The sequence below is a fragment of the Arachis hypogaea genome, chromosome 5, assembly GCF_003086295.3.
Source record: "Arachis hypogaea cultivar Tifrunner chromosome 5, arahy.Tifrunner.gnm2.J5K5, whole genome shotgun sequence".
In the NCBI taxonomy this organism is placed as follows: domain Eukaryota; kingdom Viridiplantae; phylum Streptophyta; class Magnoliopsida; order Fabales; family Fabaceae; genus Arachis; species Arachis hypogaea.
This window is the reverse complement of record NC_092040.1, coordinates 2,784,919-2,857,007: the sequence shown is the minus strand read 5'-3', so window position 1 is coordinate 2,857,007 and position 72,089 is coordinate 2,784,919. Positions and strand designations below refer to the sequence as shown.

The following is a 72,089-nucleotide window of genomic DNA, read 5'->3' as shown; positions in this document are numbered from 1 at the left end:
TAAATGATTAAATTGATCTTTAAAAGAATATTCGTTCTTCAAATTCGTTCTTTAAAGGTTTTTTAATCAAGTTCGTCTTTCAAATACTTTAACTTAGTCATGTTAGTTCTTTCACCACTTCCTTTGCTAATGTGATACTACAACACACACTTAATAATCTTAATTAGCAGCTAGCATAATAAGTTTGTGAAATTAAATTAAATCAATCATAAATTAAAATATTCCAATACTTTAAGATCTTTCTTCAATTAGATTTTGATTTGATTTAGTTTCATAAACTTATTATATTAACAGCTTATTAAAATTTTTAAAATATGTATTATGATATTATTTAACGTGTCACGTTAGTAAATTTTAGCTCTATCAATAAAAAAAAATGATAAAAAGATCAACATAATTAATTTAAAATCTTTAAAAGATGAATTAGATTAAAAAAATTGAGAACTAATTTAAAAAATAAATAATATTTCAAAAACGAATTTAACCTTTTATTCCATATATATATAGTCAATGAGTTATTTTGATTAACAAAAGCGATAAGATTGTCCTTTTATTTAAAGGATAAAATCAATTCGTATTAATTGTCTTTTGACAAAATTTATTGCATTCTTTTTAATACTGAATTGAAATACATTATATATATTTTGATAATGGATTCATATTAAAATAATAATATACTATTTTTATGTCTCTTAAATTTTATTTTTTAATATTTAATTTGAATTAATTTTAAAAAAAAGTATTTTTTATTAATAAACAAAGGCTACTTTATATATATAGATTTTTTAAGAATATTTTTTAAATATTAAAAATTCTTTTGTTTTTATTTTTTAAAAATAAGATATTATTAGTTTTTTAAAAAATAAATAATTTACTTTTTTAATAAAAATATTTTTTAAATTTATTCAAACGTATTTTAAACTTAATAAAAATATTTTTTATAAAAAAATATTTTTTTCACTCAAATATATCAATTTAATCTAATAATAATTTATTTATCAGTTTAAATAAATATATAAATAAGTACTTATATATCTTTTAATTTATATTTTTTTGACGATACAGCACACATCAGAATTTTTTTTAATTTTTTTAAAAAATAATCATGTAAATATTGAAAAATATTTTTTACTGACTTGGATTTAGATTATATTAATTATTTACGAACCTACTACTTTTTTGGGATCTTTATTCTTTATGGATCAAATTTCAAGTAATAAGGCTTGTTGAATAATTGATAAGCTTCAAAATATTAAGCAAAAAGGATTTATGTGTTGCCGTGTGTATGTTAATTATCTGTGTATTCTTAATCTGGATTAGTTTAATAATTATTTAGTTTATTAATTTATTTAAATAAATATTAAAATTTATATATTATTTTATATATATAATAATTCAATAACAAAAAATATATTTTTAAATAAAACTTAAATGCGCGACGGATTAATTTTTGTCGGCCGAAAGAAAAAAAAATACCGTGAGAAAAAAATTGCGTGTTGCTTTAAAAGCTACGGCTCTTGTAATTAATTAAAGAAAGTCAAATTCAACACTAAAAAAAAAAGGAAAATCATAATTACAATATTATTTGCATATTGACAATTGAGTCCTACCAACTCCCTCAAAGCAATCATAATAATCAGTCTTGAGTTTTGTTCTTCTAAGATGGACACCATTGAGGCCTCCCTTAAACACCTTCAAATTTCTTCTAGTGACACTAAAACTCCTACAACGGCCGACGTTGCTACCGCCGCCGCCGCCGCCGCCGCCGTTACACCTGCACAACATTTTCATGGTGACGTGGCCAACCATGAAAAGTTGCCCAAAATCGCGGTGGAGTGCCCAGCTGAGTTGGACATGGACGAGGATGATGAGGGTTACAAGACACCAACGTCGGAGGAGAGCAAGATTCCGGCGACTCGACGCTGCCCTCCGCCACCCGGACCTAGATCATCTTCTAGCAAAAAGATACGTGTGCAGAAGATTTTGGATTTAAAGTTTGATGATGAATAGTTTTAATTAATTTGGCTAGATGAATAGTTTTAATTAAGCTTTTATATTTACATAACAAGATTATTATTGTTAAATTGACATGCTTTTTGTTTATTGTATTGGAAATTGGTGAATCTTATTAACAAATTTCATGCATTGCAATTGCTCGAGTTCAATTATCTAATGCTAGTGCAATTTTTTTTTTGAAAAAGTTTAGGGCGAGCAACTTTTGTGTTTTGTAACCAGTATTTAACTATAAAAAAAATAAATAATCTCTTATTATTAGATATAATCTCACACCATTAAAAATATTATTGATGACCAATTTATAATTACAAAACACAAAAATTACTGATTCTTAGTACTCCTCTTTTTTCTTTTGTTAAACTAATTTTACGTGTAAATAAATTACTTTTAATGGTTATTTATTTTATTTTTAGTAACAATAAAAATAATTATTAATATATTTATTAATAATAAATAAATATTAATCGTCTTATATTTGATTGTTAAAAAATTTTAACAATAATTATACAGTTATCTGAAAAGATCCTTTTACTAAACATAAAAATATATAATTATTATAATATATAATAATAACAATAATTATATAATTATCGTAAATATATAAATTAAATAAAATATACATTGACCATATTGATTTATGTTGTAGCGTTTTTAGGGCTAAGACATCTTGATTGTGGCTTTAACTCCTTTATTAACGTTTTTGTGGAAGAAAATATATTTGTTAGATTTGTATATTGGTTTTCGTATATCTGGAGGTGGATATGTTTCATGTGGTTACATTCAGGGACGATACAAAGGGGGGCGAACAGCAGCTCAACTTCCTCAAAATTTTAAAAAATTATACTTATATATATATATATATATATATATATATATATAAATTAAAAATATTATATAACATCCATAATATTTTTTATTATGTGATAAATTTATATTTCAATTATTTAGTTCACTGAAATTTTAAAAAAATATTCTTTTAATATTAATGTATTTAAAAGAAAAATATTTTACCTTATTTTTTTTATCATAATTTATTTTAATTATTATTTTATTTTAATATTTATATATTGTATTCCATAAAGATATCGTGCATTTTAAATAATTAATAATTTAGAAGATAGTTTTAAAATTTTTAAAATGTTTGAAAAATCTAATTTTAACTAATAAATTATGAGATAAGTTCTTAACTAAAGACGTTATATGCTATTGGTATTTTATAATTTTGTAACGTATTATTGATATTATTGATATTGTTGTGTTTTTTTATGTAATTGTCATGTTAAAAGTAAAATTACAAAAAAAAAAATAAGATTATTTTCTTTATATATTGATAAAACCTTTAAAAAATTAACTTTATAATTACATATTAAGCCAAATTATTTTTATGTAATTAAAAAATATAATAAAATAAGAATAACTAAAAAATTCCTCTAAAACTTAGTCTCTCCATATTAAAATTTATAAATTCGTCTCTACTTATTTTATCGTTTTATATTAGAAAACAAGATAAACTATAAAAAAAGTATTTAAAAGATTATACTACAGACAAAAATAATTCTTAAAGATACAAGCGATAAATAAGTTTATAATTGATTTGAAAACGTGACAAAAATAATCAATAATTTTAATATTTTATTTTTTAAAAATAATAAAAAAGTTTGTGTTTAGCAAATGACTTATGTTTTTTATCTTAATTTTTGTAGTGAGATTGGAATAACTATTTAAAAGCTACACACAAAAAGATATTAGAACAAAATTTAACCTCTAAATTTTTTTATTTTTCATAAATATTTCGTCAATTAAAATATTTTTTTTTAAATGAATCACTTGACATAAAGTTATTAAATTTTAAGAACGAAAAATTCTTTTTTTTTTTAAAATAATACTTGTAAAAGTTCACATCAAAATTTACACTACTAGAAAACTAGTTATTACAGACGGATATTTCCGACGAATTTTATCCCACGAAAATACAGACAAAATTTCAGAAGAATTTTTTGTCGGAAAACAAACAAAATGAATTATCATAAATTACAGACGGAAAACAGAATCCGTCGATAATTCTGTCGGTAAAATTAATTTTTTTTCGTGGAAAATAGTTACAGACGAAAAATCCGTTCGTAATTAAATAGACAAAACGCTGTGTTTCATTAAATTATTACAGATGAAAAATCTGTCTGTAATTTAAAATTCTCCGTCGAAAATATTGAGTTAACCCTAATTTCATCACCACCCTATCGAGCTTCATTCACACTCCTGACCTATGAACTCATTTTCACCCTCATCCCTCTTCAAAGTTGTCGTCGAACTCTTCTCCTCCGGTAGAAGGTGTTGTCGCCGCCGGCGGGGATAGACCGTGGATGCCTTTGTCATTTGGGCAAGCTCTACTCGGCCCTCTTCGTATCGTTCCTTCTCCCCTCGCCATCGCACGAAGTGCTGAATTGAGCTCGTGGCGTCGCAGTCGCGAAGGGTTCCTCCCCTCCTCGCCGTGCGTCGTTTCTGATTCATTGCTCCTCGCTGTTTTTGGCTGTTGCCCCTTCTCTTCTCTAATTTTAGGTAATTCTGTCTCAAACTCTCATCGCGAGCTTACTCTGTCTCACACTCTCCGAGCTCACTTTATCAATCTTACTCTCACAACTTTTGCAAACTCTAGGAACAACATTATCAATCTTACTCTCACAACATTTGCAACCATCTATTCAGTTTAGTTGAGGTGAGATTCATTCATCGTGGCATCCATTTTTATCTTGAGATCGCTAATTTTCTCTGAGTTTCTGCTTCTTGTCATTGGTTATTTGATGCTAAATATTGGCTTCCTCTTCAACTTCTCACTTGCAGAATTATAGAAGAGTCAATCAGTTACCGGTAAAGGAATAGATTCACAACTTTAATTTTTGTCAAACACTAAACAAAGCAATGTTTTTTTGGAAGAACTTAGAAAATTGTAATAGTACTGGGATAAGATTTATTTATTCATTTTTTCTAAAATAAATGGTTTTTGGATTTCTGAAAAACTTCATGTGTGGTTCATTTTGTTGTACTTGCTGAAGTCTCACAGGCTTCTTGCTCTGGCTGGCATAATTGAAGTTGGACCAAGCTGGACTACCTTTCTACATAATTGTGTATTTTCCTCTTGCATCAGGTTTACTTTTTTAAAAAGTTCCAAATTTTCAAAAGGTAAGTCAGGGTTATATCTTATAAATTTTTTAAAAAAAGATTATTGCAAAATAAATCTTACTCACACTTTGTAAACTTGTCTGTCTCTTCGAACCTTAGCTTTTCTTTCAAAATGACTTATGTATTTATTTATTTATTCACTCCCTGTTTCAATTTAATTTTGAATGATTTTTGTCTTCAGGAAATGCATCAATTAAAATCTTCTCTGGTTAGATTTTCAAGCAGTGAAACTATTACTGCAGGTTAGATTCTTCTTTTCAGGACTATGCATTGTAATTATTTGTAATTATATCTTGCTTATAGAGAATTTAATATTGCAATGCTCATGGCTTGTTTTTTTATTTTTCTCTAATAATAATTCACGCAATTTGAAATTTATTAGGTAACGTTAGTTAATTATCAAATTGTGTTCAATTTTAAATTGGGAGCCTATGTAATTTAATCTGTTGGAATGTCCATGTTGGATTTTTGTATGAGAATTAGTCATTATTATAAGGGTGGAACTGCCGAAGATATGTTTGGATCAATCTGATGACCCTTCAGTTAAAGTGTGCTTTAGGTGGTCTATTCCATTAGCAATTACTTTAATCTTGTGCTGCAGAAACTCCGTCAAATTTCGCCCAATGCTACCTAAAATAAATAAAATTGTCCAAAACTCAAAATAGCATCCATAATGGCTAAAATATAATTAATTCTTAATTAAACTCAACAATTTAAGTGCAAATTCATTAAGAAAAGATAAACAAGATGCTCACGCATCAAGCTGTTCCCCATGCTTTTCTGCAAATGCACCTTCTAATGGAGTGTACTGATAAATGGTATATTCATTCTCAAGTTGAAGATGTAAGAATACTGCTTTTCAGTTCACTTTTAGCATCAGTGGTTTTGATTGATCAACAGTTGTTTAAGTGCAAAGGATGTTTCATGATCATCATCATGTCTGTATACCACTGAGTCCCATCTTCTGAAAAGAGGATGGCATAACAAGTTTTTGTAATATGTGCTGATGGTGTTATGGAGGTAGATACTTCAATTCTTGTGGCCGTGTTATTTTGGGCAAGTATAGCTGTTAATCCTGAAACTTTGGGGCCAATATTCCACTAGAAAAATGCTTTTGACTTGGAGGGTTGGGGTTGATATTCTTGGAGCTGTTTGGTTTGTTTGTTTTTTTTAACTCCTCATCTCCTTAGCTTTAGCTTTCCCTTCTTCTGTATATACTAATTACTCTGTAATAATATTATGTATTGTGATGCTGCATTTGATTTTTGAATTCCTCTGTTTTGTGAATTAAAGTGTAGGTTGAATGGGTTATTGGTTACCTTCTTTAAAAAGTGTATTGGTGGAGGTTGTGACCTCACTGGCCCGGGCCCGTGGACCTGTAACAATGCATAAACCTAAATTCCTCTGCTTATTGCTCAACATTGTTCTCTGTAAGATTAGAAAACGTACAAATACTGGAGCCAAGACTCAAAATGTTATTCTCATGATTTAATTTTTTTCACAGGATTGTCATCAATGCAGATGCACCATACATTAAGATAGTTAGTGAGCAATTTGATAGATCCCATAGAACTCTTCGTCAATATGTGGAATTTCTTTGTAGTGCAGTTACTCCAGCATCAAATTATGCTGCACTCATTCCATCGCTTAATGACCTGGTCCACCTTTACCACCTGGACCCTGAGGTCTGTGTTCCCATTCTATATACTTTTGTCTTGTAAACTTAAGGCATGATTTCATGATAACTACTGTTTGATTTTATCACAAAAACTATTTATATCCCTTCACCTGCAACATTTATTAATTTATTATGCTTGAACTTGTTTATTTTTTATTGCTTGTTTATTTCCTGTGATGAGACTTTTCAAAGTCTCAGAGGAGTCCTGATATTTGCTGGCCGTTGGATGGTAATAATGCTGCAAATGATGCATCTATAGAATCTGATCTTGTAGATCATTCTGGCAGTATGGTTCTACATCTTGGCTCTGCTCGAAATCCTATAAGGTTATAATCTTTTTCCTAGTTTCACTTTTACTTATTTGGTGCCTGTGTGTTTTAGATGCCAATCCATCTAGTAAACCCAAGTCTAGAAGTGGATAATTGGTGCGGTATTTTACAACCCACACTACTAATCGGCAAGTGCATCGAGTCGTACTAAGTAATATCTTACGTGAGTAAGGGTCGATCCCAAGAGGATTGATGGATCAAGCAACAATAGTGTTTGATAGGATTAACTCAGTTAGGCAAGCAGAAAATGATTTTGGGATATTCAAAAAGCATTAAACAGCAAATTTGGAATATTAAAGACAGGCAGATAAATAAGTTGAGAATAAAGTATTGAGAAAGCAATTAAGGTTTCAGAGTTATCTATTTTCCGGATTAACTTTTATTACTAATTAATTTAATCATGCAAGATTTAATTTCATGGCTAATTATATGTGACTAGACCCTAATTCCTTAGACCTTCCTAGTCTCCTCTAAAATTCATTAATTGCCAATTCCTTGGTCAATTAATTCCAATTAGAGGGAGATGATCAATTTCTAGTTTATATGCCAAAAGAATCCTAATTATCCACAAATAAGGAGATTATATGTCACGTATCCCGTTAAATACAAACAATTAAAAATTCAGTATAATATGTTTTCAAACTGTTGTTCAAGTAAAGAGCTTTTCCAAGTTTTACAAGAACTCAGTTAGAATATGGGTTGATTCGTCTGAACACTGAGTAGGCCGAGCTTAAGCGCTTCCGAGCAAGTCATCAATCGAGAGGAAGAGCTTTACGTCGGTCGAGGTCAAACACCGCGGCGGGAATACCTACAAAAGATACTCCGACGCTCAAGTTAGTAATAATCTCAGAAGAGAGAGAGAGAGAGTAATTAAGTGAGAGTGAATAAGTGAATATGAAAACTGGTAGTGGAACCTGATCCTTAGCCGAGCGTATTAGCTCGGACTTATAGGAGTTGTTTTACCGTTTATTGTGGATAAGTCCTGGTTTGTAGGTTGGTTATGATATTCTGTTTCGGTAATTAGGTTTTGTTGAGCACGTGTCTTATTTTTCGGATGGGTGAGGCCGAAACCGTATGCTCACGTTCCGAGCTTATCGGGCTTTTGATGTGGCGCCGACCTTAAATGCTTACTTACCGAGTATATCGGGCGACCGAGGATACGTGTGACGTATCATAGCCCCCAAGCTTGCCTTGGTTTGGACAGGACCAAGGCGAGGTTTTTGAACCAGGAATATCGTAATCCTCGGTCGCTGAGTTGCTGTCGCATGTGCTCTTACAGCCTCCCAAAGCTCGGCTTGGTTCTGTGAGGAATGCAGAACGTTTTGGTGGTAGTGGCCTCGCTCTGCGTGCCATCATGACATGATTGATGTGAAACTGTCCCGTTTTTCTAGGTATCCCTGTCCATTGGATATCGTGGGCATTTAATGCTTTTCTCTTTTTTACCATTTTGGATTAAATGGTGTGGTTTGGTAACCGTTTTTTCTTTGTGGGAGTTATCTCTAGTTGCATTTCCCTTTCTTCCTACTGCTGTGTTTTTGAAAAAATCGTTTTTCGGTCCTATCTGAAAAAATGAGCAAACAAGGTCAGTTCTGATACTTTCCTTCTTTTCTTCTTCATTTCGTTGCTTTTTTCTTTCCTTGTTCTTGATGGAGAACTGTAATGTGGGTAGTCCATATGACTGGGTTGACATTAGAGTTAGAGAGTACATGTCCCAGTTTGATGATGAAGAGTCGGTAAAGCTATTGGGGTCGGGTAATTGGGTTAGGCCTGGTAGTAGCGTTAGGATCGAGTTGTTACCTTGTGGGAAGGAGGATCGGGTTTGTGATCGATTAGATGACTGGTCTTTCTTTTATATGTATAGTTGTCTTTTCACGGAACTGGGTGTGAGGCTTCCCTTTACCGAGTTCGAGTGTGGGATTTTGTATTGGTTGAACTGTGCCCCAAGTCAACTTCATCCCAACTCATGGGGTTTCGTTCGGGCGTTTGAGGTTTTGATGGAACTTTTAGAATATCCGCCTTCTCTTAGGTTGTTTTTCTCCTTATTTCAGGCGAAAGGGGTGAATAGGGGTTTGTGGGTAAATCTTAGTAGCTATCATCGTCGGGCGAAATTTGGTCTGTACAAGTCTTCTTTTAAGGTCTTTAAATCGATGTTTGTTAAGGTTAGGAGTGTACCCGAGGATTTTTCTTTTTACTTGAACGAGCACTTAGTTGAGAGGTTTCCTTTGTTTTGGTGTGCCGAGTCGTATCAAGCACTGGATGTAGATGATAGGTTACTAGATGATGATATTGTAATGGATTTCCTGTTTAAGTCTCTGGGTCCGAAGGGTTTGTTGTCGGTTGCCGAGATGTTGAAATGGGATACCGATAGGCAGGCTGTGTATGATGATATAGGTAATTGTGTTTTGTTATGCTTGTTTCATGTTTTTGTTTTATTCTGTTGTTCCTGATTTGGTTGTTTGCGATTTGCAGCCGAGAAAGCTCCTGCAATTACTACTGCGGGGTTGAAGTCTTTCTTCAGCCAACGTAAGAAAAGTGAGAAAGAAGTTTCTTCTAATGTGGGGAAGGGGCATGCTGCTATGATAGCCCAGTGTGGTCCTGGGCCGAGGTCTAAGCGAAAGAGAGGACATGCTAAGGGTAGCCTTGCCGAGGTATTGGATGGTAAGGGGGAGTCGTCGCTGATACTGCAAATGGTTGAATCTACTTACGAATCGCAAAAGAGACTTCACGGATATGACGAGAATGAGCATGGCAGATCCCTATGGGCAAAGCTTTACCCTTTTAGCACTATGGCTGACGAGCTTTGCTGTTTTCCGAACGATATAAAAATGATCGATGAGGTGGGCCGGGTTGGTGTCAGCCGATTTCTTCAGGTATAACTGACTGTTCGTGTTTGCAAGGCTTTCTTCATAGTGTTTCTTGTTTGCTGACTTACTTTTCCCTTAGGTTATTGGTGCTCGGATTGTCGCCATTGGTCGGTCCCAGGAGCTTGCCTTAGAACGGGAGGAGAAAGAGGCTACGCATGTTGAAGAGCTATCTGGAATTATCCAGAAGAAAGATGAAAAGATTGTTGAGCTGTCTTCCTCCATAGAGAAAAAGGAGCTTGAATTAGCTGAGGAGCAAAAACTGCGCAAGTCTTCTTCGGAGAAGTTGAAAAACGTGGAGTCCGAGAATGGCCAGCTTTCTACTCGGATCAAAGAGTTAGATAGTGGAATCTATGAGGCCTTTGCCCAAGGTTTTGAGCGTGCTGTTTCCCAGGTTAAGGTGCTTTTCCCGGAAGCTGATCCTTCGAAGCTTGATGTTATGAAGGTGGTCGTTAATGGTGAGCTCGTGGATGATGAGGTTGCTGCCGGTAGTGATAGCGAAGGGTCCAGCATTGGTGATAAGGCGGATTAGGTTTTTAGCTTATGCTTTATTTTTGTATATGGGCTTTAGACTTGTGAATTTTTTGGCTCTGTTGAAAAGATTTTGAGTATTATCTTTTATGGTGATGTTTTGGTTTCCGAGCATATAGCTCGGATTTGACAATTGCTGCTTTAATTTTATGATATTTTCGCACAGTTGTGAGGTTGATATATTGAGTTGCGATAAGAATTGCGTGTGTGTATTGACGATGGATGCAGTCATTTCTTGTTTGGTTGGGTTGTTAATGGGGGGAGCGGTTGTTCTTATGTAAAGGTAATCGTTAGGCGATCCCTTGGGACTCGCTTGGATAACTTGATGTTTGTTGCGTTTTTTCCGAGTATTATGCTCGGTATGCACATTTTGAAGTCCGAGTATGAAGCTCGGATTGTTTTGTACGTTTACTAACCGGTAAGATACAAATTTGATTTGTAATGTAAGGTACACCGGTGTGGTGATTTATGGCGTCCGGCCTCGTTAAAACCCTCTCCGAGTAAAACCCATGTCTTTTGGGAGAAAACCTTCGGAGGGAAAAAAGAGTACCATCATTCGCGAATTTACAGACTATATCATGATTGATATCCCCTTAGGGAGGAGAGATTCCATGTTCTTGGAAGTTGATCTCCTTTGAGGGTTTCTAGTTTATAAGCCCCCTTTCCAAGATTTTGAAGAACTCGGAAAGGTCCTTCCCAATTTGCGGCTAATTTGCCATGTCCCGGAGGTTTCCGAGCTTCTTCTGTTCGTTTGAGTAGGGGTGTCCGCGGATCGGATCGGATCGGATATGGCCAAAAATTTGATCCGATCCGCATTAAAATCATCGGATCGGATCGGATCCAATATCCGCAACTTTTAAGGTTGGATCCGATCCGATCCGATCCGCACATTTGCGGATCAGATCGGATCGGATATCGGATATATCCGCAAAACACAAAATTATTTTTAAATGCTTATTTTTATTAAAAAAATATCAATAAAATTCATTTTTTCTATTCTTTTAAATATGTTTACTCTTAAAATAATATTAAACATACTTTTTTTAAATAATAAATTAAAATAATATAACATATATGATAATTATTAATTGAAATAAAACATAAAAAGAATATTTATTTATTTATTTCTTTAATTTTGCGGATACGCGGATATGCGGATCGGATATGCGGATACCAACACAAAATCCGCAATCCGATCCGATTAGTGTGCGGATCTGATCCGATCCGATCCGAAAGCCTTGCGGATCGGATCCATATCCGCAATTTTTTGATCGGATTCGGATAAACACCGCGGATATGCGGATCAGATCCGATCCATGGACACCCCTACGTTTGAGTACGAGGTCTTCGTTGTTGAAGGACCTGTGAACTACTCTTTTGTTGTGTCTTCGCTCTATGTATTGCTTTCTGGCTCGCTGCTTTATGGCTGAAATATCTCTTTCTTCTTCTACAAGATCCAACTCGGCTGCCCGAGCTTGCAAATTATTGGATTGATCATAGAGATCGGTCCTTAATGTTGGGACACTGACCTCTACTGGAATGAGTGCTTCTGCGCCATATACCAGCTTGAAAGGAGTTTCTCCTGTAGCAGATTGAATACTGGTATTATAACTCCATAGGACTTCTGGAATGAGGTCGGCCCGTTCTCCCTTAGCCTCGCCGAGCTTTTTCTTTTATCCCTGAAAGATAATTCTGTTAGCCAATTCAACTTGTCCGTTAGTTTGCGGGTGCTCTACTGAGCTGAAATGATGTTTGATGTTAAAGTTTGTTAGAAAGGCAGCGAGCTTATGGTCTGTAAACTGTCTTCCGTTATCCGAGATTATCTCTCTTGGGATACCGAATCTGCATATGATATTTTTCCATAAAAAAGACCGCACTTTTTTTGCCGTTATGTGTGCTAGTGGTTGTGCCTCAATCCACTTAGAGAAATAATCTATTGATACCAAAAGGAATTTTACCTGGCCTGGCGCTTTCGGGAAAGGTTCGAGGATATCCAATCCCCACCTATCGAATGGCCAGCTTACCTCTATGGTGTGCAGTTCTTCGGCCGGAGTGTCGGAGAGTGTGGCGTGCTTTTGACAATTATCACAGGCCTTTACTTTTGAAATACAGTCCCTTTTTATCGTCGGTCAATAGTATCCTGTTCGTAATATCCTTGCGGCTAATGCTCGGCCACCGATATGGTTTCCACAGACTCCTTCGTATGTCTCAGCCATGACGTCTTCGGCCTCATCTTTGTTGATGCATTTTAGGAGCGGTTGGGAGTGTCCTCGTCTGTACAGAGTGTTTCCGAGCTTTGTATAGAAACTTGCTCTTCTTCGAAAAAGCGGTAAGTTCGGCTCATCATCTGGTACTATCCCTGTGGTGATGTAGGTGAGGAAAGGTGTTCTCCAGTCTGGTACCTGCATGATGCTTAAGATTGTGTCCTGCTCAAAACTTGGTTTGTTGAGTGTTAGTTGTGACAAGGCCAGCGTGTTTTCCGTTTGCCTTGTTGTGGCTAACTTGGATAACACGTCGGCTTTGGTGTTTTGTTCTCGGTTTACATGAATAATATCAAATTTACTGAATTTTGAGATGAGATCCTTTGTTATGAGCCATTATTTTTTTAACAAAGGATCCTTTACCTGGAATTCGCCCTTTACTTGGTGCACCACTAATGAAGAGTCACAGTAAACTGTTACTCGAGGTATTTTCAGTTCTTGGGCGAGCTTAAGTCCGGCGAGCAAAGCTTCGTACTCCGCCTGATTGTTGCTTGCGTTGAATCAGAATTGTAGTGCTTGTTCAGCTATAACTTTGTCTCCTTCCTTCAGCAATATCCCTGCTCCGCTGCCTTCTCTGTTTGATGCTCCATCCACATGTATACTCCAATTGATCTCTGTGTTTGGTGCGTCGTTAGTCATTTCTGATATGAAGTCGGCTAGCACTTGTGATTTTAGTGACTTTCTCGGCTCGTATTGAATGTCGAACTCGGAGAGTTTGATTGACCATTTTGTCAGTCGTCCGGCAAGTTCGGGTCTTGTTAATATCTGTCTTAACGGTTGGTCTGTTCGCACTATGATTGTGTGGCTCTGAAGGTAATGCCTCAGCCTTCTTGCTGTGGTGATTAATGCTAGTGCCAATTGCTCTATCTTCGGGTACCTTATTTCTGTTGGCTGCAGTACCCTACCGATGAAGTACACTAGGCTTTGCTTTTTCCCTGTCTCTGTTACTAATACCGAGCTTATAACATGGTTAGATACTGATAGATATAAACACAATGGTTTACTTGTCTCTGGTTTTTGGAGAATTGGTGGTGATGTCAAGAGCTGCTTTAGCTCGGTAAAGGATTTTTCACATTCGTCTGTCCATGTGAACTTTTTGCCCTTAGAGAATGTCTGGAAAAAATGATAAGATCGGTTTGCCACTGCGGGTAGGAAACGCGATAAGGCAGCTATTCTCCCTGCTAATTGCTGGACTTCTTTTACCGTCTTTGGGCTTGTCATGTTCAGTACGGCTTTGCATTTTTCTGGGTTGACTTCGATGCCTCGAGATGTTAACATGAATCCAAGGAACTTCCCTCCTTGCACTCCGAACGCACATTTGTCCGGATTGAGTCTCATGTTATATGCTCGGAGTTGTTTGAAGATTTCTACTAAGTCGTCGCAGTGTGACCCCTGCATAGGTGTTTTTGCTACCATATCGTCTACATAGACCTCCATATTGCGGCCTATCTGCTGTTGGAATACTCTGTCCATTAGCCTTTGATATGTCGCACCTGCATTCTTTAGGCCAAAGGGCATTACCTTGTAACAAAAGTTTCCATGTTCTGTTATAAAAGCTGTTTTGCTTTGGTCTTCTGGGTGCATTAGAATCTGGTTATAACCAGAATATGCATCCATAAAACTCAAAGCTTTGAAACTAGAGGCGTTATCAACTAATTTATCAATGCAAGGCAATGGATATGCATCTTTAGGGCAAGCTTTGTTTAAGTTTGTAAAGTCGACGCACATGCGCCATTTACCTGAGTTCTTCCTTACCATTACCACGTTGGATAACCATGTGGTGAAGCGAATTTCTCTGATGAAACCTGCGTTGAGGAGCTTCTGGGTTTCTTCGAGTGCTGCTCGTTTTTTCTCCTCTCCGAGGTTCCTTTTCTTCTGTGCAACTGGTCGGACTATTTTATCAATTGCTAATTTATGGCAGATGACCTCTGGATTTATTCCGGGCATGTCATCTGGTGTCCATGCAAATAGGTCGGCATTCTGGCGTAGTATGTGTATAAGTCTTGCTCGGTCTTCGCCTTCTAATGCTTCTCCAATGTATGTGCATTGTTTATCATCTGCTATTAGTGTTATTTGTTGAAGGTTGTCCATTGGCCGAGGTCTTTCGCCGAGGTCTTCCTTTAGGTCAAGGTCGGCTAGTGTCGCTGTGTCTGCAGAAGTGTGAATTGCTTGGACCTGGGGCCGAGCTTCTTGTTTTGTTTGGATTACTTTTAGACTAGCATTGTAGCACTGCCGAGCTTCTTGATGGTCGGCGTATACTGTAGCTATCTTGTTTTCCTGCACTGGGAACTTAACACATAGGTGTAATGTAGACACCACTGCTCTGAATATATTCAGGGCGGGTCTTCCAATTATAATATTGTAAGGGCTATAACAGTCTACTATTAGGTATTGAATATCAATTGATTTTGACATAGGGATATCTCCCACTGTGGTCTTTAGCCATATGTGTCCCATGATGGGGACTTTCTCCCCGGAGAACCCAATTAGCTCTCCAGAGGAGGGCTGTATCAATTTTTCTGATAATTTCATCTTTATAAAGGTAGAATAAAATAAAACATCAGCACTACTACCTGGGTCTAGCAATGTTTTTCTTACCAACAGTTCTCTGACTTGGATGGAAATTACCACGGGGTCGTCGAGGTTAGAGCTTGCCGATCTGAAGTCTGCTTGGTTGAAGGATATTGTGACGTCTGGGCCTTTGTCCTTCTTTGGCTGTATGGTTCCTTCGATTGCTAACATCGCCCTGTAGCTTCGCTTTCTGACCGAGCTTGTTTCACCTCCGCCCGCAAATCCTCCTGATATGTGGCTAATGATTCCCCTTGGTGGATCAGGAGTTGTCCGTTCTTTTTTGTTGTTGTCCGCCGTTGCCTGTTTGTTCTCTTCCCTATCCGAGTTTCCTCTTCTGCCCTTCCGACTCTCGACATATTTGTCCAAGAGTCCTTGGCGTGCCAGCCTTTCTAGGAGATCTTTTGCGACAATGCGGTCGTCCGTGGTGTGGCCGAACTTCTGGTGGAAGGCGCAATGTTTAGTTTTGTCCACGAACCTTTGGTCCTGGTAGCTCCCTGCTCGAGCTGGTGGCTTTATGATTTTGGCGTTGAAGATCTCTCTGATGATGTTTTCTCTCTTGGTATTGAATCTGGTATATGTGTTGTATTTTGGCGTGAGCTTGGAAGGCTTCTTAGTGTCTCCACGGTTTGGTGATCTGAAAGTTCTTTCTTCATCTCGACGATGTGGTTGTTTGTCCGACTTTTGGGCCTCACGGAGTTCTTCGATCTCCATTTGACCTGCTGCCCTTTCGCGGAACTCTTCTAACGTCTTAGGCTTTGTTATAGCGATGGTCTCCCAGAATTTGCCGGGCCTGAGGCCGGCTTTTAGGGCGTGTAGGTGGACGGCCGGGTCCAATTCCTGGATCTCCATAGTGGCATCCGCGAATCTGGTCATGTAGTCCTTCAAGCTCTCATGCTGACCTTGCTTGATGGTGTCGAGGTAATCTGATCCATGTACATATATCATTGATGCAGCAAAATAGTCAATGAATGACCTGGCTAGGTCTTCAAAGGAGGAGATTAAACCTGCAGAAAGTTTAGAAAACCAGAGCAACACTGCGCTGTCAAGGTATGTAGGGAATGCTCGGCAGAGGACGGGCTCATTGTTAGGACCATTGAAGAATATCATTGATTGGAACTTCTTTACGTGGGCTCGGGGGTCCCCGAAGCCCTTGTATGGTTCTAGTGCAGTGGGCAGTGTAAAGTTCTTTGGCATTTGGTAGTTTGTGATCTCCTCGGAGAAGGGGTTGTCGAGGGTGAGTTTCTCTTTTGGCGGGGTGATGTTTAAAGGATCTGTGGTACCTTGAGCCGAGTCTTTGGAGCTTTCTCCATTGTTCTGGGTTGATAGTTCGGCTATCCTTCGTACTTCTGCCTGAAGCTTTGCGATTCGAGCCAGGAGGTCATCTTGTGAGAGTCGTGGATTTTCCCTGTCAGCCATGTTCGAGGATCGGGAATCCTGCAAAATATAGTAGAAGACTAAACAGAGGAAAAAATGGGGTTAGATGTATTCGGCCCCACGGTGGGTGCCAAGTGATTCGTCTGAACACTGAGTAGGCCGAGCTTAAGCGCTTCCGAGCAAGTCGTCAATCGAGAGGAAGAGCTTTACGTCGGCCGAGGTCAAACACCGCGGCGGGAATACCTGCAAAAGATACTCCGACGCTCAAGTTAGTAATAATCTCAGAAGAGAGAGAGAGAGAGAGAGAGAGAGAGAGAGAGAGAGAGAGAGAGAGAGAGAGAGAGAGAGAGAGAGTAATTAAGTGAGAGTGAATAAGTGAATATGAAAACCGGTAGTGGAACCTGATCCTTAGCCGAGCGTATTAGCTCGGACTTATAGGAGTGGTTTTACCGTTTATTGTGGATAAGTCCTGGTTTGTAGGTTGGTTATGATATTCTGTTTCGGTAATTAAGTTTTGTTGAGCGCGTGTCTTATTTTTCGGATGGGTGAGGCCGAGGTCGTATGCTCACGTTCCGAGCTTATCGGGCTTCTGACGTGGCGCCGACCTTAAATGCTTACTTACCGAGTATATCGGGCGACCGAGGATACGTGTGACGTATCATGGGTCATACTTCCGTTCCACCCATATTCATAAAATAAAGAACGGAAATAATTATTGAAATGTAAATCAAGACATGAATTAAATTAAAAAGATCAAACGAATCAATCCATGAAAATAGATAGAGCTCCTAACCTTAACAATGGATGATTAGTTGCTCATGGTTCAGATAAGAAAAAAATAAGGGTTCTGGTAACGATGTGTTCTCTCCTGTCTAAATGTACAGAGTTCCTATTATAACTAATCCTAATAAATTTAAAATCTAATTATCTAAAAATAATATCTTTTCTAAAAATAAGATTTGAATTTAAATTCGAATTAATTAACAAGTCTTCCGCTGATGGGTGGGGACCACCTGAATTGTTCATTCTGCAGCTTCTAATCTGTATTTTTTGGGCTGAAAACTAAATCAAAATGTGGCCCAAAATCCACGCCAGTGATTTCTGTAAATTCTACAGATCGCGCACGTCACGCGGACGCGTTAGTCACGCGTACGCATCGCTGGTCTTCTTCGCAAGTCACGCGGACGCGTCGGTCACGCGAACGTGTCAGTCAGCAAATCTTCAATTCACGCGTGCGCGTCAGGCACGCGCACGCGTCGCCATGGATACCTCCAATTCACGCGTACGCGTCATTCACGCGTGCGCGTCGCTCCTCGCAACCATCTCCTTTTATTCTTGTGCTGCAGAAACTCCTTCAAATTCCGCCGAATGCTACCTAAAATAAATAAAATTGCCCAAAACTCAAAATAGCATCCATACTGGCTAAAATATAATTAATTCTTAATTAAACACAACAATTTAAGTACAAATTCATTAGAAAAAGATAGACAAGATGCTCACGCATCAATAATATATGCAAAAAAAAATTCTGCTCCCTCTCCCCTTCTTCTTCTTGACTTTGGTTGTGTAGTTTTACTATTTGATTACTGTATGCAGCTGGTAATATCTACTTGATACTGTTTAAACCATGCTGCCTTCAAAAGCATGGAATAGCCTTTCTCCTTATCTTTATGCAACATTTTGGGGCCTCACACTATATGATTTGTACGTTCCAAAATGTCGCTACGAGTCTGAAATAGCCAAGCTGCTTGCTAATCTTAAGTCTTTGGAGAAGCTGTCTGACAATTCAAGCTCAGCAATCACCAAGAGGAAGAAGGAAAAAAGAAAGAATTCAAGAATCACTTGACCATCTGATTAGTGAACTTCATAAACATGAAGAGAATGTTGCATCAGTTCATAGGCGGCTTTCTCACGAAAAGGACAAATGGTTAAGTTCTTGTCCTGACACTTTGAAGATCAATATGGAGTTTCTTCAGCGTTGTATATTTCCACGCTGCACATTCAGTATGCCAGATGCTGTTTATTGTGCTATGTTTGTGCACACGCTTCATTCACTCGGAACCCCCTTTTTCAATACCGTCAACTATATAGATGTCCTGATTTGTAAGACTCTACAACCTATGATATGTTGCTGCACAGAATATGAGGCAGGCAGGCACAGTATGGTTGAACAATATACTAGGAATTATAGTTGATGATCAATACATTTTGTTTATGTTTTGAATTATATTGACTTGGTTGTTTATATACTTTTCTTTTAGTTTGATAATACGATGAATTTGTTTATTTTTTGAAATATTATAAATATTCAATACAAATTAGATAAAATTTGTATTAAATTTATATTTATTTTGTATGAAAACAAGTTTATTTTGTAATTGAAAAAATAAAAAAATTCTATTTTACCTTACTGACGGATTTATAGACGAATTTTCTGTCTATAATCAGAGTATGAGATGATTTTTCAAAGTTCAAATTACAGATAAAAAATTTGTCAGAAAATTCGTCTGTAATTACAGACAAAAAATTCGTCAAAAAATCCGTTAGTAATTACAGACGAAAAATCCGTCAGAAAATTCTTTCGTAATTACAGACGGAAAATCCGTCTATAATTATCGACGAAAAATCTATCAGAAAGTTCGTCGTCTTAGGGAAACGGATGGAGAATTTACAAAGGAAAAATTTGTCGGTAACTGGTAAAAATCCATCTGTAATTTTCTGACGAAAAAAATCCGTCGGTAAATAATTTTCGACGAAACTTTTACAGAGGAACAAAATCTGTCGGTAATTTTGTCGGTAACTAAAAATTCGTCTGTAATAAAGACTAAATCTGTCTATAAATTTATCTGTATTAATCCATTTTCTAATTGTGTTAATATTTAATTATATTTTTATATTTTTAAATCTTTTCAAAATTTATTTATAGTTTTTATCTATTTTTAGAATTTACTTTGTCAATATTGTGTGTTTTCGATTCCCATTTTAATAATTTACCAAAAAAAATTATTAAACTCGCGGTTACAGAATTAGAAGAAAGCTAAATTATGACTCATAATATATAATAAAAATCAAGTTATAGCCTAACGAATCATATATATTGTTGGATTCTCGTATTTGTCACTTTCATTTTACAAAGTATAATTTTAAGTACATCTAATCCAACATGAAGTCATACTTCAAATAAAAAGAGAAAACTACATGTGTTTTAGTAAAATTAATTATTGAATAGAGAAAATGATATTTTTGTTTTCTAGAGATATTTAAATGAGACTCTTTTTCTCTCAATTCATAAAATATATACTGATTTTTCTCTGAAAAATAAAATAACTGAAATTTTAATAAAAATAAGGCTCATTTTAATAAAATAACTCATTTTCTTCTCTATTTATAAAATATAGACTCATTATATATACATATATATTAGTGATAATTATTTAGTTAATTCAGTAATAGTAATAATATAAAAATAGATTTATTAATATTTTAATAAAATTTATTTATTTTAAATATTTTAACTTATTAATAAAATATTTAATTTTATTTTTTATATATTTCATGATTTATGATAAAATAGTGAAATAAATAAACTACATTACAATAATAATAAATATATTTCAAATTATTATTACTATTATTTTATATTTTATTATTAAAAATGAAATATATAAAAAAGTTCAAATTAAATATTTTTGAACAAGTCAAAATACAAATATTATGTAATAATAGTCATAATAATATAAAACATGTATTTATTGTTAATGTAATTAATTTTATTTACTTTTAATATTTTATCATTAATCATGAAATATATAAAAATCTTTAAATTTTAAATTTTTTACAACAAGTTAAAATATTTTATGGTAGGTGATAAAATATTAAAAATAAATTAAATGAATTTATTAAAATATTGGTAAATATATTTTTATTTTTTATTTTTTGAATTAATCAAATAACTGTAATTAATTTATATATATAATTATAATAATTATTAAAAGATATTATTGTAAAATATTTTAAGTGTATGTATTTTATTTTAATTTTACAGAGAATTTATATTTTATAAATAGAAAAAAGAGAATGTTATTTAAATATTTTATAAGAAAATAAAGTGTCAGCTTTTTATATTAAATATTATATTTTTATAATATATAATGTTTTTTTTTCATATTAAAAGTATTTATTTTAATATACATGTTCTACAAATCAGATGGACATACCCAACGGATGTACACACCTAATTAGCACCTGCAAACTCATCTGGAATCTATTAATTAATGTACAAAAAGTAATGGAGATATCTGTGAGAAGAGGGATGCACATGAAACATGCAAAATCATCCCAGGAAGACGAATATTGATATATCTTAATTTAGTTTTTGAAGACTAAGATGACTTGCTAAGATAAAATTCTTGCTGATATAGAAAATCTTATAAATAATTAATGGTATACTTTTTTTTAATAGTAGGTAATCGATATTTTTTCTTTATATTTATTTTGTGTTTAAATTAATATTAATTAATTTTCAAACTTTTTTATCTCTTAAATTTTTTTAGATAAAGTAAAATCCTGAGTTAGATTAATTTTATATCATCAAATTCTATAATATTAAAGATGTAACTATTTATATGCTTTTGCTAATCGTTTATATTTTTAGGGTAAATATTTTCATATAACCATACTATGTGTGTATTAAAAATTAATTATCAAATAAATTTTTTATATAAAATATATATTAAAGTACAACATATGCATAAAAATAAATTAAATATTATATATATTTATACATAATATATATAATAATTAATTTAATGGCTGATTATTTACGTATATATAATATTTTCAAATTTCATAATATATAAAATAAAATAATAACAATAATAAAAAGTATTAAAATAACAATTAATAAAAGAATAAACACAAACAAAGATATCACTATTAGGTAGAGTTAATTACCAATTTAATATCTGACAGATTTAGAATATTAATAAAAAGAATTTTAAAAAATATTATCAATAAAAAAATTTAAATAATTTTAAAATTTTACAAGTGTATTCATCATTTTGTCAGAATCTATTTTAGATTAGCATAATACTAAAGTAGTTATTAAAATTTGATAATCCGACTAACACTTAAAATAAATTACTAATCTAGCATTTTGAATTAATTTAATCAATGTCTAATTTTGTAGTTGGATTAATAATTTATCTTTAGAATTAGTCAAATTATCTAATTTTAGTGGTCATTTTAGCATTATGTCACTATAAGATAAATATATATGTCAAATTTTAAAATTATTAAAAATATTTTTAACAATTTTTTTCTGTGTCTAAATTTTTCAAATATTGAATTAATAGTTAATTCCTATGGTGTATTATAACCACCTGATGATGCTATATTATGGGGACAAATTTACTAAAATCCAATGAGTAACACCGTTATCCTCAAATGAGTCACCTTTTGTTTCATGCGTACATACCATAAACACCAAAATATTAAAATATAATAATCTATATCATGTTTAATTTGAGTTGTCAATTTACTTGTCATAGATTTATCTTTGTGTCTAGCATTTTCTTTACAAGTAGGACTTTTTTTTAGATATTGATCTATTGAGATTTATAATACAGTATTTTTCTTTTAAGAGATGTGATCACTTTTTTTCAAATATTAGTTTTTCTTCTTTTTTAGTTTTATTCTAAAATTTTTTCTTTTAAAACTAATAATAAAAAACGATTCTAAATATGTAGGTCATACATTTTTTTTATATATTATAAATTATTTATTTAAAAAACTTAAACCAATAAAAAATATATATAAATAATTATATTTTAATATAAAAAATATAGTAGTATAATTAATTACAAAATCTTTTGAAAAAACCATCATCACACAATTTAACTATTATAATGTGAAAATTCAAAATCTCATAAAGTGATCAAATTCTTTTTTTCAAATGGTGAATACTATGGTGTTTATAATATTATGTCTAATTTACTGAAAAAAATAAATAATATTAAATAAATTTTAAATATTTTATTTTTTATTTATAAAAATAAATTAAATAATTTAAACAACACAATAAAATACACCATAAAATTCACCTATTCAAATATGGACTCCGATGTTTATTAGATCATAATCATTATGGCAGCAACTCCCACGTCTTAAAAAAATTAAAATATCTTCATTGACATGTTGTCATCAATGTTTCTTTTACTTCTTCTATGTAGTCAACCCTACCAGTACCAGGGCACTTATATAAATTATAAATAATATAACCTAGCTTCGACCCTAGCAACAAGCTAGCAAGTCCAATAATTTAAAATTGGATTATATATATGTTTATATAATCTTTAACAATTTTTAAAATTTTTAAAATTATCTCTCATATTTAATTTGATTTAATTTTATCTTAACATTTGAAATGAATTGAAAAGTGTTGGCTAATAATTAATTCTCAAAAATTAACAAAAAGATAAAATTAAAATCTATGTTAAACGTTAAAAATAAATTGAAGCAGATTAAATAATCTTATAATATTTTTTAAAAAAATAAAAAATTTTAAAAATAACAAATATATATATATATATATATATATATATATATATATATATATATATATATATATATATATATATATATTTCATTCATTCGCGTACTGCGCCTTTAACTTCATCATATCATAGATAGAAACGTAGCAGCGATCCAAATCATCATCATTCACTACTAATGAGAAATGGTTTATTCTCTTTTACTGGATTATCCTTAAACATCTTTAACTTTAATTATTGTGACATTACTCTTCAAAAAAGGAAATATTAAACCGGTGGCTCATAGATACTATATTTACTTATTTAGTTGCTAATATGTAAAAATAATATATATTTTTTAATTTTTTGTATTTAGTTGCATTTATATATTAAAAGAAAAATTTGAACACTAACACTAACTCTCTTATTATTCTCATTATATATAGTCAATTATATATAATAAATATAATAAATTAAAGAGGAATTATTATCTTTTAAAATATTAATTATATGTAATTTTTATTACATTAATATTAAAATTTAGAAGAATATATGTATAAAATTCGTTTGCACCATAATAAAATTGTAAAAAAAATAAAAAATAAAGAATATTATACTTTGTATTTCTTAATTAAAAAATTATAAAAGTAAAACTTATATAGAGAATATTGTCTATAAAAGATAAGAACAAATAAAGATAAGATAAAGACAAATAAAAACAATAAAAACTAAAATTGTGGTATACATTTTTATGTATTCTGTTGAGTTGAATTTATGGGCCGGTGTGAGAATTTTTTGTTATTTTCATGGGTTAATATAGAAGTGTGATAAATACTTCCACAAATTGATGGATGGAAGATGTCAATAATTCACAACTTGAATAAGTTTCGATGAAATGGTTGAGGAAAACGCGTGTAACGTGGTGACGCAGAAGAAGACGCGCGATAACGAGAGAGGCACGGCGGAGTTAAGGTTGTTGGCGGCAAAAATAGAGAAGGAGACGTTGTGCTTGAGGGAGAGAAAACAAGCAATGATTTTCAGAGAGCGCATAGAGGTGCGTGCGACACAGAGAAAGATAAAGGAAGAGAGAGACGTGGAGCTAGGGCTGCCGGCGGCAGAAACAAAGAAGGAGATACTGCGGTTGAGGAAGAGAGCAAGCAACGATTTTCAGAGAGCGCATGGAAGCGCATGCGATGCAGAGAAAGATAAGGGAAGAGAGAGGCGTGGCGGTTTGAGCTGCTGGCGGTGAGCAGAGAAAAAAGAAAAGAGAGAGTGAAAAAGAAAAAGAAAAGAAGAAGAAAAGGAATGACGGGAATGCCACAACAGCGCATGGTAATCGGATGGTAAATTGAAGGACGTAAAAAATAGGACTAAAAAAGGTAAACAAGACATTGTAGTTTTAACAATAAAGATGAAGTTGAGGGCAAACAGTGGTAACACTTTAGGTGGCGCGTGAGAGCGCGTGTGGCGATAGTTTTAGGTTCATTAAACTCAGGAAGACAAGAAGAAGATGGGTCAATCAATGACGTGAGAAAATGTCAATGTTGAGGCAAAAGAAAAGAAAAAAATGGATAAAAAAATACTTATAAAAAAAACATGACCATCTCACCAAAACAAAAATAAGCTATCCTCTTGAAAGAGAATACCCTACCATAACTTTGATACACTTTGTATTTCTTATATAAAAATAAAGTCATATATATAGAGAAAACATTATCTACAAAAGATAAGAATAAATAAGAACAATAAAAATTAAAATTATGACATAATTTATATATGTTGGACTGAATTTATAAATAAATATGAGATTTTTTATTGTTGTTATGGATTTAATACACCAAACTCTCCATGCAAGTTATACTCTATTTATTACGGTAGGTGTGTTAGTTCATATATAATTATTTTATAAATAAAATTTAACAAAAATATTATTTGTATACTAAAATCAGTCAATATTTATTAATGTATTTATATATAAATATATATATATAATTTAATTTATTTTCAATGTGTTTTATATTTTAATATATATTTTATATTAATAATTTACTTTAATAATTCATTACTCTTCTTGCGCGTGGAGTCTCTCACAAAGAAAAAGAGGTAATGATTCTTCTCAAATCTAAATTTTTTTTTATAAATTATATATAAATTTTAATTTAGTCCATCTTAAAATGTTTATTTTATTCTCATTTGTATTATAAAATTAAATTTTGACTCTTTCTTAAAATTTAGTCTAATTTCGTCCCTTATTTCATATTCAAAAAATAAATTTAAAATTAATTAAAAAAACCATGATTTTTATAGTATCACTCTATTACAATAACTAGAAATCTTATCAATATTTAGGTTAATTAGTTTAATGTAATTTAAATTTTAATTCAAGATGAATTGTCTTGAATATTTAGATTAGCATATGATGTAATTTAAATTTTAGTTTACGTTTAATTGTCGTTAATATTTAGATGTACAATGTATTTTAAATTTAAATGTAAGGGGAAGGAGATGAGAAGGTCTATCTCTCTTGTGGAAATGGTTCGGGGATCCTGACACAAGTGGGTGGGGTTCAACGAGCTTCGGAACTGGTCACATGTATAGCTGCAGATAGGGGTGTGCATGGGTCGGGCAAAATTGGGTTTTATGTGATTCAGATCCGACCTAAAATATATACATGGTCTATTTGTTAGATCCGAATCCGATCCTAGATCCGATGAAATCTATACACTTTCGGGCCACGATTATAACAGGTAAAAATCGGGTGAAAACCGGACCGTTAACATTATATTACCTTGATACCTTCTTGTAAGTTAGCATGTAAAAATATCCAAATTTCCAAGACTCGAACTATTATTTGACATGGTAAAATTCACTTAGAAAAATATAATAAAGAACCAACTTTTCTATAAAATTAAAGCATAACTATAATCAATACTAATATTGCCTAATAATACCAAATATTTAAATCAATACAAATAACACAAGATTATGCATTAGTCTAAAGTCTTATGCATTTTAAATATAAAACATTAACTTATAGTCTTATATATAATGACTAGTAATACAAAATATTAAGGTTTACAATACTTAAATTTCACATAATAATAGTCATCATCCATCACTAATAACACAAAATATTAATTGTGTATGATGACCGGGCCACCGGGCCGATTTTGGGTGACCCGAGCTATGGCCTGGACCCGACCCGAAATAATGATCGAGTCTATTTTTGAGACCCATACCCGACCTAGACCCGATGAAATCACACCAAATTAGCTCCAAAAGTGTTCGAGACCGGGCTGGGTCTTCGGGCCAGGTCGGGCCATGCACACCCCTAGCTGCAGATATACAAGATGTTGCCAATGGAGAGAGAAGGTTTGCGACTAATGCTGGATCCGATACAGAGGCAAAGCCACGAAACGGTATAGAAGAGGTCAGCATAACGGAACATGATCAGCTAAAGAAAAATGAGCACACTTGGGCTTTGGCAGTGAAGTCGAACGCTGTATTATATGACGAAAAAATAGATATTATGACAATTTTATAAGCGCAGAATAAAGAACTAACAGTAAAGAGAAAGATGGTAAAACAATAAGAAAAAGTACGAAGGAGTTAGTTTAAAAATCACAATAAGGTGAGTAAAAACGTTTTTAAATGATTTTTAGTTGTTGGAATATTTAGAGATTGAGAAAGGTTGAATTCTTTGCAGTAATTTAAAATATCTGGTAAAAACGTAATAACAGAATTTTAAAAAATAAAAAAGCAGGTGTTGAAGTTATACAAAAAAAAAAAAACATTTTTCAACTATAAAACGTAGGTTAATAATGATCCTTTTAATTGTTAATAGCAATACCGAAAATAATAGAAAATTGATAACCTTTATACTTAGAGTTGCTTAAATTTTTTTTTTTAGTTTATTTATTTGCTGTTTCAGTTTAGTATGTTAAGCTTTTTTTATTTTAAACAAATATAAATAAAATTTTTAAGAAGTAAACTATTTAATTACTGAATACATGATTTATTTATTTTCTTATTTTTGAATTAGTACTTAGCGTGCGGTAATGAAACTAGAATTTGCTATTAGGTTATGAACACTCCTATATTGATTAGACATGGGAGAGCATGTTGCAGAAATACTTCAACAAATGGTATAAAATATAGGGTTTACCTGATAGAAAAGTTTTTAAATGCGTCCGAAATACGGATAATTTAATAATTTTAACTATTAATTTTAATTAATATATATTACACATATTTTTTATAATTTAAATTAATTATTAAAATTATTAGAACATTGATATATTTAATATATTTAAAAAAATTGATCTAATACATTCTAAGAATACATAAAAAATTTATTATTAATAAAAAAATTAAATATTTTTAATATTTTTTATTTTATATTTTTAATATATATTTTAAAAAATATAAGATTGATAAATTTTAAAATATATCATGTCTTTATGTGGGGATAAATATTGAATCTAATTGAATTTTTATTTATATAGTGTATTTAATTTTAATTTTTTAAAGAAATAATAATTTACATAAGAAAAAAATTTCAATAAATAATGGCGGCTATTATTGTTACTTTGTGTACATTTTGTCTGATAGTATTGAATGTTTAATTTGTTTGTATACTACAACTATACTAATTAAGCGGTGGACCACCACCCACTAGCTATGACATGTCACAGTATATTGTCACTACTAAGACACTAATTAAGTTGAATAATAATTAATTATTGTCAAAGGAAATTAAATAGTCATAGATATGATCAGCCCTTGATGGGGACATGTTCAACGTGGGACTTCATTTCTTTCATTGTAGATTCTCTCAAATCTCTGTTGTGTTTGTGTTACTTTTTCTTTAATTAATTAATTAATTTTCCCGCACTCACTTGTGCTACACAAGACACAAACACAATGCGTCTTATCAGTAAATAAAATACACACAGACACCTATTATATATTAATAATAGTGTAACTATCTTTTGCGCCTAATTAAGTTCAGCAACCTAGTTAAGTTGAGCTATTTGCATAATTTGTTTTAGTAGATTGAATTAATATTAAAGAGAAATTAAATAAATTAAAAATTATTTATCATAGTGATAATAGTTATATTTTGTATAAGAGTAAAATATTGTTTTTGTCTCTAACATTTGTGATAAGTTTTAAAATTGTTTCTAACGTTTCAATCGTCCTATTTAAATTTCTAATGTTCCAAAACTGACTCAATGTTGTCTTGCCATTAGAGATCCGTTAACAGAACTGATGGCAGGACAAAATTGAGACAATTTTGAAACGTTAGGGATTTAAATAGGACGAAAACGTTGAGAACAAAAATGATATATAGAAATAAATTTTAATTTTATCCTTCAATAATGTCAATTTTTTACTATACATAATATTCAATTATTTTTTAATCACATTTAAGTAAATTACACTTAATCATATTTCTTTCATTTTAAATAAATTAATTTTTTGATAATTTTACTCTTAAAGATTTTTAGTTATCATGAAATGTTTGTAGAATGACTAGTATATAAATTTACAGAAAAAAAAAATATATATATACAATAAAATATAAATTATACTTTTTGTCTCTACTGTATTAAAATTTTTTAAAATTATAAAAAAATAAATTGATTTAAAATGAAAGTAATGCGATTAAGTATAATTTATTTAGATGTAATTAAAAAATAATTGAATACTATGTACAGTAAAAAACTAATATTATTGAACGATAAAATTAAATTAAAATTTATTTTTATGTATCATTTTTGTCTCTAACGTTTTCGTTCTATTTAAGTCCCTAATGTTTCAAAATCGTCTCAATTTTGTCCCGCCGTCAATTCTGTTAATGGATCCCTAACGGCATGACAACATTGAGTCAATTTTAAAATGTTATGGACTTAAATAGGACGATTGAAATGTTAGGAACAACTTTGAGACTTACACAAAATATTAGAGACAAAAACGATACTTTACTCTTTATATAAAAAGAATATAAAATTTATATATTATTTATTTTGTTTGCCATAAATTTACTAAGTAAATGTGGTGCGTTTAGTTGACGTATGCTGATAAAACTTGAATTATTTTAAATATAGTCAAAGGACATTTTGAGAATTGAATTAGAAAATTCGGTAAAAATAATGAATAAAAAAAATGACGATAAAATTTTTTGCAGTTATTTAAAATTATTTTATTAAAACGTAATAGTATAATATTTTAGAATTTAAAAATAAGTGTTGAGAAAGTCAAAAATAGGTCTTTTTAAATTATAAGAAATAATATAGTATTATTTATTTAATTGTTAATGATAATATCAAAAATAAGGATAACAAATTATATTCTATACATTTATTCTATTTGTTGTGTCATGTTTTTTCGTTTCTTCACCTAATTGTATTGAACAACTTGTTCAAAAATATATGTAATTTTGAATAAAAAGATTTATTCATATGAAGATAGTTAGAATATAATCTTTATATAATTATCTAACTATTAGTTATCATCTTCACATATATAATTATGTCCATATGAATAATCCTCTTGAAAATTGAGATTCTCGTATTGTGTCATGTTGGATTTAATTTAAATGAAAAAGAATGGGCCACTAAATCAAGTGCAGCCATCAGAGGATGATGAATTCATCATACGAAAAGAAAATTAAATTTTTGCAATTTGCATAGAGAATCTTTCTCACTTTTTTTTCTTTTCTAAAAAAGACTGACCAGCTAAGCTTTCATTTTGACTAAAATGTCAGAATTCAGACCATTAAATATATCAAACAAAGCCAAAAAAATATATATTTCTTTTCATTTGTGTAATAAGAACGAATGCCATTATAAAGAAAGGATTTCTTATATGGATGGAGCGCAAAAAGTAATAAACATTAGTTTCAGAGATTTGTTATAAATTGTTAAATATTGTTAAAAAGAGTTGGCACTATATGTTTGCCAATAAGACTTGATTAAATGATTAGATCGAAGATGTTACTGATAATGTTAGAATATAATTAGGATTAATTAGTATTATTTAGTATATTTGAATATTTATTATAAGAGATTATATTTTATTATTATGATTTTTTTAATATTTATAAATATTTTTTTATATTGTATTATTTCAGACAACTTGAACAAGGAAATATTAGAATATAATTAGGATTAATTAGGATCAATTACTATTATGTAATATATTTAAATATTTATTATAAGAAATTACGTCTTTATTAGTATGATTCTCTTAATACTTATAAATACTTTTTCATATTGTATCATTCTAAATATTTTAAATAGATAACTTAATTACATTCAATAATATATTTTTTTAGTTAAATCTCTTATTTTTAAGAAATAAATTGGTTAGTACTTAATTAGTAGTCATTATTTGTTGGTAAGGAAGGGAATTATTAGAAAAAGGAGAAGAACAAGGAAAAGAAATAATTAAAGAATCCTTGTACTTGATTATAATACCATGGAACTTTAAAAATATTATTTTCTAATTGCCTATACAGGGTCATATAATAAACAATCATGTTACCTATATATTCTAAAAATCAGCATTAGTTAATGATTATATATATCATTTAATAAATTTTTTTACTATATTATTGTAAATAAATTTAATTGTTGGTCTATTATAAGTTTAATTATTTTGGTAGGTAATTATTTATTGTTTAGTAAACTTTATGGATTAATATGTATAAATACGTGTAAATATTTCGTGATTGATTTTGTGTGCGCATGTAATATTTTAGTATAATTAATATTATTTGATATTAATTATATAATATAAATTTATTTTCTTTATATTTGTCTAACATTCGAACTAATATTAGTCAAGTTTAATTTTTTATTAAAAATATTATTTTTTAACATTTTTATTATATATATATTATTAATTTATTTTAATTGTATATATTCTTTCTATTTTTTTTATATTTATCTATCAGTGTCACATTTTTGTTTATCTTCTTTGGAAATTAATTAGAATAGAAGTCACAAACTGCTCCATGGTAGTTTATAGTGATAGGGGTGTATATACTTACAAAATTTAAATGCATGTTTATGCTTGATTCTTGATTGATGACGGCTAATTTTTTAGTCCTGATGATTAAATATTAAGTGATTAATAGTGTTCTTTTTTTTTGCATCATACATTTGAATTGATACTAATCAAATTTCCACCTTTTCATATTAAGACTATTGCACCTGTGTTATTCTTTTTATGACTTTATCATTGTGATGGATTCATTTAAATATTTTCTAATAATATTTTTTATTTTATTGTTTCTTTAATAAGTACTCATAGTGGACTTAATAATTATTGACCAAACCCTATAATAATAACAAATAAAAAAATAAATAAAATTAAGAAATATTATATTGCTCTTGCACGGAATAATAATCCAAAGCCTTGTTGTAAAGCAAAGTTGAGGAAACCTAGGTTTATAAGTATAATAAATTAGAAAAGTTTTGAAATGTACCAAAAACACAGGTATTTAATATTTTAATAGTTGATTTTAATTAATATATATATATATATATATATATTATATTTTATAATTAAATTAATGGTTAAAATTATTAAAATATTAATTTATTTAGTACACTTGAATTTTTCTAATAAATTAAAGATACTAACAACTGATTATTTAATTATTTTTTTTATTTTAACACATAGCGTTTGGTAGAGTATTAAATTGATCTTTTGGGTGTAATTTTGTTTTAGTTCTTAAGGTTTAAAGTGTCCTATTTAAATTCAAAAAAGTTGTATTTAGCATCAATTTAGTGTCAAACTTAAATAATTAACGGAATGTCCTACATAATAACAGTACAAGAACAAAATCGATATTCTAGAGAATAAATACAAGCTCAGGCACAAAATTATCAATATATTTATTTATTATTTTTTTTATAATATAAATAAAATATTTTTTATAAAACTAAAGAGAATGATAAATATATAAATAAAATATTTTTTATAGAACTAAAGAGAATGATAAATAAATGTATTGATATATCAACGGTTGATTTTGTGCCTCTAGAGTTTGTACTTGTTCTTCCGATTATCGATTTTGTTCTTGTACTATTGTTATGTAGAACATTTTGTTAATTATTTAATTTTGACCCTCATCGTGGAACTAAATTGATGCTAAATAAAATATTTTTAGATTCAAATAAGACATTTTAGACCTTAAAAATCAAAACAAAATTACACCTAAACATGGAACCAATTTAATACTTTACCTTATATTATATATACATACACCTAGTAATTATTTTATATTTTCACACCACTTCTATGGTAGTGGACAACATAACATCAGAGACATCTGCTGGGAAGAAATCAATGCTGACACTTAGAATAATATAGACATAAATAATGATGTTGTGAAGATAGCATGTACCCTAATTTACTCAAAGTGTACTCTAAATATATTGATTCAAAAAAAATAAATAAAAATATTTAAACCTTTTTTATTCTTCTAATATATTCAATGCATAAAGACTTACATAATTTAATTAAATTTACAAAATTTATATTTTCACGTCAAATAATTTATTTTAATTTTAATATCATTAAAAATATCCTTAATTAAAATATTTGATAACAATAATATATATAATAAATGGCCAAAGGGTAATATATAATATATATATATATATATATATATATATATATATAATTAATAAGATCACAAAATTTTAACCAACAAAATATAATTCAAATAACATAATTTTTTTATAATTATTTAAAAATCACAGGTTGAAATCTCATTTATAACTTAAAAAAAAATCACATAATTCTGAATGTGCAGCATGGGATTGGGCATGCAAAGAAAATAGAAAAAGGTGTCCTTCTCAAATCCCAATCATGGCAAGACCCTCCTTACCTAGGACTATATCTATATATTAACCTATAGCTAGTACCCATGCATGTAGCAGACAAATTAAAGTTAGCTATGACAATTATTATTAAATGTTACACGAGAAAAAGGATTGCTATTGTGTTTCTTAATATACCCCAGCCGTGTTCTTTTAATATTTTGGATTAGCAATATAAATATGGAAAAAAATAAATTTAATTATACAATAATGGTCATATAAAAAAAACTATTCACTTATTAGCATTATATATATATATATATATATATATATATATATATATCTTTTTGTTAAAAATCTAAGCTGACAAATAAAGACGTAATATATAAAAATTCAATTAAAAAACTAATTTTTCAGTCAATATTGATTAACTTTTTAATTTATCTTAACTTTTAAATTTATCAAAAATTTTTAAAAAAATATATAATAAAAAATTGATTAATATTAACTAATTAAATTTGATTATATATATATAAACAATATATTGATGTGTATTTAACTAGTTTAATTCGAAAAATTATAAAGTGATTCAAATATGTGAGCGAAAGAAAACATAAAACTTGGTGAATAAATTCTACTGACCCACAAGCTAAGAACTCATCATTTGTTTATGATGGAATTAGTTGGAAGATTAATGTATGTTTGGGTATTGATATTCTTCTCTAAATTGGGTGATTTTATTTCCAAGCTGAACCATAAATGAAGTGAATCGAACAATATTGCTGGAGAAATGGAGAATCAATCGTCAATGCGCAACAACTCTTCAAATTTTAATTTCGTTTCACACTCATTTCTTGAAGAATGTTAACCCAATTAACAATGCAAGGTGGAGGGAGAACATCCATATCTTCACTAACAAACAAAAAATTTTCTTAGTGGAAGAACCATTTTGTTTATAAACTTTAGTTTTCAATTTAGACCCTATATATTACATAAATTAACTTGCTTTAAACTATATATCTTGCACTTTATCTTAAAATTAATATGCTTCTAAAACATGTGTAAAATTAAGATTATACGGCAGATCTTAACATTAATGAATTCGCTTAATCTTGATATTTCTTGTAAGCATAATTGAATGATCCACTCTGAATTTTAGATGTTACTGTATATTATTGGATTTTAGATTTTGAAGATTAGTGTAATAGAATAATAGTATAAAATTTTTGTAATTCAAGATTTTGAGGGTTAAGACATAATTACTAAATATTATTATAAGAAAAAGATTCATAAGTGATAATTGTATTATTCATCTAAAAAAAATCATAATTAATGGATAATATTATCTAACAAAATAATAAATTATTTTAAAATATAGAGAATTCATAGAAAAATAATGATAATATATTATTTAAAGTTCAATTTTGAATTGATTTGTATTTTTATTTATTTTGGAAATTAAAATATCAGGTCTTATTCAATGTAATTTGAATAATGAAAGAATTGAATTAATTATCCCTTATGAAGATGAAATAAAAGAAAGAGTTTTATGAAACTTTTTGAAAAATTGAAAGAATATTTGATTTGCAAGATATGATAAGTATGATTTGGAGACTAAGCATATGATTTTTTTTATTATAAATAGAATATTAGAAAGTACTAATAAGGGTATTTTCTACTCTCATAATTATAAATCCTATTATTTTCTTATTTCTTTGTAACTTGTTAAGATTTTATAGGTTGTTAAGATAGGTGGATCTTTTGAATTATACTTTTGAATTTTTGTTTTTCTTTTATTTTTTAATTTAATAGATTATGTAATCATTTAAGAATTGATTATGAATGTGAGTTTATGTGTTAAAATAAGTTAAACAAATATTTGTTATAAGTCAAAATACAGCCTGTCAAAAAAAGTTTGCTTAATGCTTATGTACGTAGTCTTATAAGAATTGTAGTTCTTTACCACTAATTAATTGAAATTGAAATTAAGTAATCGTTAATTTAATTAGAAGGATTGTTACACACTTGAGCCATCAAGTTAAAACTATAGTTAAGAGTAATTCGGTCATAATTATATTGTATTACATTAGAAAAAATAAGGGTGAACAATAATTATTTAAGAGTTTAAGACATTAGGTGAAATTAAATCATAACACCTACTCATGATCCATTATTTTTTATGTTTATAACTAATTAACTATCAAGTGTCACATTCAAGAAATTAGACAAAAACGTATGTTCTCTAGCATAATATTCATACATATATCTTTTCAATGTACACATTGTTGTTAATCTGTTCTCATATTATATATTAATTAAGGTGAAAACTCAGGTGGAGTCGACTTCATGTGAAGTTGATATCTGAGAGCCGTTAGATGACAGTTCTCAGGTATCAACTCAGTCAAATCATCTAACTGTTCTCAGGTATCAACTTCATATGAAGTCGACTCCATCTGAATCTTTACCATTAATTAATATTCTAACATCTATACGTATTGTGACATTCACATTGTGCATTATGTTTAATGGCATGATGAAATTGTGATCGATAACACATTATTATGTAATGTATTCCTTAGGTTATATTTTGATTGGGACTTAATTGGGACAGAAGAATTGAATTTGCCTTCAAGTTAAAATACATTATCATTCTAATAATAACCAACTGCTTTTGGATTTTTACTCTAGACAAGTATTTAATAATTTAACAAAACACAAAGTAGCAGCTGTTAAAGCCAATTTCTCTTAGTGTTGTCTAATCATGATCAAAATGCCCCTTTAATTTTTGTATTTAAAACAAAGAAAAACACATTAGTGATGAGTATCCTAATGAATGGTTGTGAGGAAAATATATATTTCAAATAAAGTTGTCATGAATTGCTTATTAGCTTCAAATGGAAAATATTCCATTCCTTAATTCATTCTATTCAAGGGAATGTTATTAACATTATTAAAGAGACATAACCATGTGCATTAAGTCTTATTTAATTTACATGTTGAAGGGTAACGCACGTGGGACCTTAGCATGTAACCATGTTAAATACCTTGTTGTTAGTAGCCTCAAAGGATCACAAACATCACTTACACTTGAAGCTCTCTCTTGAAGCAGCAAGAAAGATTACACAAATTAATTAACTTTAATTAATTACCTTCTTCTTGTTCTTCTTCAAATTAGTAGGGAGCTTCATGGGGAAGAAAACTATCAAGTTAAGCTTTGTTCTCTTCCTTATTATTGTTGTCCAACACAATTTCTTAGGTTTTGTGGTTGGGTCAAGGGTTTTAATAATGAAGAATCAAGCAGAACCTCCTCCTCTTCCTTATTCGTCTTTATTGTATACAATAAATGATGCAAAAGATGGTGAAGGTGATGCTTTTCGTCCAACAACTCCTGGCCATAGTCCTGGCGTAGGACATCAAACGCCACCGAATAGTCCTTGACCTAACTCAAGATTATTAATTATTTTGGCCTTCAAGATGCTAGCTAGCAGATGTATTTTGATTTGGGTTTGTATGATTATTTTGTGATAGATTATTTTAATTAATGTTATCTATACTCATTGTTTTGGGATATCATAGTAGACACACAATGAATCAAAAAAAGAAATTACAAGGTGATGGGTCTTTCTTGTTTTACCTTTTTTAAGACTCATGATTTTATTATTTTTTTTCCCTTATTATTGTGTGTCTAAAATAAATCTCTAAATGAGTAACTTCATTTCTTTTTCTTTTTATCCTTTTTGTCATCTACTACTAGTGATGATGAAAAAGGGCTATGGATGGTTCAAATTTTTGTTATTTAATAGCTTGGGAGTGTTTTGGGAATGGTAATGGAACGTATTATTATTATTATTATTATTATTATTATTATTATTATTATTATTATTATTATTATTATTATTATTATTATTATTATTATTATTATTATTATTATTATTATTATTATTATTATTATTATTATTATTATTATTATTGATGTTTGATTTAATAAACCGAGACACCTTATATGATTTTTAATAATATAAGTATTTGGGAGCTATATCTATAAAATCAGTTTTTCTTATATATTGTTGTCTCTCTATCAAGTACCCTTGTATATTTTCCCATTCTTTTAATTGATGAAATTCTCTGTTGAATTTGGAAAACTGGGGCATTGATCCAACGTAATCCTTTCAGGAGTATTAGTGATCATATTATATGGTGTATCATTTACAGAATTATATATATTTTAATCATAAAATAATTGTTCCGGGAAAAAAAACCCCACAAAATTAACCATTTTAAAAATGAGAATAATTATTAGACTGTTTAATAGCATAAAAATAAATGGTGGTATGGCGGCCGGCCGTCGGACGAAGGTCCGGTGATAGGCTGATCACCCTCCACCCGCCTTCTGGCGGTGGTTTAAACAACCTTCTTAATATTAATTAGTACTAATTTGATTAGATTTTAAATTTTTGTTTAATCATTTAGATTGTTTTTCACAAATTTGGTCTTTGAAGAGTTTTAGAGAAGAAGGAAAGATTTTAGAAAGTTAAACCCATTCACAAATTTTATTATTTGGTGGAGGAAGAATTTTGGAGGTTTTTATTAGCATTTTAGATCCTTCCAAAACTCTCATTTTTAAGTTGTCTCTAACTATGTGTTTTTATTTGATTTTGTTTAAATTTATTATTTTTTCTCAACTAATTGCATTAGAAAAAATTAAAGTTAATATATTATTATAATAATAGATAAAATTATAAAAATATATAATGAAAATTTCAAATTATTCTTCTTTATCTATTTTAATTTACTCGTGAATAAGAGTTTAAAAATCTTAAACTCCCTCTTTTATTTACATTCATGATTCATCCCCTCTAAAGCCTTCTCCAAGACTGTGTTATATTATAAATAAAAGTAAATAAAAGTGAAGCAAATTTTATTTTTGGGAATGTAACTTTCCATGGATATAATTTTAGACTGCAAATTAAATAAGAAAATCTTACATTTCCAAATTTATATTTTAAAAATTTTAAAATATTTTGCAAATAACACATTTTTTATTAGAAGTTTGTTTGGTTTATATTTTTATATTTAGAGGCTTCTATGTTCTAACTTTAAGATTTCATAAGAAAAAAATAAAAAATGAAATTTGATTGTTTTATTTTTATTTGAAAATTATAAAAAAATGCAGGCAACAACAAATGAAACTTCTACTTTAATTCCAGTAAAAAATAATATTGAATAAGAAAGTTATGCTCCGTAGCTAACTATATGTCATTGATGTAAAAAAATCTAGTCTGAAGCTTAATTATAGATATTTTAAAAGAAGAAATCAATTTTGTTGGTTAGTCTAGTCATTAATTTACTAATTTATTTAAATAAATGTTATAAATTTTTAAATTCTGTTGTATAATTTATTGAGTAACAAAAAAATTTAAAATAAAATTTTAATCTGTAATAAATTGATTTTTGACTTATCAAAATAAAAAATACCGAAAAAATTATTTTAAAAGAAGAAAAAATTGTTTCAAATAAATGATATTATTCCGTGTATATATATAAATAATGTAGTTGGGGACTCCAAATAAATTTTATTCTATTGAGAGAAGAAGAAACATTTTTTGCTTGTTTTTCTTTTTGGTTCCATATTCTAATGAAAATTGAAAGAAGTTTATTTGATCATAAAATATAGAAGTTTACTTGTATCTTAAAATATTATTCATCATATATAAATACTTTTATTAGTTTCATACAATATTTTTATTATAAAAAAATTGGGTGTTCAAAAGAATATTCTTTTATATATAAAATTACAAAAAGAAAAGGCAGGCTTGCTTTGGTCAACACGCCAAATCTTCCATAACAAAAAAAATATGCCGCAGGTATCTGATTTCTTTTAACATTTGTCCTTTTTTCAATCATCATATGGTATGTACTAAATAGGACTTTGGTGCCGCAATTGATCTTAATTTTAAAAAAACTAAGTGAACGAACATTAGTAATTAATCAAAGCTTTCTCATCATATCTGGATAGACATATTCTTAATTCAAAAGATAAACGCGCATAACATTATTTATTTATTTGGAACCACTGCTTTAATTAATATAGCTGTAATTATCAACAAGATGTAGTGGACCACTTTGAGTCTGTTAATTTTTTTCCATTACTTTTATGAGATTAGCTTAGTCCAAATTAAAAATGATCTTGACAATCACAATCCCTACTTTTCCTAAGTCATATATATTCATCATTTAATCCAAAGTGGCAGCCTAGATAACTAAAAAAATAGGAAGATCTATTTTTTATATGCATAACCCACCAAAGATTATTACACGCGTCAATAATCAATGCATAAATAAATATAATTTTTATACATATATACATATATAAATAATTATATATTAACATATCAGAAAAATAGCTTATTAAATCCATTAAAATGTTATTTAAAATTATATGAACTTAATTGGATAACTATATAAGTATTTTTATATTGTCATGTATAAAAAATAGAATAATATATATATGTTTGTGTTTTTTTTTCATATGATATTTAATGATGGTGTAATTGATTAGTGATGCATATGATATCATCAAGATATTATGGATGGGATAAAGTACGATAAACAATAAAAATGAACTAATTAATAAATATTTGATTTTGGACGGTAATTTTTTAATTTCTGGATGTATGAACTTTTTTGTTGATCGATTATTAAGTAATTTCTGTTGTCTCCAACTCTCCATATCAAAACTTTGGATATAATATTTTAAGATATTTAATTTACTCGCTCATACTAAGGTACAAATTTAACACTCTCGAAATCGCGTTAATTTCGAATATATAATCAATCTTTTTGTAACCTCTCATCTAAGGATTAGCAAATGAACTAGTGTCCAGTAACGTACTGAATATTCTTGGTTTACTTACTGGTAATTTTCTATATATTTTTTAAGTAAAATGTTAAATTTGGTCATTAAATTTTACAAGAGTTTAATTGTTTTCTTAAATCTTAAGTTCTTAACTGAATTAAATTTTTATTATAGACAAATTGAATAGACAACTTGAATACTCAAAAACATTTTTTCTATTACTCTCTTTCCCCTTTCTAACATGGTATCAGAACTATGGTATCCTTCTTGAAAATGATATGTTATTTTTCTTGCGGTGAAATCATCATAATTTTTGCATTTTTTTATGTCATTCTTCTTTCCCTTTTGTCATCTTTTGATGCTTTTTCACCTTACCGACTAGCCTATTTTTTCTGTCTTATGTTTTTTATCGAGTGGAATAATCAAACACCATTGTCATCCGCTGCTTACCTATCCTCATGAAGAAAACATATAGTTTTCGCTCTTTTTCGGCAGTTCCGTCTGCGTTTTCTCCGTTTGTGTTCTCTCGTAGTCGTGGCAGTTCCGTTTGCGTTCTGTCATGGCAGTTCCGTTTGTATCCTCTCGTGGCAGTTTCGTCTGTGCTTCCTTGTGGCAGATCCGTCTGCGTTTCTTTCCGGCAGTTTCTTCTGCGCTTCCTTCCGGCAAGCGGCAGTTCCGTTTGCACTTTGTTCCGGCAGTTTCATCTGCATCCGTTCTATTAGTTTATGCATTTTTTTTATTTCGTTGTTTAAATAAGTTTCAACTCAAGTGATCACTTGAGTTTGAGGGGAATGTTAGGATATAATTAAGATCAATTAGGATCAATTAGTATTATTTACTATATCTGAATATTTATTATAGGAGATTAGGTCTTTATTATTACAATTCTCTTAGTACCTATAAATACCCTTTTATATTGTATTATTCTAGATAACTTAAATAGATAATTTGAATAGACAACTTGATTATACTCAATAATATACCATCATTTCTCCAGTTAAGTCTCTTGTTTCTAACAAAATTGGTTTCTTAACTACATTAAATAATATTGTAACATTAGTCTCTAATCCGATGAAAATCTTGCCCTAAATAGGTGATTAGGAAAGAAAATGCCCAGTCCATATGGCCTGAATGCCGAAAATTTTCAGCAAAGTGAAAGATTGAAGAGCATTTTCAAAGGCTCTAAACAAAATTTAATTTACCTTTTTATTTTTTTTAATCTGTTACCTTCACTTTTCAATACATCATTAAAATAATATATTATGTGCACTAGGAGATTCAAAATACCAAATATATCAACAACAATATTATGTTATGTATACACAAACAATATGCTATAATACAAAATACATATTAAAAATATGTAAAATAACACATATTTTTAATGTACACATAATATTTTAATATTTTTTATAACCGGATAGATGGAAAGAAATATAAGATAGTATATTAAAACACAAGAACGGGTTAAAAAAAAAGAACCAAAAATAGTGGAAATGCATACATATATTAAACATCACTTATGCAGTTATGCGTACAGTTGTACTAATATATAGTTGTAGTTATATTATATATACATAATATCAGTGAAGACAAGGGCACCTAACTTTGTTACTTATGAGTATAGTGTAGACATACATGTATACATGTATGACTTTGTATATCCTTTATTTTTGTCCCAAGTGTGGAAGCTGAAAAGTTGTATCTACTGAGAATCACTTAGCTTCATTCAGCTTAGACAGCAAGAAGAGGCAACTAGAAGAAAGAAAAACAGAAGCACAGAAGCATAGCAAATCCAGAGGAGTTTGTATAACAGCTCTTTTACTTTTGTCAAAGAGACCAATCAGAAGAAGCATCACTATGACATGCCCAACCTTGGTTTTCAGTTCATTCACTGTTGATATCTCCAACCATTTTGGTCTCTCCTGATTAAAAAACAACAACATATAGTGTAACTAACTTGGAAGAGACAGAGCTTGTTAAGAAAAAGGGAAATGTTGTACTAGGTAAATAACATATCTTTTTGTCTTTAGACAATTACAACCAAGTCTTATTCCATTAGATGATAGAGTCGACCAATAAGAGAACACAGTAAGAAGTTAACATTTGCAATACTATACTCTTCATAGAGTATGAGAGTATGCTGAGTTTTGAAAATCCAGTGATTATACTGCGTTAGTGCTGATTAATTTTTTCAATTGTTACGGATTAGCTTCCTAGCTGATTGAGGACTATCATGAAATCACTCATCCAAAAAATTTAAGCAGATAGAAAAAGACAACATGAATGGTTATATATCTGACAAGGACACTAAACGGACCATGAACACCCCCCTAGGGGCATGTCGGCTTCAGAGTGCATTCTAAATTGTATTCTCAATGAATGAGCATGAAATCTGGGGAGATTCCAATCAAGTCATCCCAGGATTGTAACATTCGCTCAATATGCTATTAACCTCTAATCTTTATATTTTTAGACTATTTCTGATTTGAGCATCGGAGTGTACCTCCAGCATTGAAAATCCAACATACTCCTCCCAACTTGGGATCCAGATTTAGTTCATGCTTAACATTGGTTATCCATAAAATCAAAGAAAAGTAATCTATAAGCAAATCTCTGCCTACAATTTAGAAGATGTAGAAGCTAAGCAGTTGATGAGAATGTGAGAATAAAGCAAGCACCTTAAGAACGAATAAGCCAAAGAGATTTGATCTGTGAGAAGGATCTTGATCAGGCAGAGAGCTTGCACTACCAAGATTACTGACAAAGAGCTCATAGAGGCCCATTCCAAACACCAGCATCACTGTTCCTAAAAGATACACATCTACATCATCATCAACAACCCAAGTTAGAAACAGACATACAAATTAAATGACATGGTGTTTAAAGAAGAGTGAGTGAGTTACCAATAGCCTCTATGAGCATTTGGATAATTTTAGTGCGGTCTACAAGGTATGAGGTAAACGACTCTGCAACAATTGTGGAACCCTACATGGTGATGAAGAACTAATTAAGTGAATGAAATATGTGGAAACAATGAATCAAATGCACACACACATATATACCTTGATGAAACATAAGAAAGATCCAATTAAAGAACCAAAGACTCCAAAAATAGCCAAGAAGCGGCATCTATATATAATCTGCAAATTAAAAGTTTCATCGCTAATAAATTAGAAAGCAATTATGCTAAGTCAAATAAAGATCATGAAACCTAAGTTTGTTGATTATATTACCTTCTCAACGCGGGCCTCTAGATCTTCTTGCTCTTCTTGTTGTTGTTGTTGTTGTTGTACCTGGTTGTTATTGACATCAACACGTGGCGAGGGTCCCGTTTTGGTGTAAGCGGGAATGAATCTGAGGCGTTGATGAGGATGAGTTTGGTGGCATCGAAAGACAGAGAGGGTTAGGGTTGTGGTGGTGCCATTAGAGGTGGAATTGAAAGGAAAAGTAGTTAGTGGTGCTCTTCGCAGCAATGTGTGACACTGGAGTTTCATTTTCAGAGGCTAATTTGAATTCAATCGAAGAAGAAATGTTTGAAGAAAAGAAGGGAGACAAGTGCGGTGAATGTGTGACACATTGACGGAGGCTAAGACCGCCATCTGGATTCTCCAACGCAAACTTCATTCTTCTCTTTCCTTTCCTTTCTATCGTTATCGTAAAATATCTTCCTTTTTCTTTTCCACTTTTCTCCCGAAAATTATTTTTATATTTTTTTTATCAAAAATTAGAGACTCAAATTCTAAACTAAATATAAAAAAACTATATCATTTGAGTTATTATTCATCGGCTTCTTTTAAATTATTTTTACATTTTAGACCATTCATATTGTTTATGTATTTCGGACAATAATTTATTATTTTTTTAAAAGTTTTGGAAATTAATTTGTTTTTGTTTTTTACATCTGTTTTAAATTTAAGTTCATATTAAACAATATTCCTCTTTAGTTTATTAAGGCAATTATTAACCAAACTATTGTATTTTCTCGCAAAACTACGAAACTTTGGGAAATTCTATAAGGTCTGCACCACACGTATCTCTCTTTTTTTTTTTTTTTTGGACTTGGCGCCACACGTATCTCTATTGACTATTGTCGTCGCTTGTCCTCCAACGTGAAAAATAATAATCTTTTCAATTTTTTGTTTAAATGAAAAACCGGCTAATAGGGGTATGTGTGAATACGAAATATGATAGAAGAGCAATGATTTGGAAGGTGCTACCAGATGAATCTACACCAAAGGAGTGTTGGGTCACTTGTCATATGAAAAGCAATCACTTTACAAATGTAACTCAGCTTCCTTCTTTTTGTTTTTTATTTGGGCCTCCAGTCCCTTTTTCTTTCTCTCAATCTATTTTGCCCTTGTATCATCTAGCCCAAAATTTAAATGGGCCAAATTGTTGGCGCAAAATAAGAAAACATTTTCTTCAAACAAAAACAAAAATGAACATGTGACATGTCATAACTGACGAGGTTACCTTGATTATAATTAATTAATGAATATCACTAGGGAGACAATGATGTTATAATAGATTGTTTATTTGGTTTAATATAAATTAAAAAAATTTAATAAATTAACATTTATTTACCTTAATTTTAAATGGCATATTCAGTGTCAATTTACCCTACCACCAATTTTATCCATAATTTCAATTTTTTTCTATTAACTCTTTTGCTCTCACGGTTATCCTCCCTCCAAAACCCTCCCGTTCGCTTCGCAGAACCCACACGCCCCCGGGCTGTGTGCGCTGAAACCTGCAGCCGCGCTTGGCAGACCCGCATCGCCCACCCTTCTTCGCGAGCATCCTCCCTCACTGGCCGCAACTCCTTCGCATCGTCGCCGCTGCATATCCTACTGTGACTACAGCCCAGCTTCCGCGCGCAACTCCTCGAACCCTAACTGTAGCCTAGTCTCTGCGCGCAACTCTTCCGACCCAAACTGGGCTCCTACCCCCTCGCGGGAAGGAACTGCTTTGCATCAAACACAGCTGAACATCTGATCATAACCTGGTCATTGTGGCGGACGCGAATTACAACACCAAACTTTCTTGCACCAAAAATCAACCATCCACGCGTACAGTAATTATGAACATCCAGTTATATGTTGACAAGAACATCCAACATTTGTGCGTAAAGATAATCATGTAATCAATAAATGGTATCATATACACAAAATGATCATCCATTTTGTTTAATAAATTAACCATTCAGATACATACTAAAATTAACATTTGGTTATTTGAAAAGATAGAGAGGGTCTATGTGTTGGTATAACTGATTACAATTATAGTTTGTTTTAAATTTAAAATTAAAAATTATTTAAAATTAATTAATTGACTATAATTTAATTTTAATTGTAATTTAATCCTCTTTGTATATATTGTACAATACATGCATTCCCTCCTCATACTTTCTCTTAATTTAAAATGGTAAACTCACTAAATGTAACAACTACGAAGTAGAAACAAAGATTCCATAGATTATAATAAAGGAAAGATAGTGAGGAGTGAAAATTTATCAATCATATCCAACAAGGAACAACCCATTCCGGATTAAAGCTTTCAACGTTGAAAGCTGGGAAGGGGCAACAACAGAGTTGGTATTTCTCAATACAAGTTTAGCATTTCCTTTTCCTTTTTCCCATCCCATGATTATAAAAAAATATATATAAACCAAACCAAAAGATACCTAGTTGGAGATAAGCGTATACTACAAACGTAGCTACAACAAAATCAGCACACAAACCAAATGCTTTAAAGCCAGGAAAAGAAGATACCAAAACCTTCCCACCAATTAGAGTTAAGGAACCCAATTTTTTCAACACTATTTCCTTACCTCTTCTTCTAACCTTTGCCATTCCCATTGCCAAATCCCATAACTCTCTATCTCCATAGACCCCACATGGCTTGATCTTGATTCTTGATTCTTTTGTCCTTACCATTCCCCATGCAGCCCGCCCCCGAGTCAGGGTCGTACAACCACAGCGACAGCCACAACCACAACCAGAATCGTCACCATCGCGACTTTGAAAGTCGTGATGGGGCCACACGGTACCATAACCGAAGGCTTCGTGTGGGCCGACAAGGCCACACGAACCCTTTAATATGGCTACTAGCCATCATATGCACAATCATAGCCCTAGCTGTGATTGTTGCCGGCATAGTAGTCTTTGCAGGGTACATACTAATCCGACCAAGGGTACCGACAATAACCGTCACAAATGCTCACCTAGACATTTTCCGAAACGACTACACCGGAATCCTCGAAACCCAACTCCGGATCCAAGTGATGGCGCAGAACGAAAACATGAAAGCACATGCATCATTTTCCGACATAAGGTTCAACCTTAGCTTCCAAGGTCAACCCGTAGCAATGATGGTTGCTGACCCATTTGATGTACCCAAAAACAACACACAGTTTCTTAACTACTTTGTCCAATCGTCGGCGATACCGTTGACGCCGGAACAAATGCAGGCGGTCACTGATTCTTGGAAGCTCAACTTGGCGACCTTTGATTTCAAGGGTAATGCTAGGACTCAATGGAGGATAGGGCCTTTGATTGGTTCTGTTAAGTTTTGGTGCTACCTTGATTGTAAACTCAAGTTTCATCCCTTGAATGGGAGTTACATTCACAATTCCTGCACCTCCAAATCAAAATAATCATCATCATCATCATTATGTGTTTAATTATTATTAGTTTTTTTTTTCTTTTTTAAACACAAGAATTTGAACCGGAAAATTGAAAGTCAAGCGAGTATATATCTTTCACTATTCAAATTCATCAACTTTGATATGTTTATTCACCGATTTACATAGATTTTCATGGAGATCTTTTTAGATTCTCTATGCCTTTAGCAGGGGATATTTAAATCCTGCTAGCCGAATAGACCTGTATAATCTATGTATTATGAAGAAGCTCTTTTTAAGAAGCTTGTGCCTTTAATGATAAATATAGCAAAAAGGGAAATATTCTTCATTATTATGTGTGTAAAATAAGCTGAGTTTGTCAACTCGTAATTCATCCAATTTTTTTTTTTTTGGAAGAGAGAGGGACAGGAGGAGGTTGTAGTTTATGATGTAATTTTGATGCATTCTCATATGCATTTAATTATATAATATTTAATAATGTTAAAAATCATGAGAGTACCAGTTAAAAATTAGTTAAATGTCTTTTGAGTAAATCCAAAACTTTTAATAATGTTAGGAATCATTAGGATGTTTCTTCTAATAAGTTTTAAAATATTTTTTTTATATTAAATATATTTTTTTATATATTTTATAAATTTTTTTATATACTAAGAATCGGGATGGTTGGAAGGAGAGTTCTGTGATCTCCGCCTCTAATTCTCCAACGTATCATTTAGAATTTTAATTTGAGGTGAGAAGCAATTAATATCAAATATTATAAATTAAAAACAAATAAAATTAATTAAATATAATTATAAATTAGTTAAGTTGTTTACTTTTTGGCTGATCACCTCTTGGTTCTATATACTTTTTCTATAATATTATAATGTAAAAAATAATTATTTTTTACATTAATTACATAAATAATCATTTAAGAACGATTGTGATTGCACAATGATATAAAACATTTTATACTATTAATGTATCAAAATTAAATTCTATAAAATATATTTTAAACATAATTAAATAATATATATATATATGTAATAACTGAACTAATGATTTATTTTTTGTGTGCACTATAATTCCTTGCTATTCCATTTAGTGATTTTATATATTTATGAGAAAATGTTGCTCTGTTAGGTTTTTTTTGTTTTGTTTACTGTTGCTCTGTTTTTTAGTTTTTCCTATTTTGTAAATTATTTATATTAAACATCTGATAAAAAAAAGTCCATAACAAAAGGCCCATGCTCAATCCTCAAACTATCAATCAACAAATTCGAATAGCTAGATCCCCAAAAAAGAAAAGGACCAGAACTTCAAAGCCACATAGGTTCATGGGTTGCTGCTTTGTTCTTAAAAATCAAGACCAAAAACAAAAACAAAAGCCCTGTCCTTGAAAATTTTTTTTTCTTGAAATTTGTTTAAAGAAAAAAAGAAGAATGAAAAGAAAACCTTATCCTTAATTTCAGTTTCCTGATTCTACGGAAGAAGGCAGGGGGATATTGATTAGAAAGAAAAAAAAATTGGAAAGACCCCTAACGGGGACACTGATTACATCCCCAACGGGACACGTAACTCTTATCAAATCTCAACTTTGACCTACCCTTCTTCCTTTGATTTCAACGTGTCACATTTTTTTTTCTCCTGTCAGAAACATTTCTTATATTTTACGAAATATTTAAATAAAATAATTTTTTTATGTATAAAACGTATATTTTTAAATTAAATATTTATAATTTTATTTGAACAAAATATCTTTTAATAATATATAAAAATTAGTGATAACCATTAGATTGATTAAAATAATAATAAAAGTAATAATAATAATAATAATACAAAATATATTTATTAAAATGTAATAAATTATATTTATTTTTAATATTTTATAATTAATAATAAAATATATAAAAAATATAAAATATTTTTGTAACAAATTAAAATATTTTATATTATTTGATAAAATATTAAAAATAAAAGTATTCGAATAATTAAAAATTATCAGTAATATTTATAATATTATAATAATTATTAAAGAGTATTTTAATTCAATAGATTATTTTTTTTTAATCTTATAGAAAAAAGAGAGTTAGTATATCTTATAAAGAGAAAGAAAAAAGAAAAAAATGTTTATCTTTTTGTTCTAATAATCTCCATACATATATAGGTATATAGATAAATTCTTAGCTGTTAGAAAATAGATTTATATAAATTCATTGTTTTTATCGATTGATATTCTTTCCTCCTTAATAAGTGAAAGCGTAAAGTTTAAACTATAAGCATAAGATAAGAGATGTATTTATCCACATAATGTACGTGGCAGTTCGAAAACGCTAACAGTGCCACGTATGCAGCATGCACTCCTTTTAAAAATGAAAACTCCTACTTAGGAATTGGTTTAGTCCACACTCCACAGTTGAGTTTGATTTGATTTGCTATTTGAAGATTGAAAGTGAAGGGGCCCTTCCTCTCTTGTCTGTTTTTCTCATTCCAATTGCATGCTTATGTTTCTTTTGTAAGTCTCACTTTTACTCTCACTCTTACTCTTACTCTTACTATTAATCTCTCAACCCTCCTCCCCTCTTTTTATTCTTCTACTAAATTATTCTAATTATATCTTTTTTTAATTATGTTTTCGTATAATCAAGTTTGAATATTCTATATTATTCTTTCACCTTCTCTGATTCTAATTCTATCGCTCGTTGTTTGGTTCAATAAAAATAGCTGCGAGGGTAATTAATTAAAGTAATTTAGTTGGTGAAGAGTAAAATTGAATAAATAATAGAAAAAATATTGACTAGATGCATTATACATGGTAATTTTGTTCGAACTTTTTTTATTCTAGAAAAAATAAATTTTACTTCTCCCCAAAACTTTCCTCTTCACCCATTAATTAATTACTGTTTCCTTCAATATTAGATATGCAATGATAATATTTGAAAAATAATAAAAAAAAATCAACAATAAAAATTTAAATTATCTTATTTAATATTTATTAATTATTATTAAAATAATTATATATTTTAAATATAATAAATACCGTTAGCATTATCTTTACTTTTGTCTGTATAGCTTTGCTTGCAAATTGCAATACACTCTCTGGATAGCGGATATGGAACTGGGTTAATTGTTTTATTGTATCATGTATCAATGGATAATAAATAAATAAATAAATAAATATACCAATTGTGCCGAACTATCAAACTAAGAGATTTTAAGGGGAAGATATGTGTTACACAAACTTGCAATAATGGTACGTAAATGTTGATTCAATTCATACACTAATAGTTCTGTGCTGATCGATTTTGCAGAGGATGATGGATGTGATAAAGTGTGTAAGTGTTAATAAGTATTGAAGATCACACATTATTTTGTGATCAATGGGATTGGTTTCTGAGATAGTGGCTAACATATTAGTGTTGGTAACATGGCCTTTCTCTCTATTCCAATTGGTGTGCTTGTTTGGTACAAGAATTACATTACTTGTCATATATACTTGGACGGAGTTCATCAGGAATATAATTGTCTTCAACATAAATATAGCATTGGGAATTATATCATGGACATTTGGCCTTGTCTTACTACCTGCCAGAATCCTCAACACCTTTCATAGGGAGAGACAGGTTAGTTTAGTTTAGTATCTAATTCATCATCCCTTTCTTATTGTTAATGTTACCAGTGTGAGAAGTAGTGTATGAAATTAGTCCCACGTTGAATAAAACGAGAAAAAATGAGAAGTTTATAAGATGAGAGTCATTAATTTATTTTCTACGGTGAGTATATGAAAAATTTTACTAGCTTCAATGGTGGTTATTTTTAATTCGATGCAGTTGGAACGCAAACTGCAACAGATGCAGATCGATCTAGCGAATCTACTTCTGGACTATAAGGAACTTGAAGAACATCTCCAGATAGCTGTCAAAGAACGCAGAATAATGGAGTTACTAGTATCCGAGCTTGAAGAGGAGCATGATATGGCCGTAGCAAAGATTGAAAAATTAGAGAGAAAGGTATTAAATATTAATAACAGAGTACATCTAAGTTGTTTTTTCCCATTAGTTTAAGCTTTTGGAATGAGTGGTTTCATGACAGTATCAAACAATTTGAGTCAATAAGGACAATGCCATTGATATGTAACTCCTTATGTCTTGTTAATAGTTGCTAGATCAAATCAACGAAAACCGCCGGCTCAAAGAAGTTAAAGGCAAGGCATACTGGTCGTCGAAGGACGCCGGCGACTACGACGACGAGGGTAGACATATCTTCCCCCTCCAAGATCTTGTAATTACAAAAGATATTTGGGAACATGACAACAAAATAAGTTCTAGCAATTTGCTTAAACTCCTTAAACCAGGGGCTACGCCACAAGTGCCGGATTACCGGCGTGACGTGGCAATTTCGCAGTCAGTATTCAGTGCTATCTTGTCAGTAGTCGTCGGCGTGACAGCGTGGCAAGCGGAAGATCCTTGCATGCCTCTTGTGGTGGCTCTGTTTGCCGTGGTAGGCATGTCATTGAAGAGTGTGGTGCAATTCTTTGCCACCATAGAAAACAAGCCGGCATCGGATGCTGTCGCTCTCTTAAGCTTCAATTGGTTCATTCTTGGCACTCTAACCTACCCTACCCTTCCAAGAATTGCTCCACTTCTAGGAAGGTTTATAGAAATAACCATCACCCGGTTTGGTCTTCTTTCCTTTTAGCTTCACATATTCACTTTATTTCTTCTTTTGATTTTTGTTCTATGATCATATATTATGTTTTCTCATATAGTTATTGCTACCACCACCCCACATGAAAGGTGAATGGGACATGGGGTTTTTCTTCCCCACTTTTACAGCAAGAACCAACTTTAGTTAATTGAATATGTCAACTTTGGTTAATGTTTATTCAATTTTATGGTATGATATGCATCAATTTTATTATAGTTTAATTATAATTCCCAAGATAAGGCTCTAGAAGCAAAGCATATGGCATCTGCATTATAGTTATTAGGGGTGTTAGTGATAAGATTGAAATCATTTTTGAAAAAAAATTACTTCAATTCAAAAGTATATAATTTGTTGCGGTTTCAATTTGATCTGTTAGTTTAATTTTATTTTTACATATATACGATCTAAATTATTGTAGTTTGAATTGGTCAGTTTATTCGATTTTAAAAATAAAATTTTAAATTTTTATTATATAAAAATAAAAGTAATTTTAAGTGGATAAAATAAATAATAAATAAATGAATATTATTTTATATTTATAAAATATTTATTAAACAATGATAATATATATAAGATAAAAATATATAATAAATTAAATATATAATATATAAAATTTAAATCAATAATAAAATAATATATCATATTTTACAATTTGAATTGGATTAAATATGATCTAATTCATAAGGTTTGTCAAAAATAAAATTCGATCTAATATAAGTTATAGTGTGATTTTGATTAGTTTTTCGTTTGAATTAAATTGGATGTGCAATTTTATTTGAATTAGTTTGAATTTAAACAACTCTTATAGTTGGTCTGTTTTCATTTCAATAAAATGTCAACATCCCAAGAGTTGGAATTTGCTTTGTACTTCCTAAAGAGTTCATAAAGTTGAAGGCTCTATCCAAACTGTTTTTGTGCAAGATAGGGTTTATAATTCGAAGCCACCAATGTCAATTGTTTATTAATTGAGAAAGGATTATGTTACGTGTATACTAAAATTAGTCATTAGTATAAAATATAAATATATGTTAAAAATAAATTAAATCATATATATATTTATACACAAATATATTGGTGGCTAATTTAATGTATAAATAATATTTTTCATTGAAAAAATTGGGTCCATCCGATATCCCATGTATATTTGAAAATTGATTGAAATATTTATGGATATTCCAATAAGGTAATGACATATTGAGACCCGTTAGGTCCTTGATTTTGACTATTCGGTATCGGTTTATGTTTGGGTCCCATGATATTGTTCTATTATGTATGAAAATAATGTAGTGGTTATTACAACTTTTAGAAGGGGGACATTATGGTAGGACTCAAATAAAGCAGCATGAGAATGTGATATGAGATCAATCTAAAATATTGATCATCCACCCCACTCTGCCACTCCTGTCACAATCTTTCCAACATATAAAAATAAAAGTTTAGAGGTTGTTTTTATTTGTTAAATTTATTTTTTACTAATGTTAATTAATTAAATATTGATTTTTTTATCTTTTTTAAAAATTGATAAATGTGTCTAAATTTTATAATTTTTACCCTTTTTTATTATTGTTTAATTTTTCTTTCAAAAATTGATAAACTCTTATACATATCCTATATTATTGATACTTATTTTATTATTCTATATATACTCCATAATAAAGGGTAGAAGTAGTGTTGGATTAAAATGGAAGATTATGCACACCTCACTTTTATTCATTCAAATGGTATATTTCTTTTCAATGGTGGTGGGGGACCAATATCTTTTGTGATGATCTATATCTTTTAACAAATGAGCTATTTCGGATGAAGATGACATAAATTGGTGTTATAGCTTTTTCCTAAGCATATGCCCTATACTCCAAGTGAAGCATGTGCACTCTTTTGGGACACTCATCCATGATTGTGATGAAGGGAATAATTTGTATTTAGTCAAATAACATTATTGTGGTCTAACAATATGAAGGTAAGGCTTTTCTGACTTCTAGTTATGAGACCTACTATAGCATATGTTCTATTTCTTTATTATATGCTTCTATAACCTTCTATTCTAAAAGCATTGTCTAGTGGGGAATTATTATGGAGCTTCAACATGTGGCATCCAATTGTTTTTACCATGATATAATTTCATCAAACAATAAATCCGGTAATGCTAGGAAGAAATAAAAAAAATAGACAAATTTATTTTGACTACTAAACTTTTTTATAAATGAATTGATGCAATTATTGTTATATACTAGCATTATGGTTCTGGGTACGGGTGAGAACAAATGTGTAGGGTTTTTATTAATAACATGTTTAGCCTGCAATGAAATTTACACTTATATATATATACTATTTAATGAGTACTAAATTTGGTTTATTTTAAAGCTATAAAGTATGGATACTTTGGTGAGTTGTTGTGTCTACGTGTTGGACACATTTTAGATACGATATTCATATTTGTTCGATACATGTGTTTGCTGTGTTCAACCGTATCTTAATAAAAAATAAAAAAAATTTCAAACACGTTTGGACACATTTAGATACCATTGCGTGTCAGCGTGTCCAGTTTTATTTTTAATATGTATTGATCAAATAAATTTAGAAATAGTATATATTATTATTTATCAAAACAAAAAATATTTTAAATATTTTATATCATTAAAATAAGATTAAAAAATTAATTAATTTGTTTTAACATCACTAAAATATTAAAATATTATTATATTTCTTGAAAAAATACTTTATATTTTATATATATGCGTATTTTCGATCGCGTCTTATAAAATTTTAAAATTCGTGTTGATATGTCATGTGTCGTGTTCTGTGTCCATGTCAATATCTGTGTATTGTAGCTTTAAAATTAATATTTTTTTGACTAATTTAAAGTTAATTTGAAATAACAAAATAAATAAGTAATGCTAATATGTGATATACTAAGAAGTTAACTACAAAGAATTAAAAGCATTAAAGAATAAAAAATTATAAATATAATTAAAAAATAATAAAAATATTATATGTATATTAAAATTAGTTATTCTATATTTATATAAATATATGAATAATTTAATTTATTTTTAATATTTTTTATATTTTAATATATATTTTATATTGATAGTTGATTTTACTGTACATTTAATATGATTATTAAAAAGAATAAATAGCTGCCTAATAGATAAAGTTAGGTAAATATCATTTTTTAAAGTAATAAGACTATAGAGTAAGCTATATATATGTGAATTATAATTTGGTCAATTAAAAATTTTAAATTAAAAAAAAAACTTAAATTATGTCTATCTTATTCTTATACGTCGCTAGCTTTTCTTTGCTTCTAATAATTGTGGTTATTGCGCCACGTGAACCTCGTTAAATTTTAGATAGACTTACGTAATTTGATTTAATCATATGAGAGCTACGATTGACAACATTCAAATTGCAACTAATAAGTGAGATATGCATCGTGGAAGATCGATTGATATCCACAAGTGTGACAATATAATTAATTATATGACATATCCTATCCTTGGCTATAGTTTTCACTTTTTATTTTGTGTGATATGGACATGACGTGATGCATGTTTGCATACAGATTGTGAAAGTATTTCTTCCAACAAAATGAAAACATAAATGTACCACGCAAATATACAGTACCATGTTGTGACATTACTCACCACGTGCTTTAATTTATATACACGAATTAAGTAATAATAATGATAATAATTATTAAAATTGAAATATTCTAACTCGATTGGTTGATTGAAATGAGTTTTAGTAATGAGATTAAAATAAGTTTTAGTATAAAAATGAAGTTCTAATTTAATTTACACAAAGAATAAATTTAAAATTAATTAATTAAAATGGAGTATTTTAAGTATAAAAATGTTATTAAAATTTTAGTTTTTGTCTTCAAAAATTTCAGTTATTTATGTTTTATCTTTTGAAGGTACTGAAATATTAAAATTTTAGAGATAGAAACTGAAATTTTAGTACTAATATCTGAATCAACAAATATAATATTGAGTTTTAGTCTTTCAATTTCTTTTTCAGTATTTCAAAACAAACGCTATTTTAAATGATTCCGAAAGGGATCTGAAGCTAACATGGATTATTGATTTATTGATAATTAAGGAAAAAATTTGAGTGCCCAACTTTTTCCAAAGGAATATTTATTTGTGACAAGCTCAAGTAAATGATGTCAAATGTTTGATTTCGTCTCGTGAACTAAAAATTTATGATCTAATATAATTTTAAAGGGTTAGTGCTTAAAAAAATTCTTAAAAAATTTGTATCAATTAATTTAGTCTTTGAAAAATTTAGCATCTAACTCACTGATTATATTTTTGAGGGTTGAAACTGATGAAGCGTTAAATCTTTTAAAAATCAAAATAACTCATACATGTTTTAAGAACTATTTTGATTATTAATATAATTATATTTTGATAAAGTAAAATTATTTTTGGTAGTATATCTATATGGTCATAATAAATGAATTTTAAAATAGGAGAAAAACTATTACTTTATAATCTAGTTGTAGCGTTATTGCCATGCCACTACTAGTCTGTTAAGATAATAATTAGAATCAAATTATATCAATTAGTATCACTTATATTTATATAGTATATCTGTATATTAATTGTAGGATTCTATATTTTTATGACTTTGATTCTCTTAGTAACTATATATACCCCTTGGCTCTTGTACATTGTATTTTGGTAACACATTCAACAATACACGTATTCTTTCTCTAGTTTAGTCTCTTATTTCTAACATGGTATCAAGAGTTTAGGTTTTATTTTTCTTTTCTATGAATTTTCGTTCATAATTCTGGTGTTTTCTTTTTTCTTCCGGCAGCTTCTTTCGTCCACTTTTTACTCACCTTTTCGACCTTTTCATATGTCCTAAACCATATCATTGTCTTCGTCTCATCCTCACGAGTACAAAACGCTCCACCATGCCGTCTGAGACCTCTGCACGCATCATCGAAACATCCCTGGTCGTACCATTGTTTCCCTGCCCAGACGCTTCAGCAGTCGTTGGATCTTGTTGCAGATCGCACACTCCATAGGCCTGCACGTGTCAAGCCGCATCCCTCCCAACAAACCGCCCGCGTCCGACCCAGTTCGACCCGTCACTCTGACCCGTGTTTCCAGCTCAGCGCCAGCGTGTCTCCTCCCTTCTTCAGCTGTCGCCACGTGTTCTCTTGTTGCTGATGTGGAACCCTCTCTAAGATTTTTTTGTGAGTTCTTTTCGATTTTATCCTCTGTTTTTTTTTGTTTTCGGTCCCGAATTTGTAGTTTCTACCCTCTTTGCCTTTGTTATGGAGAAACTGGATATTTTTCAGCCTATTCCTGGTATCTTTAACGGCTCATGCTCATTTGGTTGAAACTATGCGAGAATTTCTTAAAGGGCAAAAATTATGGCAATATGTTACTGGTGATATTGTTTGTCCTGTTAAGTAAATTGTGAGTGACAAATCCCAAGATGGGACCTCCAAATCCAAGGAGGATATTGAGAAGGACTTTGCAGAGAGGTTGAAAGATTGGGATAGTAAAAATCATCAGATAATCACCTGGTTTCGCAACACTTTTACTCCCGGCATTCATTTACAGTTTGAACGTTTTGAAACTGCTAAAGAGGTATGGGATCATTTGGCCAAACATTACATTATTTTTTATCTCTCTCATCAATACCAACTGCTAAAGGAGTTTCGTAGCCTTAAGCAAGAACGTGGCCAAGCGGTTTTTGATTTTCTTGCTCAAATAGAAATTATTTGGGATCAATTGAACTCTTGTGAGCCTGTTCTTAAAAATTCTGTTGATGCTAAGGCATATGAGGATTATAGGAACCAGAGACGTCTCATGCAGTTTCTTATGGCACTTACTGATGATTATGAGCCAGTCAGGACTTCTCTTCTTCATCAGAATTCATTGCATAGTCTTGAAGATTCTCTTCCTCGTCTTAAGTCTGAAGAAACACGCTTGGGTTTGACTCGTTCTAAGAGTGAAACTACCTTTGCAGCCACCGAGAGAAAGGGCAAAATATGTCGAAACTGTAACTGTCCTAGGCATTCCTTCCCCGATTGTCCCTCTATTGAATGTCGTAAGTGCAAACAAAAAGGTCACATTGGGTCCAATTGTCCGAAACTGTTCTGTCATTATTGTAAGCTCTCGGGTCACTTGATTACTGTCTGTCCTACTAGGCCACCGCGTTCGGATCAGCACAAGTATCAACCTCGTCCCAACAACTCTCCGCATGTGCCTGCTTCTACTGCTGCTGCTGCCACTGAGTCCACCCCTTCTATCTCTCTCAACACTCCTTTTGTCTCTCCATCAGACATTGAATCTCTTCTTAAGCAACTTTTCTCTTTTTCTGGTAATACCCCTGTTGCTCTTTCCACCCCTCCAGGTAATTCTAAATGGTATTTTGATTCTCGTTGTTTTAATCATATGTCTCCTTTGTGTCATCTTTTCTCGTCATTGTCTATCACCACAAATGCACCTTCTGTCAACACTGCTAATGGTTCCCTCCTGCATGCAACACATCAAGGGTTTATTTCACAGTCCAATATTCATCTTCCTGATACTTATTTTATTCCAAAATTGGATTTTAACCTTATCTCTGTCGATCAACTTATTGAACTCAGTTTTGATGTCACTTTCTCTATTTCTGGTTGTCATGTGCAGGATCGTCGGACGGGAAAGATCATCGGGACTGGTTGTAAGGTCGGACGGTTGTTTGAGCTCGAGAACCTTCATGTTCCTTCTCCGTTAAATCTCTGTACTATTTTCTCTCAATCTCCTCTTCACTTGTGGCACCGTTGTCTTGCCTACAGCTCCTTAAGCAAATTGCGTTCTGACAAACCCCAATTTGACGGTTTGTTTTGTATTAAGTTTAGAGTATTTTGATAACCTTTTGTCACATTTAGCCTATGAATTAGCATGGTTTTGTTATCTCTCCCATATTCGTGCTTAAGTGTAAAAACATGCTTTTTGAGCCTTATTTTGATGAATTCTAAGTTTCTCTTTGATTCCATAAGATGCCTTGATGTGTTTGTTAGTAATCTCAGGATGAAATAGGCTAGGCATGGATCAAAGGAAGCAAGGAAGAAAGCATGCAAGTGGAGAGAAGCACAAAAAGCCAAAGAATTGATCCAGGTCATGCACGCGCACGCGCACAAGGTGCTCGCGCGCACATTGCAGAACAGGCCAAGGACGCGCACGCGTACCATGCGCGCACGCGCCGATGGAGGCACATGACCTCACTAAAGCAACACGTGCCTGGCGATTTTGGAAGGTTTCAGCAACCAACTTTGGCGCCAAAATGCATATAAGAGTCAGGGATTGAAGGGGATATACACACATTGACACACATTCATACCCATAGACTAATTAGGAGATAGATAGTTAGTTTTAGAAGTAGTTTCTAGAGAGAGAAGCTCTCACTTCTCTCTAGAATTAGGATTAGGTTTAGGTTAATCTCTCTTCTTAGATCTAGGTTTAATTCATGTTTTGATTCAATTTTCTTTTATCAATTCTCAATCTTCTCATCTCTCTCTTTCTAGTTATGTGTTTTAATAATTGTAATTCTTCATTTTGTTTTGGATAGATTGTTGTTCCTTTATTTCCTTTCAATAATGCAATTTGAGGTAATTCATGATAATTGTGATTTCCTTGATTGTTGTTGATTAATTCTTTGCAATAATTGTAGTTAGATTCTATTCTTGTTGTCAAATTTACTATGCTTTTCTTTTATGCCTTCCAAGTGTTTGATGAAATGCTTGGTAGGATTTTAGTGTAGCTTTTGTTCCTCTTGGCTTTGGTTGAGTAATTAGTGACTCTTGAGTTATCTAATCCTTTTGTTGATTGATAGTTAGAAGTTGCTAATTGATTTGAATACCTCTAAAGCTAGTCTTTCCTTTAGGAGTTGATTAGGACTTGAGGAATCAAATTGATTCATCCACTTGATTTCCCTCCATGGTTAGAGGTTAACTAAGTGGGAGCAATGGACAATTTGCCATCACAATTGAGGAGGATAACTAGGATAGGACTTCTAGTTCTCATATCTTGCCAAGAGCTTTGCTAGTTGTTAGTTTATTTTCTTTGCCATTTATATTTCTTGTCTAAAATCTTAAAAACCCCAAATATAACTCACAACCAATAACAAAACACTTTATTGTAAATCCTAGGGAGAACGACCCGAGGTCCAATACTTCGGTTTATAAATTTAGGGGTTTGTTACTTGTGACAAACAATCTTTTGTATGAAAGGATTATTGTTTGGTTTAGAGACTATACTTTACAACGAGATTTCATTAGTGAAATTCTAAACCGTCAAAAATCCGATCGTCAAAATGGCGCCGTTGCCGGGGATGTGCAATGGTGTTATGTTATTGGTTATTGTATATATGTGAATAGTGTAAATATCTTGCTTTTTGCTTCATTCGCTAGTGTAGAATTTTATTTTCTCTTTCTACCATGAATTCTCACTTTGGCTATGAGTTTGGTTCTAATTGTGTTGTAGGTATTGAGAGCTCCAATGAGGATGTGTATCGAGGATGGAACAATCAAAGGTGGGAGGAGCCATGTGCATATGACCAATCTTCATGGCAACAATCTCTACCAATGCACTATGACGAAGAGCCATTCTATGATGCATATCAACCCTATGGCTATGGTGAATCACCTTGTGACTTTCAAGAACCACTACCATATGCCTATGAATCTCATCCGCAACATGAACCTCAACCATTCTCACAAGCCTCTCCATACCAAGCACCTTCCTATGATCCATATCCATCATATGACCAATCATCCATACCATATTTTTATGACCATTATGAGCAAGAACCCTTAAAACCACCACAACCCTATCAAGATCACTACCAAGAACCACCTCAATGCACACAATCTCCACAACCATACCGAGAGGAACCACCTTCCTATTATGAACCCTCTCTCCAAAATAATGAATCTTCCTACCCACCACAACCCCCAATAGACGATTCTCTCACTTTGTTACTTCAAGGACAAGAGGCCATGAAGCGGGATACACTTGAGTTTGTGACCAACTTGACCAAGGTAGTGTCCACCTTAGCCTACCGATGCTTGAATGCTCAAGGTACTTCCATGATCTCATGTGAAAAGTCAAGAGAAGAACAACAAAGTATGAAGGAGAAATTGGAAAATTTGGTGGAGGAGGAGGAGTCGAATTTTGTGCTGGAACAATTGGAGAAGCCTATGATCATTGAAGAAAAGGAAGAAGTGGTTGAAGATTTAGGAGACGTTGAAAGTCCATGGGAATGTAGCATCATGGAGCACTCTTCCAAGAAGCTTGACATTGATGTTGAGGAGGGTGCGCAACCTCCAAGGCATGTCATAGTTGAAGACTTGGAAGAAGCTTATCAAGAGATGGATTCAATCATGGATGAATTCCTCTCTACAATGGAATCCTCTCCCATTGGACATGAAGTTGAAGTTATAGAAGAGTGTGCGCAACCTCCCAAGGATAACGAAAATGGCATGGTGTATATCGAAATTGAAGAATATGAAGCGGTTGATCAAGAGATGAATTCATTCATCAATGAATTCCTATCTAAAATTGAATCATCTCCCGTTAAACAATATGTCAACACCAAGCCATGTAATAAAAGGGAAAAGGTTGAAATCGAACAAGCTTGTGAAGAGGTGGAAACAACCAAAGAGGAGCACAAAGAGGTAGATCTTGCATTGTCTAAGTGTGGGGAAGCCTCCCTTCCCAAGTCACCATCCAACACAACATTTAAGTGGGTAAAATCTCTATTCCTAAGCTTTAATTTCTCACTTGAATATGGTTTGATTGAAAATGATGGTCAACTTAGAACTCTTTGTGGAATTAAAAGTAAGAATGAGTTGTGTAGTGGTTGGAAAGTAGGTGTTAAGCTCATTAAGGTCAAGGCCTCAAGGTATAGGGATGAAGTTGGGACAAAGATCACCTTGTATGGATCTAGAAGGAAGTATTGGTGGAGTAAAAAGAATTCTGTATGTCCACCACATGTATGTCAACCACCCATCCGACAAAATCACGGAACTCAACTAACAGATGGATGCAAAAATAAGATATGGGATCCCGGTTCGCTATGTGAAGACCAAATATGGGGACTCGTATTCTGGGTAGAAATCTGCCCAAGCTTAATAAAAATGGTTGGAAATTCTGTCAACCAATTGAGACGCATAGATCCTTGGAGACTCAAGGATGAGTACAAACATAAGCCACCATGACAACAAGCCTCTCAAAGGTCCAACTTAAGGACTTAAACTAAAAGTGCTAGGTGGGAGACACCCCACCATGGTAAACTCTTTCCAATCTTTTACATTTACTTAATAAGTGATTTGAGTTACCATTGTAGGTAGATGTTTCATACAAATTGTTTGTACAACTTAATTGTAGCTTAGTCACATGCATGTTGTGTTTAGTAGTAGATGAATAATGTCAGAAAATTGTATTTTTGTGAATTGTATGATAGTTGAGTGAATAAGAGTTGTGAACACTAAAGGGAGCATCCAGCAATTTGTTTTCTGAAAAAAAAAAAAGGGTGGACGCGAGCGCACCATGTATGCGCACGCGTCCCTGTGTGGATGCACCACGAGCCACATACCCGAGAGTTGGGCCTCCCTTGGGCAAACATTATGCCTTGAGCCCAACACAATCCACGCGGACGCGCACAACGTGCGTGCGCGCCGTTTTTAAGGAAATGAATACTCACGCGGACGCGCACATGCCGCGTCCACGCAGATTTGCTGCTGCAATTGATTGAGCCAAACCCCAGAGAGTTGAGCCATTTCTGAGCTAGCTTTAGGCCCCAGGCCCAACTCGGTCTGCGCGAGCGCGCACATCGCGCCAACGCGCCATTTCATAACTTAGCAATGTACACGGACGCGCACTTGTCGCGCGCGCGTCCTTGCGTGCTGCCGCCAATCCAGGCTTCTAACCCGAGAGTTAGGCGTGCCTCATGCCCACTCTAAGCCTCAGGCCCAATCTCATTTACGCGTGCGCATCCTGTACGCGTACGCGCCCATACCTCTTCTGTCACCCACGCTATAGCGCACTACACACTCGCGCGTGGACCTCCAATTTCTTTCACTGCGCGCGGACGCGTACATGCCGCGTGCGCGCCGATCTGATAGCGCAACTCCCAGGCCATTCTCCAGAGAGTTAGGCCTGTGTTGGGCCGACTCTAAGCCCCTAGCCCAACTCTATGCACGCGTGCGCGCACTGTACGCGCACGCGTCCCTTCCTCAGTTGCTCATCCACGCTCAAGCGCGTTGTCCGCGCACGCGTAGATCCCAAGTTTCCTCAATGGGCGCGGACGCGCAAGGTGCGCGGGCGCGCCGATTCAAAAATTGGGATAACCCTAGCACGCGTAGCACACTGCGCAGTCGCGCAACCCTTTTCCCCCAATTCCATCTTCTTCTTCTTCCTCTCAACCACCGCGGCAGCAGCAACAGCCACCACCGTCGGTCCACCATCTCCACTGCCTCCTTTCTTTTTCTCTCTCTCTTTCATCACCACTCACCGCATTCTCTCTCTCTCTCGTCCATCCACCCCCGCCCGAACACCAACAACCACCGCGCCACCATCTCCGCCGCCACACTGTCACCACTCCCGGCGGCCCGCCCCACCTCTACCCTTCCTGCACATTTCCCCTATCACTCTCCCCTTTTCACCATCACCAACCCTTTCCCCTCCATTTCTCATTCTTCCAGTGACAGCCACCACCCTTTTTTTTCTGCCACCAACCGCCACCGTCCACGGCGGCGCGAGTGCTGCTTCTGTCGCTCCTGGCACTACCTTTCCCCCCAGTTTCCTTTCCATTCTTAGTTCTTCACTGCTTCCAGGTTCCTGCTCCACTTCTGTATTTTTCTGTTTTTCCTTTTTATTGTTCATATATGCTAGTTACTATAATTGCATGATTAGTTAGTTTAAATTCAAATTTTGTATGCTAGGTTAGATAGAGATACTTGCTGTTAGGTAGCTAGGGCTGGATAGAGGATTCTAGGCCTGATAAGTGCTCCGTTCGTGCTTAATTTGCTGTCTGCTATTTGGATGTTGTATGCTGATGTTTGGACTGATTTTGTGCATTTCATGTTGCTTGAATGCTATACCACTGTCGCTTTGCCTATTTGATGATGTTTTCTATGCTAATTGTGATAATTTGCTATCCGGGACTGTCCAATTTTAAGCCGGAATGCTGCCCGATTTTCAAGGAAATTAGTTTCTTTTGGTCTTCCTTTTAACTTTGGGCAACTTTCCGTTTTCCTTTTGACTTCCCGGATTTGCACAATCATTGTGAACATGAGTCACAACTTTTCTTTTCATTATGCATAAATATCATCATATCACTAATCCACTTTTCTAACCTCATTAATTTCTTTAACCATCTAACTTCCGCTCACCTTTAACCTCCTTTAACAATTCTTTCAAAAATTATGATGATATTCTTGCATTTTGAATATGAGTTGTTGATTTTACTGAAACTTGCTTTCTTGGTTTATTAGTTCACTTTTGCATACTCTTTGCAACATCATGCTTGTTTTTGTTACTTATATCCTGAACATGCCTCCTTTGCTACATGCTAAATGTTTTCTATATCCTATCATATTTTTCAGGATGTCGGACAAAGGCAAAGCCATAGCCACTACCTCCAAGAAAAGAAAACACTCTACCCCTTCTATTCCTTCCATCTATAAGAATTATGCCAAGAACCCGTTGAATGATGTGGACAAGGAAAATCAGCAGTTACCTTCTACCAATCCAGACAAATTCCCTAATCTCTACTATGAGCTCCGGTTTTCTAAATATCGAACTACAAAGCTGAACATTGAGAAGAAGCTGCTTCTCCCTACTGATGTGAGACGGTCCATTGAAGGTCGGATCCTTGAGTTGGGCATCGACTTTGTTGACCGGGATTTGGGGGATATCAATGTGTCTTGGGTGAAGGAATTTTACTGCAACTTCTTCCGTCTGACATTGGATTCGGTCCAGGTGAGGGGTAGGGAGATTATGATTACTGAGACTGCTATTGAGGAGGCGTTACAGTGCCGGCATGTCCCTGATGAGCTGTGTGCCCATCAGCAGGCTGAGTTAGCCATACACAGCATGACCTTCGATTATGAGGCACTCAGGACTGTTATTGGGTTACCGGACGCCACATGGGTTATGGATGCCAACAATACCAAGCCGAAAGGGATGCTCTTTACTCATCTGACTAGGGAGGCCAAGACTTGGCAGATGATATTTGCTTGCTACGTCCTCCCCACCACCCACTTCTCTGAGATTCCTATGGAGATGCTTCTACTTATTGGGTGTGTCATGGAGGGGAAGGAGGTCTCTTTCCCTAGGCTTATCCGACAGTGTATGTGGCGGGCGCATATTCGTGGCCTACTTCCATTTCCTACATTGGTCACGAGTATGGCGGCCCTAGCTGAGGTTCCATGGTTGGATGACGATGTGCGACCACCGCCCCCTGATGCTGATGACAGGGGTGGTTGGGTGCACGAGAGGCCACTTGCTAGACGCCGTTCTCGGGCCAGAGCTGTCATCGGGACACCTTCACCATCAGCCCCTACAGCTGCCCCATCATCCTCTACAGCCGCAGCTCCTTCATCATCTACAGATCCTCCAGCAGCACCTGAGCCTACTTATCTCCTAGTCCAGCGTCTTTTCCGGTTCTTAGAGCGTGAGAAACGCCATGTCAGACGCCGTTTGGATCGGATTGACCAGATGTTTGTGGCTCAGGGCCTTGAGCTGCCCCCGCTTCCCGATTCTCCGGCCTCCGATGAGCAGGATCATCAGGAGGAGGCTGCGGAGGCGCCGGTTCAGCAGGATACCCATGACACTACCGAGCCCCCAGAGACTCATGAGGAGCCGGTCCCACAGTCAGAGCCAGAGCCTATCGTTGTGCCTCCCACTGATCCTCCGGTTTAGCATCGAGGACGATGCTTGGTTTTAAGTGTGGGGAGGTCACCGGTAGCATTATTTGGGAACCGGTGAACTTTTCAGCCTAGTTATCCTATTTTGCACAGTTTTGTATACATTTTGATGCATCTCTAGTTTGATTTAGACACTTTTATTGCTTATTTTGGATTTTAGATATTTTGATGCTTTTGGATATTTTTAGATGTTTTGGATGATAGATTTCATACTTTTACTTTTAGTTGGATTTTTCTTTATACATTTTGTTTATCTTTGTCTTTTAGTTTGTAGTTGTGATTAGAAATCATACTTTGAATTGCAAAATACTTAGTCACCCTTTTTGCATAAGAAATTGATTTCAAGTGAAAAGAAAAAGGTGAACTAAGAAATTTTTTTGAATCTTTCAATCACAACAATGCTTAGTCAAATATTGAAATTTTCCAAGAAGTTTAAATATAGGGCACTAACCCAATTGATTGAAAGAAAAAGAAAATTTTTGGTGAAACTTGCTTGAACTTCATATTTCGTGAAGCGTGTATTGAATTGAGAACACAAGCTTGTGAGACTTGAGCCTATTGATGTGGTTACATTTTATAACCACTTATTTTCCATTCTTGTGTGAAATTGTTCTCTTTCTATGATTGCAATCCTTGATTTGCTTGATTCTATATGTCCATTTATTTCTTGTATTTATGCATTTGTATGATTGAGGCCATTACTTCATTAGCCACTTACCCAAATAGCCAACCTTTTATTCTCCATTGTTAGCCAATTTTGAGCCTATGCTTAACCAACTTATTCTCAATTTAGCACATTACAAGCCAAGGCGGAAAACCAATAAAAGTCCTTGTTTGGATCTTTGATTAGCCTAGGCTAGTGAGAGTGTTTATTATTCAAAGTTGGTGAGGCTTGGGAACATTGGATGGGATAAAAGGGGGTAGTACACTTTCATGTTTAGGAATTGGGTACATACGCATGTATTGATCAAATGAATAGACCTTGTGCATTGATGCTTTTGCATATAGTTTGACAAAAGAAAAAAAAAGAAATGAAAAGAAAAAAAAAGAGAAATGAAAGTGAAAATGAGAAAAACAAAAGAAAAGAAAAGAAAAAAATTGTGTATGGAAAAAGAAGAAAAAGAAAGAAAATAATAAAAAGGGGACAAATCGCCCCAAAGTGAAGTCAATAAAAAGGAATCAATGCATAGGTGTCATGAATCAAATAGGAAATGCATGAATATGTAAGAAAAAGTGAAGAATGGGTAGTTAGAATAGTTTGAATTTGTATAGGTCATTATATAGGTTAGGTAGGGAAGTCTATGCTAATCAAAGATTCAACTCCTAGTCCACTTAACCATAAATGATCCTACCTTGACCCTAACCCCATTACAACCTAAATGAAAGACCTCATGATGAATGTATGCATGCATTGAATAAATGTTGATTGTTAGAAAAAAAAATCAAATTTTGGAAAGCTTGATTAGAAGAGAATTGAGTGAATTGACCCTTGAACACTTGAGTGAATAGAGCGGATACACATATCCGGTGAGGGTTCAAAAGTTCAATCACATGTGTTCACCCATATTATCTATATTCTTGCAAGTTTAAATTCGTTTTGATAACTCAACACAATTGTGGTTTGGAATTAATTCCTATTGCCTAGCCCTTGTGCTTACACATGCTCTCTTGGCAATTTGATATGTTTGAATTAAGCATTTGCATTTACTTTAGGTAGTTGCATTTAGATAGGACTCGTATAGTTTAGTTGCATTCAATAAGTGTCATAACCCTTAGTTCCTTCTTAATTTAGCATGAGGACATGCTAAGGCTTAAGTGTGGGGAGGTTGACAAACCCCAATTTGACGGTTTGTTTTGTATTAAGTTTAGAGTATTTTGATAACCTTTTGTCACATTTAGCCTATGAATTAGCATGGTTTTGTTATCTCTCCCATATTCGTGCTTAAGTGTAAAAACATGCTTTTTGAGCCTTATTTTGATGAATTCTAAGTTTCTCTTTGATTCCATAAGATGCCTTGATGTGTTTGTTAGTAATCTCAGGATGAAATAGGCTAGGCATGGATCAAAGGAAGCAAGGAAGAAAGCATGCAAGTGGAGAGAAGCACAAAAAGCCAAAGAATTGATCCAGGTCATGCACGCGCGCGCGCACATTGCGGAACAGGCCAAGGACGCGCACGCGTACCATGCGCGCACGCGCCGATGGAGGCACATGACCTCACTAAAGCAACACGTGCCTGGCGATTTTGGAAGGTTTCAGCAACCAACTTTGGCGCCAAAATGCATATAAGAGTCAGGGATTGAAGGGGATATACACACATTGACACACATTCATACCCATAGACTAATTAGGAGATAGATAGTTAGTTTTAGAAGTAGTTTCTAGAGAGAGAAGCTCTCACTTCTCTCTAGAATTAGGATTAGGTTTAGGTTAATCTCTCTTCTTAGATCTAGGTTTAATTCATGTTTTGATTCAATTTTCTTTTATCAATTCTCAATCTTCTCATCTCTCTCTTTCTAGTTATGTGTTTTAATAATTGTAATTCTTCATTTTGTTTTGGATAGATTGTTGTTCCTTTATTTCCTTTCAATAATGCAATTTGAGGTAATTCATGATAATTGTGATTTCCTTGATTGTTGTTGATTAATTCTTTGCAATAATTGTAGTTAGATTCTATTCTTGTTGTCAAATTTACTATGCTTTTCTTTTATGCCTTCCAAGTGTTTGATGAAATGCTTGGTAGGATTTTAGTGTAGCTTTTGTTCCTCTTGGCTTTGGTTGAGTAATTAGTGACTCTTGAGTTATCTAATCCTTTTGTTGATTGATAGTTAGAAGTTGCTAATTGATTTGAATACCTCTAAAGCTAGTCTTTCCTTTAGGAGTTGATTAGGACTTGAGGAATCAAATTGATTCATCCACTTGATTTCCCTCCATGGTTAGAGGTTGACTAAGTGGGAGCAATGGACAATTTGCCATCACAATTGAGGAGGATAACTAGGATAGGACTTCTAGTTCTCATATCTTGCCAAGAGCTTTGCTAGTTGTTAGTTTATTTTCTTTGCCATTTATATTTCTTGTCTAAAATCTTAAAAACCCCAAATATAACTCACAACCAATAACAAAACACTTTATTGTAAATCCTAGGGAGAACGACCCGAGGTCCAATACTTCGGTTTATAAATTTAGGGGTTTGTTACTTGTGACAAACAATCTTTTGTATGAAAGGATTATTGTTTGGTTTAGAGACTATACTTTACAACGAGATTTCATTAGTGAAATTCTAAACCGTCAAAAATCCGATCGTCACGTTCTCTTATGTCTACAGGTGTTTTAGGTCAAGCTCAAAATGAGTCTTTTGATTGTATTTCTTATCAAACTGCAAAACAACTTGCCTTATCCCTTTATAATAATTCCTCTATTGCTTGCTCTCCTTTTGATCTTTTTATTATGATGTTTGGGGGTCCACTCCCACCACTTCTATGGGAGGGACTCGATACTTTGTAGTCTTTATTGATAATTATTCATGCTTTACCTGGGTTTATTTGATGACTAATCGTCATGAGCTGCCTCAGATTTATATTAATTTTGCCACTATGATTCGAACTCAGTTTTCAAAGGTCAAAATCTTCCGCCGGGATAATGCTATGGAATATCGTGACTCCAAACTTTTAAATTTTCTCACTGAACAGGGTACTTTGTCTGAGTTTTCATGTCCTAGTACCTCTCAACAAAATGGCAGAGTTGAGCGTAAACACCGTCATATTCTTGATTCTGTTCGTGAAATGCTTATTTATTCTTCCTGTCCTAAGCGTGCTTGGGGTGAAGCTGTTCTCAGTGATGTTCATGTTATCAATAGAATCCCCTCTTCTATTCTTTGTAACACTACTTCCTTTGAGCGTCTCTATCATACTCCTCCTGATTACAATTCTCTTCGTATCTTTGGTTGTGTCTGTTTTGTCCTTCTTCAGCCTCGTGAATACACCAAGCTTGAACCTCGGGCTCGCATGTGCTGTTTTCTTGGTTATGGTTCTGAACATAAGGGTTATCGTTGTTGGGATCCTATCTCTTACCGCATTTGTATATCTCGTCATGTTGTCTTTTGGGAGCATCACATGTTCTCTAGCTTTTCCTCTTTCGAGTCCATTCCTTCTGCTCCGTCACCGTTTTTTACTAATCCCGATGTTGATCTCTTTTCTAGTGATGATACTACAGGGTCTACCTCAAGTCCACTCTTTGAGGCTCCTCCTGTTCCGTCTTCTCCATCTCCTGATGCTTCCAGACCGGACGATACTCCTGCTCCTGCTGTCATGCCTCCTTCTTCCATCCGTCCTTCTAGGTTAAGAAATTCACTTCCTCATCTTCTTGATTATCACTGTTTTTCTACTATTCTTCACCATCATGAACCTTAGTCATTTTGAGAAGCCTCTACCAATCCAAATTGGCAGCAAAGCAATGCAGGAAGAAATTCAGGCACTTGAAAAAGCACACACTTGAGATTTGGTTAATCCTCCTTCTGATAAAAAAGTTGTGGGTAGTAGATGGGTATATAAGATCAAGACTCGCTCTGATGGTTCTATTGATCGTTATAAGGCACGATTGGTTGCTCAAGGCTGTACACAAGAGTATGGTATTGATTATGAAGAGACTTTTGCTCCTGTCGCTCGTCTTACGTCTGTTCGAGCTCTTATTGCCGTTGTTGCGGTTAAAAAATGGTCTCTCAGTCAGATGGATGAGAAAAATACATTTCTTAACGGGGATTTGAAAAAGAAAGTCTATATGAAACCACCTCCAGGATATTCTTGTCTTTCTAGTAAGTTCTGTCTCCTTCGCAAGGCACAATCTTGGTTTTACTTGCAGTCTACTTAATTGTTGGCTCTGATACCACTTTGTTGGATCAACCGTGGAGAGCTTTCGACCACCAAGGAGATTTCAGGGAGGAATTAAGTGAGATCACATAAGATGAGAAGACACCACATCCAACTCAAAACCTTAAGGTAGTAAATTAATATGTCTCTCATCTTATAAACTCCTCTTTCTTTCTTATTTTTTTTATGTGGGACTAACTTCAACGCTCCTCATGCTTGCAACATTAAAAATCTCCTCTTATTAGCATAAGATATATTCTTCATCTTTTCTGTAATCTTGGATTGTTGTGTGGCACTAGCAATATTCAGTAGTTTAAAAATTTAATCAAAATTTAATTAAAATTGAATTAAATATAATAAAATAATATATTTATATAATATATTTTTTACAAAAAAAATAATTTTTTTAAACTAATTGTCCAATAAAATTCTAACAATTTGAACAAGTTTCACTGATTTTTAATCAGTCCATTTTTTAAAGACGTATCAATATAATAAAATGGGTTTTTAACAATTTTTTAAATTGGACTGATAGGTCTTTTTTTTTTACGGGGAGGGGGGTAGGTATCAATACTAAAAGATGTTTATATTTCAAGCAGATCAGAGTATATATATATATATATATATATATATATATATATATATATATATATATATATATATATATGTGGTAGATTAATTAATTTAGTATGATAATATCGAAAATAGTACTTGTTACGGTGGGTAACCAGAGATTGTCTGAATGGATGGCGTTGACTGGCCCAAATGTGTGAAGGAGGAGGTTTCCGTGTGAGTGTGCAACTCGGGAGACTCCGTCCGACTTGTGCTCGTGAGTGAATGGGGGGTGGTACCTGCAAAGACACTCCGATGCCTAAGTTAGCAAGAGTGTGAGCAGGTCTATAGAGTATTGGGCTTAGAGATACCTGAGGGGTGTCAGTGTATTTATAGCGGTGAGCCAATAACCACCGTTGGAGTAGTGCCGTATCTTTAGGGTGTTAACCGTCCCATTATCTTGGGGAGGTTAAGATATGGCTTTATGAAGTGGTTAGAGAGATTTTAGGGGCGGTTACTCATTTGAGTGTTTATCTGCCAGCTAATCTCATGCCCGACTTCTTTAGACCAAGTCGAGGTTGTTACCGACTTCTTATGTGAAGGTCGGTACTTAGCTAGGCTTAATCCTTTGGACTAGGCCTTTTATTTGGACCTGGGCCTTTGTTATCGGGTCAGGGTATGAACAGTGCCCCTACTTGAGCCCAAAATCTCTTAGAGCTTGGGTTCAAGTATTTAACTCGGGTTCGTAGTCGACTTATTTGGAGGAAACATGGGTCTTATAAACCGACGTGATTTTCGCGACCTTTTGTTTCTGACAGTTACGTCAATTCAAGCGTCGTGTCCGTTGGGGAAGTATTCAGGGATTTGAGGGCTTTGGTAACGGTGCAATCTCATTAATGACTGCTCCGCTTTTACCATTATGCCCCTTGGCATGTTTATAAATACTTTCCCTCTCTTTCATTTTTCCGTTTCTGCAATCTTTCAAATTTCTTCTTTCCTTGCTCGTGCTGCATTCTGGTGCTCGAAGATTTCTGCTTTTTCCAACCTTCACTTTTCGGACGAAGGTTAGTTTTACTTCTTTCACGTCATGCCTTATGTTTGCATGCTTTTGCTTTGTGGGTGGATAGGTTGGTCTGTAGATTTCGACTTCGTATCCCCTCTCTTTAGGGACCGTGTTTTTTTATTTTCTTTTTCTTTTTTCTTTTTGTAGGTTTCTGTTACCTTTTATATAAAGAAAAAATGGCTTCTGTAGATGTTCTTTCTCAATGGGTTGATGTCACGGTTCTTGGGGAGGAACCCTTGGTCGACGCTGAGTTTATCACTCATCTTCGTACTCATCACAGGCTTTGTACTTCGGAGGAGGACGAGCCAAAATATGAG

General features: G+C 32.4%; 4 protein-coding genes across 5 annotated transcripts; 2 read left to right on the top strand and 2 right to left on the bottom strand.

The window, feature by feature from the left end:
• Positions 1 to 13,354: 13,354 nt before the first annotated feature.
• On the bottom strand, positions 13,355 to 16,840 carry LOC140184642 (uncharacterized). The gene is made up of 2 exons (XM_072236580.1): positions 14,609 to 16,840; positions 13,355 to 14,443 (listed from the first exon to the last, which is right to left on the bottom strand). Exons 1-2 carry the CDS (start codon positions 16,838 to 16,840, stop codon positions 13,355 to 13,357), a joined length of 3,321 nt encoding a protein of 1,106 aa, XP_072092681.1.
• Positions 16,841 to 41,508: 24,668 nt separating this feature from the next.
• On the bottom strand, positions 41,509 to 43,704 carry LOC112800184 (uncharacterized). 2 transcript variants are annotated; one of them, XM_025842319.2, is made up of 5 exons: positions 43,257 to 43,704; positions 43,086 to 43,163; positions 42,927 to 43,008; positions 42,702 to 42,844; positions 41,509 to 41,945 (listed from the first exon to the last, which is right to left on the bottom strand). In XM_025842319.2, exons 1-5 carry the CDS (start codon positions 43,515 to 43,517, stop codon positions 41,736 to 41,738), a joined length of 774 nt encoding a protein of 257 aa, XP_025698104.1. In that variant the 5' UTR covers positions 43,518 to 43,704; the 3' UTR covers positions 41,509 to 41,735. The 2 variants fall into 2 exon arrangements, with proteins under 2 accessions (XP_025698104.1, XP_025698105.1); XM_025842320.3 differs by lacking the exon at positions 43,086 to 43,163 and having other exon boundaries at positions 43,257 to 43,697.
• Positions 43,705 to 45,964: 2,260 nt separating this feature from the next.
• On the top strand, positions 45,965 to 46,678 carry LOC112800183 (uncharacterized). Its single transcript, XM_025842318.3, has one exon. It carries the CDS (start codon positions 45,965 to 45,967, stop codon positions 46,676 to 46,678), a length of 714 nt encoding a protein of 237 aa, XP_025698103.1.
• Positions 46,679 to 49,040: 2,362 nt separating this feature from the next.
• On the top strand, positions 49,041 to 51,544 carry LOC112800182 (uncharacterized). The gene is made up of 4 exons (XM_025842317.2): positions 49,041 to 49,160; positions 49,957 to 50,268; positions 50,476 to 50,655; positions 50,804 to 51,544. The coding sequence occupies exons 2-4, from the start codon at positions 50,026 to 50,028 to the stop codon at positions 51,341 to 51,343; spliced, it is 963 nt and encodes a 320-aa protein (XP_025698102.1). The 5' UTR covers positions 49,041 to 49,160; positions 49,957 to 50,025; the 3' UTR covers positions 51,344 to 51,544.
• The last annotated feature ends 20,545 nt before the right edge of the window (positions 51,545 to 72,089 follow it).

Excerpts from the sequence above, each read along its gene's own strand:
- LOC140184642 (XM_072236580.1), bottom strand. The coding sequence starts at position 16,840 with ATGGCTGACAGGGAAAATCCACGACTCTCACAAGATGACCTCCTGGCT. Across the intron at positions 14,444-14,608 it reads GGTTATCCAACGTGGTAATG|ATTCTAATGCACCCAGAAGA; the intron begins GTAAGGAAGAAC and ends GGTTATAACCAG.
- LOC112800182 (XM_025842317.2), top strand. The coding sequence starts at position 50,026 with ATGGGATTGGTTTCTGAGATAGTGGCTAACATATTAGTGTTGGTAACA. Across the intron at positions 50,269-50,475 it reads CCTTTCATAGGGAGAGACAG|TTGGAACGCAAACTGCAACA; the intron begins GTTAGTTTAGTT and ends AATTCGATGCAG. Across the intron at positions 50,656-50,803 it reads TTGAAAAATTAGAGAGAAAG|TTGCTAGATCAAATCAACGA; the intron begins GTATTAAATATT and ends TCTTGTTAATAG.
- LOC112800183 (XM_025842318.3), top strand. The coding sequence starts at position 45,965 with ATGCAGCCCGCCCCCGAGTCAGGGTCGTACAACCACAGCGACAGCCAC.
- LOC112800184 (XM_025842319.2), bottom strand. The coding sequence starts at position 43,517 with ATGAAACTCCAGTGTCACACATTGCTGCGAAGAGCACCACTAACTACT. Across the intron at positions 43,009-43,085 it reads CTTTCTTATGTTTCATCAAG|GGTTCCACAATTGTTGCAGA; the intron begins GTATATATGTGT and ends ATCACCATGTAG. Across the intron at positions 42,845-42,926 it reads AATGCTCATAGAGGCTATTG|ATGTGTATCTTTTAGGAACA; the intron begins GTAACTCACTCA and ends ATGATGATGTAG.